This window comes from Delphinapterus leucas, chromosome 11 (genome assembly GCF_059928025.1).
Source record: "Delphinapterus leucas isolate spDelLeu-1000000601 "Yukka" chromosome 11, BTC_Dleu_Yukka2, whole genome shotgun sequence".
NCBI classification, from domain to species: domain Eukaryota; kingdom Metazoa; phylum Chordata; class Mammalia; order Artiodactyla; family Monodontidae; genus Delphinapterus; species Delphinapterus leucas.
In genome coordinates this window covers 98292195-98364283 of record NC_143139.1, presented here as the reverse complement: position 1 = coordinate 98364283, position 72089 = coordinate 98292195, and the positions used below count along the sequence as shown (strand labels likewise).

The following is a 72089-nucleotide window of genomic DNA, read 5'->3' as shown; positions in this document are numbered from 1 at the left end:
CTCCATTGGTCAAATCCAACTAGAAGCTCAAAGGCATGAGAGCTTGTGGATAAAGGCAGAAGCAGGGTGGGGCAAACAGAAGGGGTCCAACTCAGTTTCTGTGTCCCGCTCTTCTTCACCTTCTATACATAACCATTAATTTCTTGATTATTCTTCAGTGTTTCTTTATGCAAATGCTAGCAAATATGTGTGTATTGTTATTCCCAACCCCACACTTTTTCTTTAAGTAAAAGTTCGTATTTGGTTTTTTGCTATATATGCTGTTATGTACTTTTCTTTTTTCATTTCCCACTTCCTCTTCTGTTCTCTTGTTGCTGTGTAATTGTCCATTGTGTGGCTGTTACATAGTTATTTCAAGTGGTCCTTTAATTTTTGGACACTTAAGTTGTTTCCAATCTACTTCTGTTAGAAATGACTTATAATTGTATAATTGTGTATTTGCCATTGTGTAGTTTTGCACATGTATCAGGGAGATAGATTTCCAGAAGTGGAATTGCTGGTTCAAAAGCTAAGTTATAATTTAGTTAGCTATTGCCAAACTACCCCCCACAGTGGTTGTATCATTTTGTACTCCCAACAGTAATTTAATGAGAGGTCCTGTTTAAGAATATGTTTTCAAAATTTTGGATTTTTGCCAGTCTAGTAAGTGAGAAATGGTAGTCAAAACAGTTTTAATTTACATTTCTCTTATTATGACTGAGCTCAAGTGTCTTTTCATATGGTTAAGGGCCTTTTGTATTTCTCTTTCTCTGAATTGCCCTTTTATGTTCTTTGCCCATTTTTCTGGTGGGTTGTTATCTCAGAAATCCTTATAAAATGTATCTGAAAACGTCACTGCTATTCCTAAAATCCTTTATGGCTTCACATAATCTTCAGCATGAAGTTTATTTCTCTCTTATCATTTCCAACCTTGTAAGCTTTGCTCTACCTCTATATTATTACTTACCCTTTTCTCACTGGAATGGTACCTTGCTTTCCCATTTGTACTAATGATCAAGCTATCATCTTTTCCTGGAGTGGTTATGTTTACCTTCAGCACTGCCTCCCCAAACTTCTACTTACTCTTTAAAACTTAGCCCAGAATTATCTCCTGCAGAGTCTACTCAGAGTCTCAAGTCGTTAGTGCTTCTCTTAAATGCTTCATAGTTCTTTGTGTTAATTTTATCTTAGAACTTACTATAGTAAGTTATAATTTCCTCCTTTTAGTGGGAAGAGTATAGATTTTGGAATCAGACGCCTAACCCCAAAACATGATTTGTTTGACTTTGAGCCTCTGCTTTTTTACTTATGAAATGCAAATTAAATATCTATCTCATAGGATTATTGCAAAGACTGAATAAAATAATAGATGTGGAGTGTCTGGCACAAAATTAGGTTCAATAAAAATTGATCATATTCCCCACTGTAAGTACCTTAGGGGAAAATTCTACATACTGTTTCTTTTTAGCCTGAGTACTTAGGAGAATGCCTGATTAATAGGTGTTCTATAAATGTTTGTAGAAGGAATGAATGCATTTGAAGAGGCAAGAGAGTGAAGGTTGAGTCCAGCTAGGAGGCTCTTGGGAGTAAGAAGTACTTGAATAACTAGAAGGATGGTAAAGAAGGAGCAGATTGGAAGAGATATGCAGAGCTGAAATAAAAAAGGAACTTATGGGGCTTCCCTGGTGGCGCAGTGGTTGAGAGTCTGCCTGCTAATGCAGGGGACACAGGTTTGAGCCCTGGTCTGGGAGGATCCCACATGCCTCGGAGCAACTAGGCCCGTGAGCCACAACTACTGAGCCTGCACGTCTGGAGCCTGTGCTCTGCAACAAGAGAGGCCACGATAGTGAGAGGCCCGTGCACCGTGATGAAGAGTGGCCCCCGCTTGCCACAACTAGAGAAAGCTCTTGCACGGAAACGAAGACCCAACACAGCAAAAATAAATAAATTAATTAATTTTTTTAAAAAAAGGAACTTACCAGCTGTTGCTAAGAGGGCAAATGAGTGGCAAATATTGAGGTTTTGAGATGGGAGAGTGATACTGTAATTTTTATGTCTTTGAATATTTGGTTCATCTTCATCAAGTAATGATAGTCTAAAAGGTAACTCTTCCAGAATTATTATTTTCCTGATGTTGGTTTTGAATTATTTATAGCAGAGGTTCCTGCTCTGACCATTACAAAACTTAACTTGGTTCATTAATTCATTCATTTTTGCCAACAGGTGGTTGTTAAGCTAGGCACTTAACAAATGTTTCCTGACCATCCTATCTGAAGTTACCTCTCCCAGTTACTGTCTATTTCATCACTCAGTTTGTTTCCTCATGATACTTATAATATATAATTCTTTTTTGTTTATTGTTGGACTTTTTTAATAGATTATAACATTCATTAGACAGAGTTGTGTCTCTCTTGTTCTTTTACTGTATCCTTATGACCTAGCACACAAAAGAATTAATGTAATGAATGAATTTGGATGGGGAAGTGTTTATTTTAGGTAGACTTTCAATAAGGATTGACCAAAACCAGTTTCTGTTTAATTCTGTTACTGTGAGACTTAATAATTCAATTGTTCGTTTGGTCCTATATATGTAACCATCTTACAATAGCTCTCAATCTGCAGATTATCAGTTAATCCAAAAAAGCCATGTTTCATACCTGTTAGTTAACTGAGACTTAGTTAAATACATTTGCAGCATTTTTAACCACTTCTAGTTCTTTTTAGAAAGATCATGAACTTCTAAAACTAAGCCATATTTCCAGTGATTGGCAGTATTCTCTTGTTTATGTTACTTTCCCTGCTTTTGGCACTAGAAATTTAAATTGCTTGTGGATATGAGGGAACGAATGTGAAAAAGAAAGAAAATTAAGTACAGATGGTAGTAGCTGAAATGACATTGCACCTTGGAAATTGTCTTAAACTATCGGCTCACGGTTGGAGAACAGTTTGCCATTTGAGTTGGGAGTCCCCAAGACTACCCCCAGTTTCAGTGATTCACTAGGAATCCTCAGGATATAGTTGTACCCAGGACTGTTACTCATAACAGCAAAAGGAAACAAAGCAAACTCAGCAAAGGGAAAAGGCACATGAGGAACTCTGAGGAAACCAGGTGCAAGGTTCCATGAATCCTCCCCCAGTGGAGTCACACAGGACAGGCTTAATTCCTCCAGCAACGAGTTGTGACAACACGTGTGAGATGTTGTTTACCAAAGAACCTCATTAAAGACTCAACCCCCAGGGTTTTTATTGGGAAATGGTCACATAAGCACCTCTGCCTAGCACATACCAAAATTCCAGACTCCTACAAAGAAAGCAAGTATTCAGCATAAATCATATTGTTTATATAAACAGTTTAGGCACAGTGAAACATTCTTATCAGAAAGTGGTGGAAACCCTCACAGAATCCAAATCCCAATCCCATGATGCCAGCTAACCTTGTAAGCAGGACTTTAAGCAGATAGCAAGCTTGGACATGCTATATAACTTTTCTGCACTACCAACACATACCAATCATAAATACTCTAGCAACCCTAGTCTAGCCTTTGGGAAAATCCTGGAGGTAGCCATTTTTAAAAAATATGTGACACTTAAAATTTATAAAGTGGGGATAACTGAAATTCAGAGAAGTTAAGTGATTTGCCATGGTATAATACTTAATAGCGGGAGAGAGCTGGGGCTTAGATCCATGTATAGATCCTTACATTTAGATAACTTAATACTCTACCATAGCTGCATAGAAACCAGTTATCTACATAAAATTGTTCCGTCACATGCATTTTGAATACAGAAAAGACAGTACTATTTAGATATGTGTATTGGCCCTAGGTAGCCTGGTTTCTTTGGCTCTGGGCAAGGTTTTTTATCATTAAGAACAAATAACTTTTTCTCTCCTTCCCCAGGAAAATCTAATGTAATGGATGCACTTAGTTTTGTAATGGGAGAAAAAATAGCTAATTTAAGAGTGAAAACTATTCAAGAACTTATTCATGGAGCACATATTGGAAAGCCTGTTTCTTCTTCTGCAAGTGTAAAAATTGTATACGTGGAAGAAAGTGGAGAAGAGAAAACATTTGCAAGGACTATCCGAGGTATTTTTTTATCTTGGGTAGCAAGTAATAGAACCTGTTTGATTCTACACCGGACTTTTCTTTAAGCAGACATATTTATTCAAATTCCCCTACTGTCAAGTAGCATTTTTCTCCCTGGTTATTCGGTTAAAATGAAGGAGGGAGTCTACCTCAAAGACAGTGATGTCATAAAAGTCCTTCCTGAGGTTCTTTGTTTACGTTTATCTGGTTTTCCTAGTGATGAACTAACTAAATGCGTATTTTTGGTTCGTTTAGAAAGTTTTTCCTACCACCAAAAAGCAAATTGTGTGAAATATTTGACTTTGTATTTTGTTATGATTTATTCATGAATCCCTGTATTTCCTGAGTAAAGATTGAGAGTTATGTATATATTTTTTTTCTATTTATGCTGGGAGTTTACAGAGCCTCTGTAAGTAGACATTTCTTGGTTTTGTTTTTTGTTGTTTTCAGTCTGCCGCTACAACATGGTTCTAATGTTCTAATGTATAAATACTCTAATGTTCTAATGTATAAATAATGTTCTAATGTTCTAATGTATAAATACTCTTATTAACTTTCCTCAACTTCAATCACAGATAATTTTAGAAATACTTATTATTATGTACATATACCTTAGTGCATAATTTAAGTATTTCACCACTTTATCACCTAGATATTTTCATTGGTTAGTTTTCTCACTTTCTTGGAGTTTTTTAATCAAAAGTCTCCATCTCAGTCAGAGTCCCTAGCTTACTCTATTTACTTAATAAACCATCATAAATTTATTTTTTCCCATCTTTATTGAGGTATAATTGACAAATAAAAATTGTGTATGTTCAAATTGTATAACTTGATGTTTTAATATACATTGTGAAATAATCGCCACAATCAAGCTAATTAACATATGTATCACCTCACACGGTTACTATTTTCTGTGTGTGTGTGAACACTTAAGACCTACCCTCCTAGCAAATTTGAACTATAGTATACAGTATTGTTAACCATAGTCACATTGCTATACTTAGATCTCCAGAACTAACTCATCTTGCATAAGTGAAACTTTGTACCCCTTGACCCGCATCTCCCCATTTCCCCCTCCCCCAAGCCCCTGGCAACCACCATTCTTCTCTCTGCTTCTATGAGTTTAACTGTTTTAGATTCCACATATAGATGAGATCATTCAATACTTGTCTTTCTGTATGTGGCTTATTTCACTACCATAATGTCCTCCATGTTCATCCATGATGTCACAAACGGCAGGATTTCCTTCTTTTTTAAGGCTGAATAATATTCCTACATTTTCTGTATCCAGCCATCCATTGAAAGACATTTAGGTTGTTTCCATATCTTAGTTATTGTGAATAATGTTGCAATGAACATAGGAGTGCAAATAACTCTTCAAGGTACAGATTTCATTTTTTTTGTATATATGCTCAGAAGTGGGATTGCTGGCTCATAAGGTAGTTCTATTTTTAATTCTTTTAAGAATCTTCATACTGTTTTCCATAGTGACTGTACCAATTTATATTCCCACCAACAATATTCAAGGGTTTCCTTTTCTTCACATCCTACCAACACTTGTCTTTTGTCTTTTTGATTCTAATAGGCGTGAGGTGATATCTCATTTTGGTTTTGATTTGCATTTTGCTGGTGATTCCTACTATTGAGCACCCTTTAACATACCTGTTTGCCATCTGTATGTCAGCTTTTGAGAAATATCTATTCAGGTTCTTTGCCCGTTTTAAAATTGGGTTATTTGGTTTTTTGCTGTTGAGTTATATGAATTCCTTATTCATTTTGGATATTAATCCCTGTCAGATATGTGGTTCCAAAATATTTTCTCCCATTCTGTAGGTTACCTTTTGCACTCTGTTGATTGATTCCCTTGCTGTGTAGAAGCTTTTCAGTTTGATACAATTCCACTTGTCTATTTTTGCTTTTGTTGCTTGTGCTTTTGGTATCATATCCAAAAAAATCGTTGCCCAGAGCAATGTCAGGAAGCTTTTTCCCTATGTTTTCTTTTAGTAGTTTCATAGTTTCAGGTATTACATTTAAGTCTTTAATCCATTTTGAGTTAATTTTTGTGTATGGTGTCCATTTTGTATAACGGTCCAATTTTATTCTTCTGCATGTGGATATCCAGTTTTCCCAACACTATTTATTGAAGAGACTGTCTTTTCCCCATTGTGTGTTCTTGGCACCTTTGTTGAAGATCAGTTAACTATAGATGCTTAGATTTCTTTCTGGACTCTCTATTCTATTCCATTGTTCTGTATGTTTTTATGACAATACCACACTGCTTTGATTACTGTGGCTTTGTAATGTAACTTCAGATCAGGAAGTGTGATGCCTTCAGCTTTGTTCTTCTTCCCAGCTCATCTGTCTTAGTCCATTTGGGCTATTATAATAAGATACCACAGACTTCTTAGCTTATAAACTATAGAAAGTTATTTCGCACAGTTCTGGGGACTAAAAATACAAGCTTAGGGTGCCAGCATGGTTGGATGAAGGCTCTCTTCTGTGCAGACTTTTCATTGTATCCTCACATGTGGATGGGACTAGGGAGCCTTGTAGGATCTTTTTATAAGCACACTAATACCATTCATGAGGGCTCCTCTGTCATGACCTAATCACCTCCCAAAGACCTCACCTTCTAACACCATCACCTTTGGGGTTAGGATTTCATCATATGAATTTAGTGGGGACACAAACATTCAGACCATTCCACCATCCTATTGAAAATTGCAATGCCTCTTTCTCCTACACAGAGACTACCACACCCCCTTCCTACCTCTACTTTACTCCTTAGCACTTAACACTTCCTCGCATGATAGTCATTTTACTTACATATCTCATTTTTGTCTGTCTCCATTATTAGGATATAAGCTCCTTGAGGTCAGACATCTGTTATGTTCACCACTGTAGAGCACTCCTTGGCATGTAGTAGACACTCAATATTTGTTGACTGATTAAATGCATTTATTAACATGTATATTATTGCATAACTGGCTATTTCAGTAAGAAAAAAAATTTATTAAGCTTTCAGTAGTTGTTGATATATGTCTGGTATTTATACTTCCTATAACAGCCTTTATTCTTTTATTTTAGGGGGATGCTCAGAATATTGTTTTAATGATAGTCCTGTGAGTCGTTCTGCTTATATCACAGAGTTAGAAAAGATAGGCATAATAGTCAAAGCACGGAACTGTCTAGTTTTTCAGGTAAATAGCTTGTAGTATTTTATTTTATTCATGATTTTGAAAATATATCATTATATTTTATATGTTGGTGTGCTTAACTATTTTTAAAAGGGAACTGTGGAGTCAATTTCACTGAAAAAACCCAAAGAAAGAACGCAGTTTTTTGAGGAAATCAGCACTTCAGGAGAGCTTATAGGAGAATATGAGGAAAAGAAAAGAAAGTTACAGAAAGCCGAAGAAGATGTACAGTTTCATTTTAATAAGAAAAAAAATGTAGCTGCAGAGCGTAAACATGCAAAATTAGAGAAGGAAGAGGTAAGGTGTCATGATGTAACCAATTAAGTGTTGGATACAAAAACTGTGTTAGAATTGTAAGTATTGGTGTGGGGTTACTAAAAAGATTCTTTTAATAACGTAAGACGAATAAAGCCCATTATTCATCAAAGATAAACTTTTTGATGTATTTTCCATTGTTCGGGTTTTTTTCTCCCAAATAGGCAGAACAACCTGCACTGCAAAGATGTCTGATTTTCCCAACTAAAATTAAACTTGAGGGATTTATATCTTACATTGCAGAGGCTCTCAAACTTTTGGATCTTGTCCTCTTATAGTTTAAAAATTATTGAGGACCCCAAAGAGTTTCTGTTCATGTGGGTTGTGTCTATTTATATGTATTGTATTTAAAATTAAAACTGAGACATTTAAAAAATATTTTAATGATTAGTGTAAAAATAATAATAAACTCATTTCATATTAACATAAGTAACATTTTTATGAAAAATAACTGAGTTTTCTAAAACCAAATAATTAGAAGAGTGGTATTGTTTTACCTTTTTATAATCTCCTTAATATCTAGCTTAATAGAAGACAGATGAATTCTCATATCTGCTTCTGTATTAAATCTTATTTGTGTTAAGACCTAGCAGCTTTACCCTCCGTTGGCTTTTACAGCATCAGTGCAGATGTCAACATAGTGAAAAAGGCAAATAAAATCTGAGTAGTATTATGAAACTAGTTTTGACCTCAGGGGTTCCGTGAAAGAGTGAAACTGTAAAACTCTAGGAGGCCATAGCCACACTTTGCGAATGCCATTCTGTGGTAGTTCTTTCTTTTTTTTTCTTTTTTAAATTAATTAATTAATTTTTTGGCTGCGTTGGGTCTTCGTTGCTGCGTGCAGGCTTTCTCTAGTTGTGGCAAGCGGGGGCTACTCTGCGTTGCAGTGCGCAGGCTTCTCTTGCTGCAGGGCAAGGGCTCAAGGTGCGCGGGCTTCAATAGTTGTGGCTCGTGGGCTTAGTTGCTCCGCGGCATGTGGGGGCTTCCTGGACCAGGGCTCAAACCCGTGTCCCCTGCATTAGCAGGCGGATTCCCAACCACTGCGCCACCAGGAAAGTCCCTCTGTGGTAGTTCTTGGTGCCCTTCACAATGTCTAATGTAGTGCCTTGTATATTGTTGATAACTGTTTGCCTTTTCAAATACAAATCAGATTCTGTCTTTGTCTTGCATAAAACCTCTTCGAGAGCAGTGCTTCCTATTGCACTGAGAATCTAGTCTACCTTTCCAGCCTGCTGATCTGCCCCTTGTTCACCTCTGAAGCTTTAACTTCCTCTACTCTCCTACCACACTGACCTTTATTATTTATTGGAAACACCATGCTCCCTTCTATCCTGGAGCTTTTGCTATTTCCTCTCCCTAGATAATTGTACACCTGATTTTTACATGGCTGTTACTCTTATTCAAGTTTTCATAAAAAAGCCATGTACTCAGGCAGGCATTTGCTGTCCACGCCCCCAATCTAAATTAGCATCCCTTCCCTGGTACTATTGCATTACTCTATTTTGTTTCTTTTGTAGCATTTTTTTAAAAAGATTTATTATTTATTTATTTTGGCTGCGCCGAGTCTTAGTTGCGGCATGCAGGATCTTTTTTTTTTTTAAGCTGTGGCACGTGGACTTCTTAGTTGCGGCATGCATGCGGAATCTAGTTCCCCGACCAGAGATCAAACCTGAGCCCCCTGCATTGGGAGCATGGAGTCTTACCCACTGGACCACCAGGGAAGTCCCTATTTTGTAGCATATTTTGCTGTATGAAATTATCTTGTGTATTATTTGTTTGCTTATTTCATCTCTGACTCCTCTTCTTCCCTCCCTGCCCCATTAAAATAACTAGATTATAAGCTTACAAGAGCAGAGACTGTTTCGATCTTGTTTTCTACTATATTTCCAGTACATAGAAGAGGGCTTGGCACACAATAGGCAATTAATAAATATTTGAAGAAATAAATGAAAAGTGGATGTGTTCCTTATTAGTGATGTTTCTCTGTTTTCTTCACATTTTTGTATGTATGTGTATGTCCTTGGTTTTGTCGGTAGAAAGGGGTGGTGTTAAGTGAAAGTCAAACTATAGTATGCATAATATACTCAAACGACTTACAGCAGTGTAGAATTGAAGACCTTTAAAAATTATAAGGACAGTTACAGTAGTCCACCTTCCCAGTTATTTTTTACAACGTCCTGGCAGATGGCCGTTTACCCAGTACTTGGAATATTTCATTGATTAAGAGCTTTCCTCTTAAGGCAGCACTTTCCTTTATTTCTTTATTAATAGCACAAATACTAAAGAAATTCTTCCATCTCACATATAATTTAGAACTTTAAAATAGTCCTATTCTATTCCTAGAAAAAATTACATCCTATAGAAGGAATTTTACCTGGAATCATTGAATTTAAAGTCTCTGGGGACCTTAAAAGTCATATAACTTCCTTCAGTTTACAAATGAGGAAGCTGATGTCAGACATGCTTGCCAAACTCTGAGGTCAAGACAAAAATGGGACAGGACTCGGTTAGTGGGTGGCCCTTCATGGTTCTTACCACCATACCACTGAGTGCATGAATATAAAATCCTTTACTGGGCTTCCCTGATGGCGCAGCGGTTAAGAATCCGCCTGCCAGTTCAGGGGACACAGGTTCGTGTCCTGGTCCGGGAAGATCCCACATGCCACGGAGCAACTAAGCCCATGCGCCACAACTTCTGAGCCTGAGTTCTAGAGCCCGTGAGCCTCAACTACTGAAGCCCGCATGCCTAGAGCCTGTGCTCCACAACAAGAGAAGCCACCGAGATGAGAAGCCCATGCACCACAACAAAGACCCAACTCAGCCAAAAATAAAGAAAGAAAGAAATTTTAGAAAATAAATAAAGTCCTTTACTGGTTTATTGTAGAAGCATATGCAGAAGCCTTCTCCAAATAATGGTACTTTTGGCAAGAATAACATTTGTTAATGATGAAAATAAAAATTCATTAGTGATCATTTGTTGGCACTCTAGTTGAGTTTATGAAAGGTCAATGTAAAATATACTCTCTTTTAACTGTTGTTGAATTGTACTGTTTTATAGGCAGAACGTTACCAGAGTCTCCTTGAAGAACTGAAAATAAACAAGATACAACTGCAGCTTTTCCAACTGTATCACAATGAGAAAAAAATTTCTTTTCTAAACAGTGAGTTAGAGCGTGTGAGTAAGGATTTTAGTGTCACAAAAGAGTCTCTTTCTAGTCATGAAAACATAGTTAAAGCCAAGAAGAAGGAACATGGAATGTTAAGCAGACAACTGCAACAAACAGAAAAAGAATTAAAGTGAGTTTTCAAAATAGTTATTAACAGTTGGATTTTATGTAGATAGAAAAAATAAAAATATAAGTGACACTTTGAAAGTTGATCTTTTAAATAAACTTTTTTACTTTGAAATACTTTTAGATATACAGAAAAAATTCTAAAGATAGTACAGAGAGTTCCCATATTCCCCACACTCAATTTCTCTCACTTATAACATCTTATATTTTTAGTATCTCAATTAATTTGTCTGTTAGTTTTCTCATAATTAGCGTTTATGGGTTTGGGGGAAGAAGACCACAGAGGTAAAATGCCATCATCATCACATTATATCAGGGATGTCAAATATCATATATGAGGAATTCCCTGGTGGTCCAGTGGTTACGACTGCACTCTCACTGCTGAGGGCCCTGTTCGATCCCTGGTCGGGGAACTAAAATCCCACAAGCTGCATGATGTGGACAATAAATAAAGTGGCTATACCAAAACTTAAAAAATATATATCATATATGTTATATGACATATCATCTATCTAAGATATCATAGTATCAGCATGACATTATTATTATTTTTGTTTGTTTGTTTTGGCTGCACCACGCGGCATATAGGATCTTAGTTCCCCGATCAGAGATCAAACTCTGCACATTGGGAGTGCAGAGTCTTAACCACTGGACCACCAGGGAAGTCCCATATCGTTATTGATGTTGACCTTTTCTTGCTTATCTGTAACCTCCTATTCCAACAGTAAGAAATCTGGGTTCCACAGTCTCCCATCCATTTGCTTAATTGTTCAATTCCAGTAATCGTGTATGGCAATATAAGAATTATTAACCCATATCCTTGTGGGAAGCAACTTTATCAACTAGAGTACAAGGCTTATGTACAATCCCTTTTGCTTTTAGTTTTATGGCCTCTACTCATTTCCAGAGTTACTTAGGTTAGCACGTTTCCCCCCACCCTCTTCAATAAGGTTGTTTCATACATTTGTAATACAGTTAGATTCTTTTGTCACATTCTACATTCTGTCTAGGATCCCTCGGCCTCCTAAATGATTTTTTTTTAAATTTGATACATTAAGATTCACTCCTGGTGCTGTAAATTTCTGTAAGTTTTCACAAATGCATGATGTCATATGTCCACCACTACAGTATCATACAGAGTAGTTTATCACTCTTAAAAAATTCCCCTGGGACTTCCCTGGTGGTGCAGTGGTTAAGAATCGCCTGCCAGCGCAGGGGACACAGGTTCGAGCCCTGATCCAGGAAGATCCCACATGCTGCGGAGCAACTAAGCCTGTGAGCCACAACTACTGAGCCTGTGCTCTAGAGCCCGCGAGCCACAACTGCTGGAGCCTGCGTGCCTAGAGCCTATGCTCTACAACAAAGAGAAGCCACCGCAATTAGAAGCCTGCACACTGCAACAGAGTAGCCTCCACTCACGCAACTAGAGAAAGCCCGAGCACAGCAATGAAGACCCAACGTAGCCAAAAAATAAGTAAATAAGTAAATAAATAAATGTATTAAAATAATTCCCCTATGCTTCACCTATTTGGTTCTCCCCCGCCATCTGGTAACCACTGATCTGCTTATAGTCTCTGAAAGTCAATTTTTATCGTTTCTTTTTAAATGTATAATTTGATCAAAAGAACTTCTTCCCTTTATATACTATAAAATTAAATTTCCTTTAAAGCAAACTTTATTTTTCTTTTTAGATCTCTTGAAGTACTTTTAAACCAGAAGAGGCCTCAATACATTAAAGCTAAAGAAAACACTTCTCACCACCTCAAGAAGTTAGATGTGGCTAAGAAATCAATAAAGGACAGTGAAAAACAATGTTCTAAACAGGAAGATGACATAAAGGCCTTAGAGACAGAGCTGGTTGATTTAGATGGTGCATGGAGAAGTTTTGAAAAGCAGATTGAGGAAGAAATTTTACGTAAAGGGCGAGACATTGAACTAGAAGCCAGTCAGGTGAAAAAGTTGACATATGGGAAATCATTTGTTTCTATTGTTTCAGCTTTTCCTTTTAATTAGAAAAAAATTAAAGGATGACCTCTCTTTCTGATATTTTAGGAGATTTTCCTCAGAATTTAAATTAATGAGGATTTAAATTTTTCAGCCTATTGTAGAATCTAAATTTAATCTTTACAGTAGGCTATTTTTCCTTCATAAAATTAGATGACATTATAACATTTATGAGTTAATTAAAGTCATAGGAAATACTTCAACAAGGTTACATGGTATCATTTTGTAATAAAAGTTAGGTAATTAAATTATATTCTTATGTTTTTAAGGTAATCATTTTTTTCCTCATGAATATTGTAAAAACTTAAAAGTCAGATAATATATGGCTGTGAAGAAACATGATCACTTAATTGACAAAAGGGAAATTGATTTCTTAAGATTATTTAAAATGTTAAGTGATTAATTAATATCCATTTAGTACATAAGATTTAATTATAAGTCAATAGTAGATATCCAAAAATTTATAATTGAGTTTTCAAATATTCCCTCAACTAAATTTGTCATTTATTTCTTTCATTAATTTTATAATAACCTTATATCACAATATATATACTAAAATAACTGTGACTGTATAAATAGAAAAATACACAATTTTCTCTGAACTTTTTTAAGAATTTTAATGAGTTTTAATGCTCTTTCTCTTTTAAGGATTTCTTACAGAGACCTTATAGAGTTGGTTTTGAATACCTTATTGATCTATCTAAACAGTTTTAAATAAGAAGACGTTCATTTTACGTTCATGCTATCTTAGAGAAAATGGCTAATTATGGTCTAATTTATATAAAACATAATTTTGATAAGTTTAATTATCAGCTAGTGAAGGATAGCATATAAAGAATTTCCTCTCATGCTTCTTTAAGTGAGTTAGCAATGTTTAAATGCTCTTTATACAGCTGGATCAATACAAAGAACTTAAGGAACAAGTAAGAAAGAAAGTGGCTATAATGACCCAACAATTGGAAAAGCTGCAGTGGGAACAAAAGGCTGATGAAGAAAGACTGGCATTTGAAAAGAGGAGGCATGGGGAAGCTCAGGTACCTTGGTTTGGGCAGTAATGACTTAGAATTATTTTTCATGAAATTTTATTCCCTTTTTTATATTGGTTTTTCAGTATATAAATGGATTTACATCAGACATAAGGAATTAATTAAATTTTCTGGATTACCTGTTAGACTGCTTAGTATTGTATCATTTAGGTGCTCTTTCATGGTCTAAGATATAAACAGACAGTGTCTTCATTCATACAGTCGGTGAGCATTTTATGTGCACCTGTATAATGATAGGAGTGGGCAGATGATATTGTCTATTCTTACATGTAGGTTAGTCCAGTGAGGTTAGGAGGAGGGTTGATAAAGGAAAAAAACAGGTATCATAATGTAGGTGGAAAGTCATTTGGAAACATTAAGGACATAGCCCAAGAGGAGCTTAATAGTCTACATGAGAGGTAACTATCAAGACAGCATTACAGTGTTCTGCCCTAGAGTAAGGCAGACCTGGCTTCCATCCATTCTTGTCCTGTCACTGACCTGTGCTGGTATAAATAAATCATTTCACTTCTCTGAACTTTGATTTCTTAATTTGAACAATGAGGATAGGTATGTCATTTTTTATGGCTGAGTAACATTCCACTGTATATATAATATACCACATCTTTATCCATTCATCTATTGATGGACACTTAGGTTGCTTCCATATCTTGGCTATTGTAAAAAATACTGCAGTGAACATGGGAGTGCATATATCTTTTTTAATTATTGTGTTTGTTTTCTTTGCATAAGTATTCAGGAGTGGTATTGCTGGATCATAAGGTAGTTCAATTTTTAATTTTGTGAGAGATCTCCATAAGGTTTTCCATAGTGGCTGCACCAATTTACATTCCCACCAGCAGTAAGAGAGTTCACTTTTCTCCACATCCTCGCCAGCACTTGTTATTGTTTTCTTTGTAATAGCCATTCTGACAGGGGTGAGGTGATATCTCATTGTGGTTTTGACTTGCATTTCCTGCTGACTAGTGATGTTGAGCATCTTTTCATGTGCCTGCTGGCTGTCTATATGTCTTCCTTGGAAAAATGTCTATTCAGGTACCCTGCCCATTTTTTAATTAGGTCTTTCTTTTTTTATAAACTTATTTTATTTATTTTTGGCTGCATTGGGTCTTTGCTGCGTGCAGGCTTTCTCTAGTTGCAGCTAGCGGAGGCTACTCTTCATTGCAGTGCATGGGCTTCTCACTGCAGTGGCTTCTCGTTGTGGAGCACAGGCTCTAGGGGTGCGGGCTTCAGTAGTTGTGGCATGTGGGCTCAGTAGTTGTGGCTCGTGGGCTCTAGAGTGCAGGCTCAGTAGTTGTGGCACATGGGTTTAGTTGCTCCACAGCACATGGGATCTTCCCGGACCAGGGAGCAAACCTCTGTCCCCTGCATTGGCAGGCAGATTCTTAACCACTACGCCACCAGGGAAGTCCAGGTCTTTTTTTTTATGTGGAGCTGTATGAGTTCTTTCTATGTTTTGGTTGTTAACCCCTTATCATATATATTGATTGCAAACATCTTCTCCCATTCAAAGCTGCTACCTCAGTTTAGGTCACTATAAACTTCCCTCTTAGAACTGCTTTTGCTGCATTCCATAGATTTTGGATCATTGTATTTTCATTTGTCTTGGTGTTTTTGCTAATTTCTTCTTTGATTTCTTCATCAATCCATTGGTTGTTTAGTAGTAATTGTTTAGTCTCCACATATTTGTGTTTTGGGCAGTTTTTTCCTTGTAGTTGATTTCTAGTCTCTGTTGTGGTTAGAAAAGATTCTTGATATGATTTTAGTTTTCTTAAATGTATTGCGACTTGCTTTGTGGCCTAACATCCAATGTATCCTGGGGAACGTTCTAAGTGCACTTGAAAAGAATGTTTATTTTGCTGTTTGGGCATGAAATGTCATATATATATCTATTAATTTCATCTGATCTAATGTGCTGTTTAAGGGCAGTGTTTCCTTATTGATTTTCTGTCTGGATGAATTGTCCATTGATGTAACTGGAGTGTTGAAGTCTCCTCCTGTTTTTGTGTATCTGTCAATTTCTCCCTTTATGTCTCTGTTAATATTTGCTTTATGTATTTAGGTGCTCCTATGTTGGGCACATATATACTTAAAATTGTTATATCTTCTTGTTGGTTTGATCCCTTTATCATTATATAATAATGCCCATCTTTGTTTTAAAGACTGTTTTGTCTGATATAAATATTGCCACCTCAGCTTTCTTTTTGTTTCCATTTGCATGGAGTACCTTATTCCATCCCCTCACTTTCAGTCTGTGTGTGTCTCTAGATCTGAAGTGAGTCTCCTGTAGGCAGCATATACATTTTTAAAAAATTCATTCAATAACTCCATGTCTTTTGATTGGAGCATTTAGTCCATTTACATTTAAAGTAATTACTGATAGGTATGTACTCATTGCCATTTTGTTCATTGTTTTTGGGTCACTTTGTAATTATCTTTTATTCCTTTCATCTTTTGTCCTCTTCCCTTGTGATTTCATGACTATTTTTAGTGTTATATTTGGATTCCTTTCCTCTTTTTTTGTGTGTATCTGTCATAGGCTTTTGGTTTGTGGTTACCATGAGGTTCATATATAATATATGAACATGTTATGTCATATGTAACGTGTAATATATATGATTCATATATACATATGATTATTTTGATATCTTAAGTTCCATTGCATTCTAACAATCTCATATTTTTACTCCCTCTTTAAGTTTAATTTTTTTTTTTTTTTTTTTTTGCGGTATGCGGGCCTCTCACTGTTGTGGCCTCTCCCTTTGCGGAGCACAGGCTCCAGACATGCAGTCTCAGCGGCCATGGCTCACGGGCCCAGCCGCTCCACGGCGTGTGGGATCTTCCCAGACTGGGGCACGAACCCGTGTCTCCTGCATCGGCAGGCGGACTCTCAACCACTGCGCCACCAGGGAAGCCCAAGTTTAATGCTTTTTTTGTTTTTAAATAAATAAATTTATTTATTTATTTATGGCTGCGTCAGGCCTTTGTTGCTGCGCGTGGGCTTTCTCTAGTTGCGGTGAGCGAGGGCTGCTCTTCATTGCTGTGTACAGGCTTCTGACTGCGGTGGCTTCTCTTGTTGCAGAACACAGGCTCTAGGCACGTGGGCTTTAGTAGTTGTGGCTCGTGGACTGTAGAGCACAGGCTCAGTAGTTGTGGCGCACAGGCTTAGTTGCTCTGTGGCATGTGGGATCTTCCCAGACTAGGGCTCGAACCTGTGTCCCCTGCATTAGCAGGCAGATTCTTAACCGCTGCGCCACCAGGGAAGTCCCAAGTTTAATGCTTTTGACATCATATTTTACATCTTTTTGTTTTGTATATCCTTTAACTACTTATTGTGGTTACAGATGATTTTACTACTTTTGTCTTTTAACCTTCCTACTAGCTTTATAAGTGGTTTATCTACTACCTTTACTGTAGGTTTGCCTTTACCAGTGAGATTTTTCTTTCCATAATTTTCAGATTTCTAGTTGTATCCTTTTCTTTTCCATTTTGAAAAGTCCCTTTAACATTTCTTATAAAGCCAGTTCAGTGGTGCTGAGCTCTTAGCTTTTGCTTGTCTGTAAAACTCATTCTCACTCTTTCAAATTTGCATGATAGCCTTGCCTGGTAGAGTTTTGGTTGTAGGTTTTTCCCTTTCATCACTTAGAGTATATTGTGCTACTCCCATCTGGTCTGCAAAGTTTCTGCTGGAAAGTCAGCTCATAGTCTTATGGGAGTTTCCTTATACATAACTAGTTGCTTTTCTTTTGCTGCTTTTAAGAATCTCTCTTTATCTTTAATTTTTGCCATTTTAATTATAAAGTGTCTTGGTATGGATCTCTTTGGGTTCATCTTATTTAGGACTCTCTGTGCTTCCTGGACCTGGATGTTTGTTTGTTTCCCCAGGTTAGGGAAGTTTTAAGCTATTATTTCTTCAAATAAGTTCTCTGCCCCTTTTTCTCTCTCTTCTCCTTCTGGGACCCCTGTAATGCTAATTTTAGTACACTTGATATTGTCCCAGGGGTCTGTTAAACTATGCTCATTTTTTAAAATTCTTTTTTCTGTTCTGCTTGGGCAGTTTCCAGATTGCTGATCTATTCCTCTGTATCATCTAATCTTCTGTTGATTTCTTCTAGTGAACTTTTTTTTTTAATTTATTTTTGTCTGCATTGGGTCTTCATTACTGCACATGGGCTTTCTCTAGTTGCAGTGAGCAGGGGCTGCTCTTCATTGCAGTATGTGGGCTTCTCATTGCAGTGGCTTCTCTAGGCACATGGGCTTCAGTAGTTACAGCACACGGGCTCAGTAGTTGCAGCACATGGGCTCTAGGGCACGTGGGCTTCAGTAGTTGTGGCGCATGGCCTTCGTTGCTCTGCAGCATTTGGGATCTTCCCAGACCTGGGATCTTCCCGGACCAGGGATCAAATCTGTGGCCCCTGCATTGGCAGGCGGATTTTTAACCACTGCACCACTAGGGAAATCCCCTAGTGAACTTTTTATTTCAATTATTGTATTCTTAATCTGTTTGGTTCTTTGTTATATTTGCTAACTCTTTGTTGAAATTCTCATTGTGTTTGCCCATTCTTCTGCCTATTTTGGTGAGCATCTTTATGATCATTACCTTGGAGCATCTTTATGGGGTGGATTGCTCCTGTTTATTTCCTTTAGTTCTTTTTCTGAGGTTTTGTCTTTCTATAAAAAAAAATATTTATTTATTTATTTGGTTGTGCTGGGTCTTAGTTGCTGCTTGCAGTCTCCTTAGTTGCAGCATGTGGGCTCCTTAGTTGCAGCACATGGGCTCCTTAGTTGTCTTGAGGGCTCCTTAGTTGCAGCTCACCAGCTCCTTAGTTGCGGCATGTGAGCTCCTTAGTTGCGGCACGTGGGCTCCTTTGTTGCAGCAGGCAGACTCCTTAGTTGCGGCAGGCAGGCTCCTTAGTTATGGCATGTGAACTCTTAGTTGCGGCATGAGTGTGGGATCTAGTTTCCTGACCAGGGATCGAACCCGGCCCCCCTGCATTGGGAGCGTAGAGTCTTAACCATTGCGCCACCAGGGGAGTCCCCTGAGGTTTTGTCTTAATCCTTTATTTGGAGCATACTCCCCTGTCCTCTCATTTTACCTAATTCTCTGTGTGTATTTCTATGTTTTAGGTAGGTTGTTTTTGCTTCCTAATCTTAGAGAAGTAGCCTTATGTAAGAGATGTCCTATGGGGCCCAGCAGCACACTCCCCTCTGGTGCCCCCTGTGTGGGCTGCATGCACCCTTCTGTTGGCAGGGAGGTAACTACTTGGGCATGCTGTAGGTGGGGCAGGCCCCTGGCCCTGTTGGCTGCAAGGCCCTACTTTGTGCAGTGGTTGCGGCTGCTGGAGGGTGAGATAGGCTTCCATGTGGTTGGCTGTGCGGCCTAAAGGGCGCAGAGCTGCTACTGGCCCACTGATAGGTGAGGCCAGGTCCTGCATGGCTGGCTGCACAGCTTGGGAGGGCCCAGGGCTGCTGCTGACCGCTGGTGGGTGGGGCCTGGACCCCACATGACCAGTGCAGGCCTGCTGGTGGGCAGTTTTAGGCCAGAGGGAGGATTCCAAAACAGTGCTTGCCAGCACTGGTGTCATCACAATAGAATGAGCTCCCCCAGATGGCTGCCACCAGCATCTGTGTCCCCAGGAAGAATCCCAGTTGCCTCCTGCCTCTCCAGGAGGTTCTCCAAGATCAGCAAGTGGATCTGACCCAGGCTGCTTTCAAACTACTGCCTCTGTGCGGGGACTTAGAGCATATGAGATTTTGCATGCACCCTTTAAGAGTAGAGTCTCTGTTTCCCACAGTCCTCTGGCTCTCTGGTATGTAAACCCTGCTCATTTTCAAAGCCAGACGTTCTGGGGGCTCACCTTCCTGGTGCAGAACCCCCGGGCTGGGGAGCCCGATGTGGGGCTCTGACCCCTTGCTCTTTGGGGAGAACCTCTACGATCGTCATATTTCTTCTGTTAATGAGTCCCCAACCCGGGGGTATTGGTCCTGACTGTACCATGTCTCTGCCCTGCTCACCTGTCTCGTGGTTCCTTCTTTATATCTTTTTTTGTGGCAAATCTTTTCCGATAGTCTTCAGGTTTTTCTCATAGTTACTCTATACGTAGATGTAATTTTGGTATGCTCATGGAAGGAGGTGAATTCAGGGTTTTCCTACTCCTCCACCTTGGCCATACCCTCTGTATTCTTATAGCTTTAAATACCATCTGTTGATGACTCCCAAGTCTGTATTTCTAGCTCACAACCTCATATATCCAGCTGCCTCCTCATCATCTTCATTCTGGGTATTGAAGAGATACCTTAAACTTAGGTCCCAGACTGAACTTCTGCTCACACCCAAATGCACCCCAGACATAGTCTTTCCAGTCTCTGATGATGACAAATCAGTCTCACTGGTTGATGAGGTCAGAAATCTTGGAGTCCATCTTTTACTCTTTTAGGAAATTGTGTTGGCTCCACCTTCAAAGTATACCAAAAATCTTACCACTTCTCTCCATTTCTATTGCTACCACCGTGGTCCAAGCCACCATCTTTTTGTTTTTTGTTTAGATCAGTGTAGTAGCCTGAAAGTTTTCTCTCTTGTGTCTCCTTCATAATAGTCTCAGCACAGCAGCCAAAGTGATGCTTTTAATATCTAAATCAGATCATGAAACTTGCTCTTTTTGAAGTCCTCTAGTGACTTCCCCTCGCACATAAAGTTTAAGTCAAAGTCCTTGAGTGCCCTACATAGACTTACATGATCTGCTTGCCCCTTCCACCCCAATTTACCTCTCAAATCTCCTGTTTTTCTGTTCTCGCTCTTGTTCTCTGTGGTCTAGCTGTAATGGCCTCCTGGAACGTATCAGACATGTTTCTGCCTTAGGGCCTTTGCACTGGCTATTCCTCTGCTTGGAACATGCTTTCCCTACATTTCTTAATTTTTAACACTCTCATGTCCTGTAAGTCTTTGCTCAAATGTTGCCTTCTCAATGAGGCCTACTACCCTGACTACCCTATTTAAAATTGTAGTCCCCAGTGCACTTCTGCTCCCCTTACCCTAGCTCTGTTTTTCCCAGTGTTTATCTCCTAACATACTGTTTAATTTGCATATTGTTTGTCTACTGTCCCTCTCTAGAATGTAAACTGCACAAGAGCAGGGATGTTTGTTTTGTTCGCTGGTACATCTCAAGCACCTAGAATAGTTCCTGATCTAGAGCAGATAATAAGTATTTGTTGGATTAATGAATTTTAAAAATGAAGGAATCAAGGCACGAGCTAGTTAACTTGACTGAACTAGTAAGTGGAGGAACTGGGATTTGATTCTAAACACTTTGTCTCCAGAATGAACCTTCTTAATCCTACACTGTATGCCTCTCATTGTAGTCTCTTTGTGAGTTGGCAGATGAAAATACAAACAAATATGAAGGGTAGTATATGATAATATACTTATATATTGATAATCATATGAGTAGAAGAGAGGACATTTTGTGGAAGGAGAAAAATGTATAACATATCAGTAATTACTTTTAAAACACTGGTATAATTTGTATCACATTATAAAATTATACACTGATTTCTCATTGCACATTTTTGCCTCTGTGCATGTTAATTTTGGAAAAACCTACTCATCGTTACATGTTCAATTCAATAGTTACCCATACCACAAAGTCTTCCCTGGTTTGCCTTTTCTCCCCACCCCACCAAAAAAAAAAAACCTGAAAAACAGTTTCTTCCTCATCTAATCACCCATTGTTCTTAATCTGTTTCTGTCTAAGGGCTTTTATCAGATTGGAGGAAAAGTACAGTTAATGGTATAGCTCTATTAGGCTGGAGGTTTTTTAAAGGCAGGATTTGTAATAGTGTCCTATTGTAAGTCCCATGTACTTGGTAGATGTCGGTAAGTGTTGATTGAATCTCTGTTGTCTTTTGAATAGAAAAACACTGACAGAAGAAATAACATATCAGGGTGGAAAGAGATGAAAAAATCTGTACTCATACTTGGTTTCCCACAGGACTAGTGGTTCCCAGGTGGAAAGGGCTATAACTTTCCACAGATCCAAGATCACTAGGGGCTGGGCAGGGGTTGGTTTTTCTAGACAACTAGCATGATCAGCTGGCATCTTGAATCCAGAATGCCTGGTGTCAAGGCAGTCTGATTATCCCCCATGACGTGTCCAACGGAGCATCCAGGCCCTGACACAAGCCCTGGGACTGGCCAGAGTAAAGGCAGAGGCAGATGTTTCCAGTTGACTAAACTTGGTCCTTGATGTTAGCTAATCTTGTTCCTGTCTCTTTGAATGGAATTCTTCTTTTTAAGTTTTATTTATTTTATTTATTTATTTTTGGCTGCATTGGGTCTTCATTGCTGCACGCAGGCTTTCTCTAGTTGCAGTGAGTGGGGGCAACTCTTCACTGCGGTGCACGGGCTTCTTATTGCGGTGGCTTCTCTTGTTGTGGAGCACGGGCTCTAGGCGCGCAGGCTCAGTAGTTGTGGCACATGGGCTTAGTTGCTCCGCGGCATGTGGGATATTCCCAGACCAGGGCTTGAACCCTTGTCCCCTGCATTGGCAAGTGGATTCTTAACCACTGGATCACCAGGGAAGCCTGAATGGAATTCTTAAGTGAGATAACAGAATTTCAATATGGGGACTCTAATTTCAAAATGTGGGAGTCCCTGGAGAAAAGGAATTGTATCTTAATCATTTTTATAGCTGTTGGCACCTAGCATAGTAGATGTTTGTTTGGTGAATTTCTGTGATAAATGAGTAAAATGAGATCATTAACTTCATGGTATATTTTATCCTGTACCACTTGAAAACTGGTATTTCTTCTCTTTTTTGCTGTTGTATACTGAAAAAGAATTGTGTTTTTTACTTTTGTACACTCCTGGTTTTAGATCACTTAGTAATGGAGTAAGACAGATTAATCTTGCTATAATGCGCAGGATGCATGAGACAGGGAGAATGTTAAAGGTGAGAAACGAATTGGAGACGACCACAATCCTTGGACTTGGTGATAAGGTGAATGTGGAGCATGAAGCCCTCCTTCCACAAGCCTATAGCTGCCTCGGAGATTCCTATACAATTATAGTGCTGAGCCACTCTGTTGGAATTACTTATTTGTCTGTTTCTCCCACCAAACCTTAGTCCTTGAGAGCAGGGACTCTGTCTTGTTCATTATTATATCTGTAGTTCCTAGCACATGGTAGGCAGTGAATAAATATTTATTGAATGAGTTAGTTTGAGAGAGAGATAAGAACTGTATATAGATATTTGAAAATAATCTCCCTGGGGTTTGAAGTTACCAAAGTAAACTTGCTGGAGATCAGGTATCTCCAGCCAGGACATAAATGATGGAGCCAGGATTTGAACCCTGAGCCTTGAAACCTCAAAGCTCTGTACCGTATTGCCTTTTCAAAGTTAAAATGTGCTCTTATAAGAATTTTCATGTGGTTATATATATTTCAAATTTAGAACAATGTATGCTGTTATAGTAAGTTCTGGGCATATAGTGAAAAGTAATCAATTTTGTTTGGATTTGCTGTAATTGATTTCAGATTTCATTTCCTATTTTAGGAAAATCTAAAACAAATAAAAGAACAAATAGAAGATCATAAAAAGCGAATAGAGAAGTTGGAGGAGTATATAAAAACATGCATGTAAGTATAGTAAAAACAAATTCCTTGCAGCTTTCTTGTATCTCAGGGGTCTCGATATTTGTGGTATAGTCATCAGATGAATGCTTCCACTGTATCATAATGTCTTTGTCCTCCGTTGTTTTTTTATTTCATTGTAGATAATTAAAAATTATCCTTGACCACTAAGGTTTAAGTTCTGAAAATATAAATGTTTAACAGTGGTGAAACTTAAAACTCTCTTTTGGTATCGATATTTTATAATAAAAGTATGTCATGAAAGCTAGCACCACCTAAGTATTCTACCACAAAGAATTTCTTTTTAATTGGCATTTACTTACCATTAAGCTTATGATGATTTCTCTGGTTATAGTGACCTATCCTTTCTTTTTCAGAATCCAGAAATATGTATCTTTTGGATCAAGAAAGAATGATTAAAATATCTTTTGCCCATGTTTGGTGCTAAGTTTATTATATTGTATTTTTCATCGTTTAAAATTGATAGAGCATTATTCCATTCCCCTGCAATGCCAGACTAGAGTATACTGTATCTTGTAATTCCTAAATTGGGGGTTTTCTTTTTGCTGTATAATGTATTATTGTTACTGTTGTGTAGGAATTTCTTGAAAGAGAAAAAACAGCAAGAGGAAACCCTAGTGGAAGAAATTGAAAAGACAAAATCAAGAATGTCTGAAGTTAATGAAGAGCTAAATCTTATTAGAAGTGAACTGCAGAATGCTGGAATTGATACCCATGAGGGAAAACGTCAGCAAAAGAGAGCAGAGATTCTGGAACACCTTAAAAGACTTCACCCAGATGCTGTGGTAATTGAAATAAAAAGGCTAAGCTTTCTTATTTGGGATTAAAAATTTGCCGTTAATAGGAAGTAATGTTATTTCAGAAATCTATAAGTTTTGTGTTTTATTATTTATATTTAAAACATAATAGTAAATAACTGAGGTAAAATGTAAATAACTCCCAGTAATGTCTATAGATAAGTAATTATTGGGGAGAAACATTGACACGAACACATTACCCAGAAAGTCCAGGTATGGCCAACATCCCCAAAGGACACAGGTGCATGAAATAGTCTGTCGCCCATAGACACATGTCCTCAAACCTCATTTTCTTCATGATGTCAGGTTTTTTAAAATATTTTTTTCAGTAGACATTGTTGGCATACTTTTGAAACAGTGAATTTTTATTCTCCAAATGTGACTGCTATCCAGTATTACTAGTGTATTTCATTAGCCCCAGTACAGCAATATCTACTAACCTGTTGCTTGGGGAGTCAGCCTCACAGAATTGTTTCCTTCGGAATTGGGGTCTGGCATCTCACTCTCTTGTCACTGACACCAGTGTACCCTGTGTTAACCGCTTGCACTCTTTGGAAACACCTGTCCATTGGCCTCCATGATACTACACTCTGTTGGTTTTCCTCCTGTCTCTCTGGCCTCCCATCTTCGTTTCCTTTACAGCATCCTTTTTGCCTTTCTGACTCTTAAGTGTTAGTCTTAACTTCTAGACAATGATGGAGGAATAAGGCTGGGTCACAGAATTCTTCCCCTAATACTAAGGAGAATGACAAAAACTAGTGAGAAACTAGTTCAACAACCAAAAGAGGAAAGGGGCTCATACATCATGCTATAACCTTCAGAAAATGATAATAGTCCAGAATTTCTTTAAAAAGATTGAAGTACAGCATTGCTTGTTCTTAATTATGCAGAAGGCAAACTGATACATCGATTAATTCCTGAGAATTCTCACTTATTATCCCTTAATCTAGAAAGAAGCAAACTCATATGTCTGTTTCCTTTAGAGTAAAAATTATCACTAAAATAGAATCAGAGAACATGGACCTCTGCTTCTCTTAGATGGAAGTGAAGGCTCTAGGGCTCCTTGTTAAATTGAGAAGCCAAATCAAAACCCTCTCCCCAAAAATGGGATTTGTTCTCTTCCCCCAAGGAGAGAAACCTTGGTATGGGATATTAATTAAAAACTGAGAAGAAAGAACAAAACTCAGGTATTCAAGTAAAGCATATGCACAGCCTTAGCACAGCTCTCTTACCCCTGCCGTCTAAGCCCTTAGATGATGGGAAATAGATAAGAAAATACTTAGAATATAGAACAAAACATACTTGGTCCATCATCTGTTGCTCAGAGGAGCTAACCATCTCAATTTTAGGTGAGACAATCAAAAAAATTATCCGTCACAGAAAATAAAAGGTTTGCCCAGAGCTGCCCACATTAAATATAGGGAAGGTGAAGAGAATCGATATGGCAGCTATAGGTACATATAATAATAAAAAGAAAGGATAATTTAAAAGGCTTTTAGAAGTCAAAGAGCCTTGTGGAAGAAGGTTACAGGACAAAATCCCCCGTAAGTGTTCTGTGCTGTGGACAATTTAATAAGAGCTTGAATTCATAAAGTCAGGTTCAAATATGAGCTAAAACGGAATAAAAAAGAAAAATGTAGAGCTAAGGAGACAAATCAAGAACAAACATTACTGAACTAATAATAGATTGCAAATAACAAGGAATGGATTACATAGCTGAAAATCAAATTACTGACCTAGAAGTAAGGCTTGAGTTAATCATAGGTAAATTGAGAAGAGCAAAGACCAAGGTAGTAAATATTAAAGACAATGATGATCTATCATGAAAAAATTGGTATTTCGAAGTAGAACCTAACATTGAAGAAAGAGTCTAAAGATGTAAAATTGAATCTGCAGACATTCTAGGGAGCATTGGTACAGGACGGTTGGCATTGTGACATTTAATAGACTTTTTGAACTTCAGTCTGATTCTTGACCAGTCTTCAGATCCCCAAAAACAGTTCTCCGTGGGAAGCCTTCCCTGGCTTCTCAGGTCAACCTCGTCCCTGATACATATTCTCAGAGCTCTCTGTGCTTAATCACAGTGCCTGTTATAACTCTACTTTGTACATGCATGCAATTATTGATTATTTATATCTTCCTTCCCTACTAGTCTGAAAGCTCTGTGAGGTCAGAGAGGATGTTTTACTCAGGCATGTTTACCCAGTTTGTGGTTCAGTGCCTTCATGTAGTAGGTGCCTCAGCAGTTTCTTATTTTAATAAATAAGGGAATGAATGAATACTATTTAATTGCTAGCTTTGTAAAATATTTTAATACCTTGGTATGACTAATCCCTCCTTATTACTCTTTTGTTGAATGAAGTGTGACACACCTAAATGGATATTTCATAATGAAATTTATTTCCATTTGAATGAGACTGTTAAATTATCATGTTTATAATTTTAGAAAATTAGTTTTTGGTCTATGCTGCTTTGTTACATTAGAAAACAATGAATTATATGTTCCTCATTAATGTATTTGTTTTTCTCTCCTTTTTTGAAACCTGCTAAGTTTGGAAGACTGCTTGACCTGTGTCATCCTATACATAAGAAATACCAGCTGGCTGTTACTAAACTTCTTGGTCGGTACATGGTTGCCATTGTTGTAGCCTCTGAAAAGGTAGCAAAAGATTGTATTCGATTTCTGAAGGAGGAAAGAGCTGAACCTGAGACATTCCTTGCTTTAGATTACCTTGATGTAAGAAATTTATAATCCTTAGTATTTACTAGTGATAAAATTCTGTCTTTTAAAGTGTGTCTTTATTGCCTGAGACTATGGTAGTGATTGAAAAAATCGTAAGTTGGATGCCAGTTAGTCATTCATTCAAATGGCTGGTGTTAATGTATTGGCAGGCAAAGAATAGTATCAAGTGGGTGCTATCTTTCTTGCCTTCATATCATTTCTTCTTAATCTAGTGTTGCCATAATTTACCCTGGTGATTTCAAGGACATTGCTCTAGCAGTGCACCACTCTGCCTACTAGCCAGCAATTTATTTTGTCCTATAGCAAAGTATAGGAGATGGATAAGACATATGTTCTGTCGGTGAAATGCCAACCCAGAGTTTCAGTTGTAAATATGTGGTCCAGTAAATATACATGTCAGCTCTTGATGTGGAGCAAGCCAAATTTTGAGCCTTGAGGTACGTATTGAAAGGCCTTAGAGCATCCAAAGTTTAAATTCCTGAGGCAGGAACTCCATCATTATCACAGCTGATATCCTTCAGTGATCTTTTCATTGCTTAATAAAGAAAATGTTCTACTTGGTCCAGCTTTCAAGTCCCTGAACTGCAGGCAGTGTGCATAGTGGTTAGGAGCACATGCCCTAGAGTTGGACTGACCTGAGTTTAAATGGCAGCCCTCCTTCTAATTAGTTCTCACTGATTTGTCCTTAACTTTTCTGAGTGTCAGTTTCATCATCTGTGAAGTGGAGGAATTAGTCCTTACCTTATTGTATTATTGCAAGTAATCACTACGTGTAGTACATCTGGCACAGTGCCTGGCACAGAGGAGGGGCTCAGCAAATGCTAACTGGGTATTAATGGTTCAGACTTGGCCTTTTGTAGTTTCTTTAATAATATAATAATAAACTTTTGTTTATACCTTCTGCCCACTAAAACTATTTAACCTAGTTCATCTGCCTGTTAAAATTCTGTTTTATGTATTTCATGCTTAAGATTTTTTTCAAGGCACACTCATTTTTTAAAACTATAATACAGAAGTATATCAAATATAAAGGAAATACTCCTACCTCATCTCAGTGCTCAATTCCTTTATCACAACTATTTTAGATTGCTTCCATCCATACAAATTTATATAAATATATGCTCCATATATATATGTGTGTGTATATATATGTGTGTGTGTGTATATATATGTGTATATATATATATACACATATATATATATACGCACACACACACACATATTTTGGTTGTATATAGGGTTTTCCCTTTGTTTTGTTTTACAAAAATGAAATTATACTTGCTGTTTTTCAGTAATATATTGCAGACATCTTTTGATTTCTTTATCGACCCAGCTTAAAAGTCATGTCAAAGAAGGTGTAAAAGCTTTCCTGATCATTTAAGCCTAAAATGATTTTCTGAGTTCCATGCTGTTGTGCCACTCTTTCGAAAGTATGTAAATGGGTATATTATCTCCCACTAGATTTTATGATTTTGAGAGCATGAAGGGCTCCTCATCTATTGCTTTATCCCGACTAGTTAGTGACAGAGTTGAATCTAGAAATTATATCTTCTGGCTTTTGATGAAGTGTATTTTTAAAAAATATTACATGAGCCAGAGGTGGGATATTGTTCATCAGGTTCTTGTCAAACTTTTGTTGTGTGTAAGTGCATACTACTAATCATTTGCTTTCATGCTTATGTGTGTTCTTTGAAAAAGAATGCACTGAGTGTTTGGTTTTTATTTTAATATACCTAATATATCAGTATATTCTAAACCTTTTAGATCAAACCAATCAATGAAAGATTACGGGAGATTAAAGGCTGTAAAATGGTGATTGATGTCATAAAGACTCAGTTTCCTCAGCTGAAGAAAGTAATTCAGTTTGTGTGTGGAAATGGCCTTGTCTGTGAGACTGTGGAAGAAGCAAGGCATATTGCCTTCAATGGACCTGAAAGACGGAAAGTAAGAGGCTTAGATTGTACTTTCGGATAATTTGAAGCAGTATTTATAAGACTAACATATTACACACACAAATATCTATATATGCTTTCATATGTTCTCTTATGTAGGGGAAACTAAAATAGAACCTAAGATGTTAATGGCTTCAGTAGTTTTTATAATGTTCAGTTTTCAAAAAATTAATTTCTCTAATACTTCCCCAAATCATAAATCATATTTTGGACGTTAGATTTATTGTAGTGAGAGCCTAAAGCTCTTAATTTTTTTTCACTCTATATACAATAAATGCCCCTGTCGAATCTCAGATTTTCCCTGTACTTACATATATAATACGTGTGTTTCTGAATACCAGAAAAGATTTTAGGTGCTTATTTTACATTCTGGGTTAATTCTTCCATAGCTCAATGGAGATATTAACTGTCCTTTTACACATTCAAGGTTTTAACACATTTTGAAGTTGTAGAAATAGCACAATTGAAATGAGGTTACTAGATACCAGTCTCTCAAGGGAGTAATTTTGGTTTTAAAAATATTGTTTTACTGTCAATTGAAATAGAGTTTGTATTTAATTAAGCAGTTTTAAATTCTTCAAATTATCTGACATAGTTTTTTTTAAAACTACATCTGTGATGAAATGTAACACAATGCCTAAGGGCATAAACTATGGAGTAAGACCAGTGATACTACTTAGTAATTAATTATGTGACTTTAGACAAGTTTCTAAACCTCTAATTTTAGTTTGTTCATCTAAATTTGGAGAAATAATAGTACTTATTTCATAGAGTTATAGGATTAAAATAAGTAATAACATGCAAAATGCTTTTATAGTGCCTAGGAAATAGCTCTCAAAAAGTGATAGTCATTTTTTATTTATTAGTCATTTTACGTATTTGATCTGGAATGTCCAGAATCGCAAATTAACACAGAGTGGGGGGGTTTGGGCTATTCTTATGAAAGATAGGAATTTCCAGTATTAAATGTATTGACTTGTCTAATATGATTAACTTCTCATACATTTTAGTAGTTATATCTGTAATTATCTTAATGATAATGTGATCACTGTCTTAGTAATCACTGTCATTGATTTCTACATATTAAATTTAAGCAGGTGTAATAAGTGAGCTACTACAGTATCTTCCTTATTTTGCTACCTAATTAACTATGGTAAAATTGATTTTTGACTATTTGTAAAATGTATTTTGTAAAATTGATTTTTGAAGATTTGTGTGGTCAATTTAAAGAAGTCACATGAAAATAAGATTGTGTTTAATCCTTCCTTCATTCAACATATATTTATGGTTTATATCTTGTCCACAGTAACATGCCTTACCCCTTTAGGCTGTATTTTGTTCTTATCGTTATTTCAAAATTTTAATCAGGTTTATTTGTCATATTTTTACATTAAGTATATTCCAGGGACTCTTATCTTCTTCCTAGTACTGTTATTCCACTTGAAGAATATTCTCTGTGTTTTAGGATGCATAAAACATTTGGATAGGGAGTTCCCTGGTGGTCCAGGGGTTACGATTCTGTTCTTCCACTGCCGGGGTGGGAAGGGGGTGGCGCGGCTTAGATCCCTGGTCAGGTAACTAAGCTCCTGCATGCCATGTGCGTGACCAAAAAAACGACAAAAAAAACCCCAAATATGGGAAATGCCCATTAAAACTACACTGAAATACTATTTTCACCTGTGAGATTGATCAACATAAAAAAGTTTGATAACACTTTATGGGGAAAGAGACCCTTGCATTCACTGCTGTGGGTGTGTGAATTTGTACCAGCTCTGTGAAGGGCAATTCTAGCAGTTGTACTTCTTCAGGACGTTACATACACATGTATATGAAATGATATATACAAAGAGTTATTCATCAAACCACTGTATGTAGCAAGAAAAATTGGAAGCAGTTTGCACAAGACTATGTTCAATAAAATTATAATACGTTCATAGAATGGGACACTATGCAACCTTAAATAAGAATGAAGCTCTTTATATACAAGTGTCAGACAATCTCCAAGATACATTCAGTTTAAAAAAAAGTAATAAGTAGACTAGAGTGTAGTATGTTACCATTTATGTAAAAAATGGGGAAAGAAGAGATACGTGTGTGTGTTTGTTTATGCAAAAATATTTCTGGAAGAATACATAAGAAATTGACAGCATCGATTACCTCTGGGGGGGATAACTGGGTGGTGGGGTCTAGCAATGCCAGGGAGATTTCTTACTCTTTACTCTTGTATCTTTTGGATTTTGAACTCATGAATATTTTACCCATTCAGAAATAAAAGCAAAAGTTAAAGTATATTATTTTCCATATCAGTGAAAGGCAACTTAAAAACTAGGTATAATCTGCATAACACAAAAATTATAGAGGATCTGCTTGTAACACTGAAACTGTATTTCTTGAAACAGTTGAAGCTGGCTCAGTGGAATGATTGGTTAGCCCTCAGGGCAAATTTTTAATGCCAAAAAATTTCTCCTTTTCCTAAGCCATGTTCTCTGGAACTTTTATTTAATGCTATTTAAAAATTCCTCCAACTCCTTATTTTATATAAGATCCCAGTTGTGCCAGCCGTGGTATTTTTTCAGGAATGCAACCTCCAAAGTAGGCATAGGATTACTGCACTGAGCAACCATTGTAAGCTATAAGTTAAGGAATTTGCAGGCTGGAAATAGAAATTATAGTCCTTCCAGAATAGGAATTCGATTGTAAATCAAATGTAAATAGGTTATTTGATACTAAATTTACTTTTAGAAGAAGTAAATTATTTTAATAAACCTAGAAACTATCAAAAAAAAACCCTGTAATTCTATGAATTGTTGCCCATTGCATTTTTAGAATTGAAGGTCTATAACATGGTGGTTATTGAGAATATGGACATTAAAAAAAAAAGAACATGGACATAGATGTTTGACCAACTTTTGGTTTAGGAATTTTAGTCCCTGTGTATGACTTTAGGCAAGTTTCTTAATATCTTTAAGCCCCAATCTATAAAATGGAAATCATATTTACCTCACGGGGTTGAAACATAGAATCGAATAGCATAAATGCACTCTGTCAAGCACAGTATGGTAAATGGTTGCCATGACGACAGCAGCAGCCAACCAAGCAATGAAAGTAAAAAGAGTCTCAGAACACCGTTTGTCCCTCTGCTCTGAGACAGGAAGTAGACTTGCCCAAGTATGGCTGGGAAGAGAGAGTTGGCATTAGAACACCATGTGTAGTATTATGACAGATTCTTAGCTCAAAGTTCTCAATACACTTCTCTCTCTTCTCTCCAAGCCAGCCCATGGATTTTTTTCCTTTGTGTTACATTTGGCTTTTACATATCGGAAACACAAGTTAATAAATGTTCATTTTGGGAAAAAGAGCTCAAAAAGGAAAATAACCATCCCTAACATGTCCTCTAGAATAGAGTTGCCAGATAAAATGTTTGGACATACATTTAAAAGTTATTTGTTGTTTATGTGAAATTCAAATTTACCTGGGCATCCTGTATTCCTATTTGCTAAGTCTGGCAACCATACCCTAGAAAGATCTAGTGAGTATTGTGGTATATATGCCATATATTTGATAATCAGCTATATTACTCTTAACCTTTATAGGTATTGGTGTATGTATAATTGAGTCTTTACTATGAGATCAAAATATATTTACTTAACTTCACTTTTTTTAATGGTATCACTTTTATATTTTAATTTAATCTAGAATTCATTTTAATATGTATTATTAGATGTAAGTATTAGCTTTTTCCCCCTAAATGGTTAATTACCGGTCCCAACATCATATATTGAATAATTTTTCTTCTTCCTACTTATTTGATTGAATTTACTGATTTCTCATCAGAGTCTAAATTATTTATACTTTGTTCTTTTTTCACCTAGTTTAATGTGTTATCTCTAATTATTATTTGTAGCTATCTTATTGTATATTTATATTTATTATAATCTTTATTATAATCTATAAAAGAATAATTTCTTTTAGGAAATAGTCAAGATATACATTATAAATAAGTAAACTATTAGCCCACAAGCACTGTAAAATCATCATGTATAAAACTACACTCAGGTTCTTCTTTCTAGATCTTGATCCCTCTCCTGTATTCTTCAATTCTTAGTACCACTATTCTAACCAATGAAATTCTGTTTTCTCCTCATGGATTTCCTTGTAACCTCTACAATTCCCAAGGTTTTCTGATTATACCACCTAAATATTTCTCAAATCTTTTTCCTTTTCTTCACTGTAGGTATTGGCTGATTTCATACCATCACCTCTGGCTTCACTTGGACCACCCCATTTTCTAGATACTTGCCAGATTGGTGTACTTAAAGTTCATATCTGACCATTTCACTCTCCTGTTTGCTGTTAGACTGTTCAGTGCTAATCCCCCAGCCCCCTCCACAAGCCCCATCGGTCCTCATTTGTATTTGATCCACATTCTTCCTGTGATGACATACTGAGAACTCTGTGATCTGCCCTGTCTACCAGCCTCATTCTTTCCCTTCTTTCTTGAAATACAGACACATAGCTAGAGCTCTAGGAGTCGTCTTGGACTACAGAATGACTTGAGATTGTCATAAAAGAAACAATGACACACACATCAGTAGTGACACACTGTAGATGTAAAGTAAGCTTTATTTAGAACAACTTAAAAGCAGAGAAGCAGTGGAGCCTGTGTATTTCCTCAGCTTTCATTCCACAGAGGTGGGCTTTGGCCAGGCAGAAACAGCGTGAGCTAAAAGTGTTCCAGGAGGGGGAAGCTGCCTCCATACCACTTTATATTTTTATGGGGAGGTCGGAGGAGTAAGCTGATCACGTAACAGTGGGCTTCCTGGTCAGGGAAGCTGCTTTCCAGACCAACCAGAGCTTATCTACAGGAGTTCAGTTTCCATGCCATGGCTGTTGGTATCCAGTAGAGATCTAGTGTCCTTCCAAAGTTCAGACCTGATGAGAAAACTCATTGCCAAGCTAACCGTTGGGAGGGGAGGGAGCCCCCAGGGCCTTCCAGAAAATAAGAAGCCTGTCTCCCTTGAGGAGTAATCCAAGTACTAAGGATGGTAGAGCAATATTATAGGAGTCTTTTTTTGTTAACTATGCAACCACCATACATACGCTGGAATGTTTACCTCTGTAATTGCAAGAGAGAAATAAACTAAGTTTTCAGTTAAATATAATTAATCTACTTCTAACTAGTACCTCTGATAAGATACAGTGAAAGCCTTCAACTCCACTGGAAGCCTTCTGTGAACCTTCCAGGCTGGGTTGGAGCACCCAAGTTTTAAGCTTCCAGATTACTCTATGTTTTTATTGTCTCATACTTTACATTGTACTGATATGTTTATATGTTTCTTTTTCCTACCAGCATGACTCCCTAAGGGTCACTACCATATTTCACTCCCTTTTGGTCACTCCAGTCCCCAGTATAGAATGTTTCAAACACAGCAGCCACAAAGAGAATGTTTGACTGAATGCAGGAATGAATGAGATTCCTGTCAGCTTTTTTTAAAAATTAGTTCACATTACGTGGTTTTAGTCCTCCACAAGCTGTCTCCTCTGCTTTGACTAATTAATTAGAAACATTCGCAGAACACTGAGAATTGCTTTCATCTATTCTATAAAGCGTATGGTTACTCATAGGACTATAAACTTTAAGCTATTTTATACCTTTGACTCCATTTAAGTTTTTTTCTTGGTCCCAGTTTCATATTCATTTTAGAGAATGTGGTATTTTTGATATCCTAAAGTAACTAAGGCTGTTTTCATAGTATGTCTTTGACATGTGATGTCAGATTCTTTAAAATACAGTATTATATAATACAAACTATGAGATATTAAATACAAATACTCCTGGTTTTTTCTTCTCAATATTGAATATGTTTAGAACTAATATATAATTTTATTTTGAAATTTTTAAATTGCTGCTAATCTGTTGCCTAGAATTGTTTGGGCCTTAGCAAAACAGGGTTTTGTATTTGAGTTTGTTGGCTGGTGTCCCTCATAAGCTAATTATCTTATTAGTGGAGTTCAGTAAGTAGTTTTTCTCATCTACAAAGTCTCAGCTGTGAAAGTTGTCATATTACGTTCTGTTTTTATCTTTATGTACATTTCTCCAAGGTAAAATATTTTTAATTTTACAGACAGTAGCTCTTGATGGAACGTTATTTTTAAAATCTGGAGTCATCTCTGGAGGGTCAAGTGACTTAAAATACAAGGCTAGATGCTGGGATGAGAAAGAATTAAAGAATTTAAGAGACAGGAGAACTCAACTAATCCAAGAATTAAAGGTAAATCCATGTTGTAAAAATTGTAGAATACCAAGGAGAGTAATTGTGTTTTTAAGCTAATTTCTTGGGTAATAAAAGTACCATGCCTATAGTTTTAAAAGATTCAAATTATGCAGAATGGAATAAAGTAAAAAATAAAAATCTTTTCCTTACCCATCCTTACATCTCAGTGGTATTTGTTAAACATAGTTTGATACATAACCTCCAGAAATGTACTCTGTGTGTGCAAGCATATGTGTTATTTTTCTGATTTGTTTTATTATAGACTTTTGCTATTGATGGTATTTGCAGTAAGCTTTTTCACTGAATACCATAACGTGGACATGTTTTCATTTTAGCATATAGAGAACCACTTTATTTTTAATGAATCATGCCTGACGTTTCATTATATAGATTTTGCTTATTTAACCAGAGTCTAAAAATGGACATTTGGTTTTTGCTATTACAAATGATGCAGCATTAAACTTTCTTTAGAGAGGGAAAATAACACAGTGCCTAAGACTATAAATCCTATAGCCACACTGCCTGAGTTTGAATCCTGACTCTGCCACTTACCAGCAGCAGTATGACCTTAGGCAACTTACCTTGCCCCTTTGTACCTTAATTTCCCATCTGTAAAATGGGGATAATAAAAGGACCTTCCTTGTAGAGTTATTTTAAAGATTAAATCAGATATTCCAGGTAAAATACTTAAAACAATGCCTGGCAAAAATCTAAGCATTATATAAATGTTTGTTGTTATATCTTTACTTGTACCTCTAAGATGATTTCCTATATGTGGAATTTCTGGGTCTAAGGATGTGTGTATTTAAAATGTTGATAGATACAGCTAAGTTCCCATCAAAAGAAACCTGTAGTAGAGTGTGTATGTTCCTAGATTGCAACACTAGATACTAACAAATATTTTAATCTTTGCCAATCTGGTAAAGAAAAAAGTATAATCTAATTGTTTGAATATGCAATTCTTATAACTGAGGTTGAGCATTGACTCATGTATTTATTGGTTCTTTGTAATTTTTTTCTTCTGTGAACTTTTTAAAAAAATAAATTTATTTGTTTATTTATTTATTTTTGGCTACGTTGGGTCTTCGTTGCTGCGTGCGGGCTTTCTCTAGTTGCAGCGAGCGGGGGCTACTCTTCATTGCAGTGCGCAGGCTTCTCACTGCAGTGGCTTCTCTTGTTCCAGAGCGCGGGCTCTAGGCACGTGGGCTTCAGTAGTTGTGGCACACGGGATCAGTAGTTGTGGCTCGCGGGCTCTAGAGCGCAGGCTCAGTAGTTGTGGCGCCTGGGCTTAGTTGCTCCATGGCATGTGGCATCTTCCCAGACCAGGGCTGGAACCCATGTCCCAGGCATTGGCAGGTGGATTCTTAACCGCTGCGCCACTAGGGAAGTCCTCTTCTGTGAACTTCTTATTTATTTCCTGTGCATGTTTTTCTATTAGGTATTTGTTATTTTATTACCTACTTTAAGAATTATTTGTATTATAAATAAATTACCCTTTCGTCATGTATGTTGTAAATATGTTCATGTTTCAATATTTCGTGTTGTAAATATATTCTCCCCATTTTTTTTTTTCTTGCGGTACGCGGGCCTCTCACTGTCGTGGTCTCTCCCGTTGCGGAGCACAGGCTCCGGACGCGCAGGCCCAGCGGCCATGGCTCACGGGCCCAACCGCTCCGCGGCATGTGGGATCCTCCCAGACCAGGGCACAAACCCATGTCCCCTGCATTGGCAGGCAGACTCTCAACCACTGCACCACCAGGGAAGCCCCGTAAATATATTCTCTATTCAACTTTTTTTGTCGGCTATATTGAAATGTAATTTATATACAATAATGGTCACCAATTTTAAGTGTATGATTCAATAAGTTTTGACAAATGTATGTAGTCGTGTAACCACCACCAAAATCATGATATAGCACATTTCCATAACCCTCCAAAATTCCTTTGGGCTCCTTTGTAGTCATTACCCTCCCCTGGACCCTCTGGACCCTGGCAACCCAATCTACTTTCTATCATTGTAGCTTTTTCTGACTTAGAATTTCATATAAATGGAATCATACAGTAAGTAGTCTTGTGTTATGCTTTCTTCATTTAACCTAGTGCTTTTGAAATTCATATTGTGTGTATCAAAAGTTTATTCCTTTTTACCATTCAGTATCTGTTTGACATTTGACCTTGTTTTATCATACATGTATTTTTAATCTTTATGTAGCCAAATTTATTAATCTTTTATAATTTCTGGATTTCAGTGTCATGCTCAGAAAGACCTTATTCTTTCTGAAAATGACAAAAGAAATTCAATAATGCTTCCTTCCAAAGTATCATTTGTTGAATATTGTAATCCCACACACACACTTACTTAAAATGTCAACTTTAACAGATACTAAGTCAGTAGAATGCTTTTAGATTATTTATTTTTCCTATTTAGCTTTCTTCTTTTGTGTATACAAATGACCAGTTTTTGATTCAAGGAGATATTCTGGCAAGGTTACTCCGCTAATTTTAATCTTTCTCTGTAAGCATAAGACTGCAAATTATGTTTTGATCTAAGTAAGATATATAAATAAATATTCAGCTTCTAAAGATTTTACAAATTTAGGCCTAGGCACAGAGAAAGTTCTAGGAAGGTGGCAACTTGAAATGAATCTGGCTTCCTATCCATGTTTATACTAAGCTCTTTACCTGTGTGTCTCACCTGAACCTAGTGGGGAGTTGGGTGCAAATGATGTCTTGGGTTCTGGGGGAGGCCACCAGGAAAAGCTGATGCAGGGCTTCTGTTGATGTTTGAAGAGTGCTGGGAGAAGAATCAGGACATAGGGGAATCCTGGGGGGAGGTTAAATATTTGTCCCATGTGAATATGCGTAGTCTTGAACCCCATGAAGCTAAATATTAGTAGGTTGTGGCCTCCCTATTCCTGAGTTTGGGAGAGGCCAAAGAGACCAGAGAGACGTCTTTCCCTCCGTCTCAGAGTGGGACACTGACAGTTTTCTGTTGTAATTGCTGGCCTTTGGGTGTAGAGACTGCTTGTGGGGCAGCTGCCATTTAGGATAGCTTAATACCCAGACCTGATCCTCAGTAGGGAAAGAAATGCACAAATGCATTTGAGGTGTTCCAGGAGCCATCAACACTTGAACAAAAAAGTAGCAGTAAGGAAATGCAATGTAGTGTCAACCCTCTCTCTGTCCCCACACACAAAAAAAGACTTTCTGGCACTAATAAATGTATTTCTAAACTATAGAATGCTGTAGATGGATTGAGGGATGGGATTGCCATTATTGAGAACCAAATTAATAACCTGGAAGACCAAGTGGAACAGTATCTCAATGAGGGGGAAAAATCACAAAGCTAAGGAAATCATGAGAAAAATAAAGACTTTAAGAGAATAATAAGTTTCAGAAAGAGGAAGGGGAGCACAGAGGAGAGGAAATAATTAAACAAAAAAGAAGAAATGTCTCTAACTGAGGATCCACCTTAATTTACCAATTGAAAGGACACACGCAGTTCCATGTAGGTTTAATGAGAAAAGGCACACATTAATACAGAAGTCCTAGGTTTTAGAGGCAAGGCTAAAATACGAAAATACGCCACCTCGCTTTAAAAAATATTCCTTGTATTTTTTTTTTTTAAATCAAGCTTGTATCCGACTACAAAACTAGATGAGACTGGAATAAAAGCTATAGGCAACTGAGGGAAAAGGGCTACACCCCAAGATATCATTTACCTTTCAGGAATCTGCAGATAAGCAGATTCAGAGATAATGTCATGCACATACTCCATGTGACAAAAATACCAGAGAAAGTACTCTAAGCAACACATGGATTAGAACAGACCTAATTATAATAAATGAATAGTGCTAAACTAACTCAGCAAAACCTGGGAACTAGAGATGGAGACAGAAGTAAATATGTTCCAGAGGTCTTATCTGTGAGGAGATGAAGAAGTAAGAATATTCTAAAGATTGTATCTTGGTGGGACTAGAGTGTTTAAAAGTACACTAACACAGGAACAAATAACAAAAATAATGCATGAAAAGAATAAAAGATAAAAAGTAAGATGGAGGAAATAAAATTTTTGTTTATTAGTCATTACAGTAAACATGAGTGGATTTAAGTTTCCCATTAAAAGACCAAGATCATCATAGCCTAAAATAAGGCAAAACTCAGCTAAATGTCATTTGTAAGAAATTGTCTTAAAATTGAATGTTGAAAATTATGGGATGAACACCTGGCAAATGCAAACAAAAAAGAACAGGAGTGACAATATCAGACAATGTGAACCTTAAGGTTAAAAATCCTCTCCTGTAGTAAGCTTTCAATAAATATTTATTGAATGAATTGAATAAAGAAGGACATTATATATTAAAAAACAAGATTTCCATTTTAAACCTCTTTGCAGCACATAGTACCTAAATATTTAAAGCAAGGATAGTTAATAAAAATGAAATTATAGTGAAACATTTCACTGTATGTCTTTCAAAACTAGACAGATCTAGTAGACAAAAACAGTAACTTAGAGGAATTGGTAATACAATCAATAAGCTTAAATCCAGATTTTATTTCTAACACTTATTAGCAGTGTGACTCTGAGTAAGTTACTTAAATGCTTTTATGCTTTAATTTTCTCATCAATAATAATGGGGATAATAATAGTACCTATTTCATAGCATTGTTAAGAGGATTAAGTAGGTTAATGTAAACTTTACAAAGCAATAAGTGCTCAATAAATGTGAGATATTATTTAAAATAACTATGAAACACTAAAAACTGATCATATGCTTGTCCACAATGGAAACTTCAATAGTTTTTTTTAAAGTAGAGATTTTTATACGTCATCTTGATCATAATTTAATGAAATAGAAATAGTGACCAAAAAAATCTTTGTCTACATAAAAATTCAGAAACGTACTTGTAGATAGTTTGGGGATCAAACAAGTAATCAAGAAGAAAGTTACAAAATGTCTTGAAAATGGTGAATACAAAATCTTTGAGATACAGTAAGGCTACATCAAAAGGAAAATACCTTCATTATTAAAGAAGAAAGATGAAATATAAGGGAATTTATTACTTTAAGAAATTAGAACCCACAAAATAAACAACAATAACGGAAATTTTTAAAGCTGCAATTAACTAAATAGAAAACTCCAAATAGAAAAGGGAAAAATGAATCTAAAGCTGGTTCTTTTGAAAGACTAATAAAATAGATAAACTCTTTGCAACTCTAATGAAGGGAAGAAAAGTTAGAAGTAATCATGTACAGATCAGGAATGAGAAAATTAAAATAATTTTAAGAGAATCTTACAAGCAAATAATTATATAGTAAAAAAAATTGAAAACCTGTAAGGATGATGTTCAGAAAAATATAAATTGCCAAGATCGACCAGAAAAAAAGTGGAACATTTGAAAAATGAGGCAGTGGCAGGCAGTGGTGTAGTTGGTTGGCCCAGTACCTATCCACAACCTTTTCCTTCCTTGCTTGCCTCTATTGTAGAATCATAAAAAACTAAAGCAACTTGATTTCCCAACTTTCCTTGTAGCTAGTGGTGGCCCTGTGGCAGTTTTGGAGATATAAATGGGAATGTTGGTGTTTTGCATTTTCTTCTTCCTGACTGGAACGCATTCAAGAGGCTTGGAGATGCATCAGCAGTTTGGCACCAAGAGATAGCAAGCCTGAGTATAAAAACCATTGTATTAAGAAGCTGAAAGTTGATGCCATTGTTGAGGAGCTGCGTCACTGCAGACTGCTTTTGTGTGAGGAAAAAAAAAAAAAACCACACATTTTTTTAAGCCGTGGTTAGTTGAATGATCTCTCATTGAAAAAAGACTCCAGGAGTGTAAAATAGTGCAGCAGCTATGGAAAACAGTGTGGTGGCTACTCAGGAAATTAAAAATAGAATTATTGTATGATCCAGCAATTCTGCTTCTGGGTATATACCCCAAGGAATTGAAAGCAGGGTCTGGAATAATACCTGTACACCCATGTTTATAACAGCATTATTCACAATAGCCAAAAAGTAGAAGCAACCCAAGTGTTCATCAGCAGATGAATGGATAAACAAAATATGGTCTATACGTATAATGGAATATTATTCAGCCTTAAAAAGGGAGGAAATTCTAACACGTGCTACAAAATGGATGACTCTTGAAGATGTTAGCTATGTGAAATAAGCAAGTCACAAAAAGACAAATATTGTATGATTCTACTACTTATGTGAGGTACCTAGAGTAGTCTCATTCACAGAGACAGAAAGGTAGAATGATGGTTGCCAGGGCCTGGGGGGCTAGAGTGGGGGGTTGTTTCATGGGTCTAGTTTTAAGTTTTGCAAGGTGAAAAGAGTTCTGGAAATTGGTTGCACAGCAATGCAAATGTGCTTAAACACTATTGAACTGTACACTTTAAAATGATAAAGATGGTAAATTTTATGTATATTTTACCACAATTAAAAAAGAAAAAGACTGGGACCAGATGGGTTTATAGCTCAGTTCTGTCTAATATAATTCTAATGTTACATAAGCCATTCTAGATTATAGAAAAAGATGGAAACTTCTCAGTTTATTTACTAAAGGTAGTATAACTTTTTTAAATATAAATTTATTATTTATTTATTACTTTTGGCTGCGTTGGGTCTTCATTGCTGTGTATGTGGGCCTTCTCTAGTTGCGGCGAGCGGGGGCTACTCTTCGCTTTTGTTGCGGTATGTGGGCTTCTCATTGCGGTGCTTCTCTTGTTGTGGAACATGGACTCTAGGTGCGCGGGCTTCAGTAGCTGTGGCGCATGGGCTCAGTAGTTGTGGCTCGCAGGCTCTAGAGTGCACACTCAGTAGTTGTGGCACATGGGCTTAGTTGCTCCACAGCATATGGGATCTTCCCGGACCAGGGCTTGAACCTGTGTCCCCCGCATTGGCCCGCTGATTCTTAACCACTGCGCCACCAGGGAAGCCCCAGTATAACTTTAATATCAAATATTATAAAGATACTACAAAAAATAAAACTAAAGACTGGCTTCCCTTGTGAGTATAAATATGTAATTTCTAAACTAAATATTACTATAGAGAATTTAGCAATGTAGTAAAAGAAAAATACATCTGCTGAATGGAATTTGTTCTAAGAATACATGGGTATTTCAGTATTAAGTGATCGATCAACATAATCCATTACATTAACAAATTAAAGGCAGGAGAAAAATCATATGATCATACATAAAAAGGCATTTGATAAAGTTCAGCAGCTAGTCCTAATTAAAGTTCTAAGTAGAAGAGTAATTGGTGGAAATCACTTCAATAAAATAAAAAATAGCTCTTACCCAAAACTAACAGAAATAATTGCTAAATGGTAAAACATAAAAACTGTTTTAGTTAAAATCAGGAAGTAGAGATATGGGCTATCACTGTTATTATTTAACATGATCTTGGAAGTTATATTAAATATAGTTAGTCACAAAATGAAATAATTTGTATAAATTTTTGAAAAGAAGAGAAAAATTGACTTTTTGCTGATAAATAAGACTGTAGTTTAAAAACTACTAGATTTAATAAGATAACGGAAGGGCTATATAAATAAAACCGTGTAGTTTTTCTCTATACTATCAAAAAGCATCTAAAAAGGGAATAATAGGAATTCCTGCTCACAATAGGAATAAAGATAAGTATAAAGGCACAGTAACTATTAGAAAAATAAATCTTATTGAAGGACAAAACAACTGAAAGGAAGGACATACTATGTTCTTGGGTTAGAAGTCCTCCAATTAATATAACTTGAATGCAAGTTCAATTAAAATATTACCAAGAGGGCTTCCCTGGTGGCGCAGTGGTTGAGAATCTGCCTGCCAATGCAGGGGACACAGGTTCTATCCCTGGTCTGGGAGGATCCCACATGCCGCGGAGCAACTAGGCCCGTGAGCCACAATTGCTGAGCCTGTGCATCTGGAGCCTGTGCTCCGCGACAAGAGAGGCCGCAATAGTGAGAGGCCCGCGCACCGCGATGAAGAGTGGCCCCCGCTTGCCGCAACTAGAGAAAGCCCTCGCACAGAAACGAAGACCCAACACAGCCATAAATTAATTAATTAATTTAAAAAAAAAAAGGAGAACAGACCACTCAAAAGTCATAAGGAGAGTGTGCTTCCTTTAAAATATATATATATGTATATATATATATGTATATATATATATATACATACATATATATATACATATATATATTACCAAGAGGGGGGACTTCCCTGGTGGTGCAGTGGTTAAGAATCCGCCTGACAGTGCAGGGGACACAGGATCAATCCCTGGTCCGGGAAAATCCCACGTGCTGCAGAGCAACTAAGCCGGTGAGCCACAACTACAGAGCCCACATGCTGCAACTACTGAAGCCCACGCGCCTAAAGCCTGTGCTCTGCAACAAGAGAAGCCACAGCAATAAGAAGCCCACACACCGCAACGAAGTGTAGCCCCTGCTTGCCGCAACTAGGGAAAGCCCAGGCATAGCAACGAAGACCCAATGCGGCCAAAAATCAATCAATAAATAAATTTTTAAAATTTTTTTAAATTACCAAGAGGACTTCCCTGGCCTGCCAATGCAGGGGACAGGGGTTCGATCCTTGGTCCAGGAAGATCCACATGCCGCGGAGCAACTAAGCCCGTGCGCCACAACTGCTGAGCCTGCGCTCTAGAGCCCGTGCTCCGCAACAAGAGAAGCCACCGCAATGAGAAGCCTGCACACCGCAACAAAGAGTAGCCCCTGCTCGCGCAACTAGAGAAAAGCCCATGCAGCACCAAAGACAAAATGCAGTTAAAAAAAAAAAAAATATATATATATATATATATACATAAAACCAAGAATTTTTTATTTGATAAAATGATCCTCTGATTCTTACAAATGAAGAATTTCCTGAGACTAGTCAAAAAATAGGTATAACAAAAGAGAGTGTGGTAGAACTTGTGGTAGTATTCTGTATGTTACCAGCATACAGAATACTATGAAAAGCCATTGTAACCAAGCTGAGGTAGTATTGGCATAGGAATGGGCAGATTAATGAAAAAGAATAAGGACTTCAGAAATAGGGCCCAGTATATGTGACAATTTAATATACAACTAAAATGATGTTTTAGTTTGGTGGGAAAAGGTTAGATTATTTAGTAAATGGTATTGGCACATCTAGGGAAAGTAATTTTGTGCCCCATAATACGACATATAAAAATAAATTCCAGATAGATTGAAAACTTGAATTAAAAAATATTTTAAATGAGGATACATTTTTTTTTTAAGTTTAAAATGAAGACTATAGGTTCTGCAGTATCAAAGAACTCTATAAATGACTTGAAAAAGACATGATAGAAACATCTGGGCAAAGGATAAGAGTAGTCAGTTCACAGAAGAAATCCATATGGCTAGTAAACATGAAAGAATGCTCAATATAGAATATAGTACTCAGGGGAACACAAATTAAATTAGTGTTACTTCAGACATATCAGTAAGACTTGGGAAAAATGTATATGCTGGTAGAGTTGTAAAGAAACACATACTCATAACATTATTTATAGAAATGTGAATTGTAGCCTTTGGGAAAGCAGTTGGTACCAGCTAGTATAATAAAACATGAATACCTTTGACCCATTAAGCTCACTCTGGGGAATCTATTGCATGGAAATAAAAACACCAATATTTAAGGGTATACATACAAGTATGTTATTGCAGCACTGTTTGTGTTGGCAAAAACCTGGAAACCAAGTGAATGCCCATCATTACGAGAAGAGTTAAATAATTTTGTTCAGTCATTAAAAGACTGAATTTAGAGCTTTATCAGTTGACCTTTGTGAGTAACTGAATGAGAAAAGCAGGAGGCAGAAAAGCATGTTTAATGTGATTCCAAATTTGTAAAACAAGACTGAAAAAAACAACATATATAGGTGAGTATGTATACACATGTTTTCATATACGGACTTGGAGTAAAAACACAGAAGAACATACACTAGCGAGTTAATTTGGTTGAGTAATAGGGTGGGTGAAGGGAGAAGGAAATGGATGAGGCAAGACAAGGATGCACTAAAAACAAGGCAACACATATCATATGATCTCATTTATGCCATTTTTGTGCCTTGGGTGGAACATGCACTCCCCCTTCCTCATTTTCATGCCCGTTTCCTGTTAGTAAGATAGTTAGGTTTTTGAGGATGTTGTATGGCATCTTGGTTACTCCAGATGACTTATGTACTTAACTGCCCAGTATCAGAAGAAGGGCAGGTGGAGTGTGGATGCGGTTATATGTAAGAAAGCAGTGAATTATGACATATGAAAGCACTGTGAAAAGTAAAAGTGTTGTCTGTTATAAAATATTTTTATATTTCCCTTCCTTTTTAGGATTTAATGAAGACACTTCGCAAGGAAGCAGATTTGAAACAAATACAGACTCTAGTACAAGGAACTCATACACGACTCAAATATTCGCAAAGTGAACTAGAAATAATCAAAAAGAAGCACCTTGCTGCTTTTTACCAGGTAACATAGACTTACATAAAATTTGATGGAAATTAGAACCAGGACATAGAATTTCAGGAATTACATTTATAAAGCACCATGTAGTTTTTATACTTTTCCCCATGATTGAGGTATATTATAGTTCTTTAAGTTACTTTATTTTTATGGTTGCTAATGTTGTTATCCAGTTGTACCTGAATTTACCTTATCTCACAGATTCTCTTTTTATTCTGAAAGATACCTATCATGTTTTTGGCTTCACTATATAAAGCTAAAATGGCCATGTTAAAAAGACATTTTTTTCTCTTTTGTAATCAGGAACAATCTCAGCTACAAAGTGAACTGCTAAATATTGAGTCTCAATGTACTATGTTGAGTGAAGGAATCAAAGAACGGCAACGAAGAATTGAGGAATTTGAAGGAAAGATACATAAGGTTATGAATGATATATTATTACTAAATGGCATGTGGAATATAGTTCTAGACCAGATACCAAATTTAGGGCTTCTTCAATATGTGCTAAAGCAAAGTTTGATAAATGCTAAGTTCTATTGGTTTGCCAAATTAATTTCCTTGTGTTTTTTTGAGAACCACTATTGCTAACCTCAAGAGAAAATGACTAGTAGTATACATTGTTATTCTCTTCAGCTCTCCAGCCTCTCCTTGTCCATTGTAAAATTTGCAGCCACTTTCTTTCTCTCACTGCCCTTAACACCAAGAAGGAAAGAACTTTGTCATTTGTGTCATCTTTTAAGGTTGCGTATTCACTCAGTAATTTTTTCTTGAACATCTATTATATGCCAGGCACAGTTGCTTGGCTCCGGGGCACCAAAGATATGATCATCTACCCTCTGCTTATAAAGTGACAGACACTTTCTGGTTTAATTCATTCCACTGTTGCTTATCTCTAATCCTTAAAAAGTTGTTTGTCACACCATCACTCAGTAACTTTCACCCATTGCCTCTGGTTCTGCCTTTTACCACATGATTTGAAACTACACTTATGTTGCCCCTTAATTATCTCTTTTCCAGGTTAAATACCCCTAATTCCCTAGTTATTTACATTTACTATGGCTCTAAGACCAATTCTGGTAACCAGCCTTTGGGTACTCTGTTATTTGTCAATGCCCAGAACAAAAAATAATATAAAAATACTATCTGACCAGTTCAGAGTACCCTGGAACTCTGCACATAGAACTATAACTTTCCATGGCTTGGATTATCTACTTATACAATTTATAGCTTACTGTTGTGTCAGTCATATCACTTTCATATTTAATTTATATTAAACTGAAATCTGAAAGTTTTTTAACATGCCCTGTTGTTAAAACAAGTCTCTCTTATCCTATAATAGTACATAAATGCAGGGCTTTAAAAATATTAATGTTAAATGTTATTTTGTTAGATATGGCTCATTCTAGTTTTTCCAAGTGTTTTGAGTCTTAATTCTGTGCTTCAGTCCTCTTGGTTTTACACTGCTTAAGACTCAAATATAAAGAGTATTACTCAAATATAAAGTATTACTCAAATATAAAGAATATTTTATGTATTTATGTAGAATGTTATATTTTGGTGAATGAAATACTTCCGATTTTGTATTAAACACTTCATAGGGGCAAAACACTTAAAAGGCCAGCTATGAGCTTTCTTACTTAGTTTTCAGAATAAGAAATTTGAAAATAGGTAAGTGTAGTTTATGGAGTTAAAGAGAAAGCACTGACTTTTCAGAGTACAGTCATGCTTGTTGGGATTAGTCTTTGGCCTAATCCAGGAAAATCTTGGTGGGAAGAACGTAGATTTAAGCATTGTCTATGTATTTTCTTAAAATTAATTATTAAACCACTTGGTTTAAAATAATTTAAAAGGTTGAAGATGATATTTTTCAACACTTCTGTGAAGAAATTGGTGTAGAAAATATTCGTGAATTTGAGAACAGACATGTTAAACGGCAACAAGAAATTGATCAAAAAAGGTATTTTTATTAAAAGATGTTGGTAAGCAGTTACTTATATATAAATGTAACTATTATTTCATAATTTAAAGGAATTTGCCTGAGGTAGTCTTCATTTCAGTTTGTCAAGAAATAGCTAGTAATCATTCCTATTTTAATAAAGAGATCTAATTCTTTTATTCCACAATTTTTTAAAGAGAGGAAGCACAAATATACAAAATAAGAGAATGGGGAAATAATTACACAGTGGTTATTAAAATTTATTTAGTTTTCTGTAAATATCCATATATGGATGAAATTGTGTAGCCTTTCTATAAACAAACTACCAGGGAGACAATATATTAGGTGGAAATATCCCAATTATAGTAGAGAGGAAAAAGGTAAAATACTTACTACTTAGAAATAAACTAAGATGTGAAAGCAATATATAAAGAAACCTTCAAACAAGACTGAGAATTATATACAGAAATGTTAATTAAAAGGAAAGGCAAACTAGTTCTTTCATAGGAAGACTCAATGTTGTAAAGAAGTTGGTATTCCCTAATTTAATCTATAGTGTACTTTAAATATCATCTCAATACATGTATGGACAAGATTTTTTTTAACTGGATAAGGTGATTCTAGAGTTCACATTCAGAAGTAGTTAAGAAAAATATGAGAAAGGACTAGAACTCCCAGATTTTAAAACATAGTATAAAGCTATCTTAATTAAATCTTGAGGTACTGGCTCACAAACAGAGTCCAGAAATATACTCAGATCTATAAGGGAAATTTGCTTTAAAATAAAGGTGCATTTCATCAGTGGAGAAAAGATATACTTTTCAGTAACTCAGTTGGAATACACTTGTTAGCATCCTGGAAAAAAACCTGCTTGGATCCCTACATCATTCCTTAGACTCAGATTTAATTCCAGCTGAATCAAATATTTTAATGTAAGTAAAATGAAAGCATAAAAATATTACTAGAATAAGTCATAAGAAAATTTTTAAAAATAATCTCAGATTAGGGAAGATCTTTCAGTATGACAGACCCCAGAAGCCATAAAAGAAAAGATTGATAAACTGCAAATGTATAGAAATTTAAAAACAATTTTTGCATGGCAAAAGCATCTTGAAGAAAATGAGAAGACAAATGACAATAAGGGGGAAAATATACATACACATACATGTTTATATGTTCCTTTCCAATTAGTATGCCTTCTATTTTCTTGTCCTATTGCACTAGCAAGGCCCTCCAGTACAGTACTGAATAAAAGTGGTGAGAGTGGACATCCTGCCTTATTCCCAGTCTTAGGGGCAAAGCATTAAGTTTTTAACGTTTAGGTTTGATATTAACTTTAAGGTGCCCTTTAGCAGATTGAGGATGTTCCCTTCTGTTTCTAGTTTGCTGAAATTTTTTATCGTGAATGAGTGTTGAATTTTGTCAAATACTTTTTCTGCTATCTTTTGGGATAATTGTATGGTTGGGTTTTATTTTGGGGGGGTAGCTTATTAATATGGTGAATTACATTGATTGATTTTAGAATGTTAAACCAACTTAGCGTACCTTGGGTGAAGCCCACTGGGTCATGCTGTAGTATCCTTTTCAAATATTTTGGATTGATTTGCTAAAATTTTGTTAAGGATTTTTGTATCTATATTCATGAGAGTATTGCCCTATAGTTTTCTTTTCTTGCGATGTCTTTGTCACTTTTTTTTATCAGGGTAATGCCAGACTCATAAAATGGAGTTTTCTCATGGAGAGTTTTTATATTATTTCTTTCCTAAAAGTTTGGTAAATTTTTCAAGTGAAGCCACTTGGGCTACCCACCTTTCTTTATGGGAAGATTTTTAAATTACAAATTCAGTTTCCTTATTAGATACAGGGCTATTCAGGATATCTTTTTTCTTGAGTGAGTTTTGGTAGTTTGTGTGTTGGAAGGAATATTTGTGCATTTCATGTGAGTTATCAAATTTATTAACAGTTATTAATATTTCCTTTTTATTCTTTTCAATTTATGTAGGATCTGTACTGATGTGCCTTCTTTCATTCCTGATATTGCTAGTTTGTCTTGTCTTTTTTCTTCTTGATGTCTAGCTAGAGGTCCTTTGGATCCTTGGATCCTTTCTAAGACCAGCTCTTGGCTTCATTGGTTTTCTCTATGGTTTATCTGTTTCTGTGTTGTTGATTTCTGTTCTTAATTACATTGTTTCCTTCCTTCTACTTATTTTGGGTTTAATTTACTCTTCTTTTTCTTGCTTTTTAAGGTAGAAGCTTGCTTTATTTATTTTACACTTTTCTTCTTTTCATGTAAGCTGTTTATTTCCCTCTAAGTACCGCTTAAGCTGCATCCCACTGCTTCTGGTATGTTTTATTTCATTTTCATTCCATTCAAGGTATTTTCTAATATCCTTTGTGATTTCTTTCTGTGACCTATGGGGTGTTTAGAAGTGTTATTTAATTTAACAGAAATTGTTGTGGTGGGGGGAGGATTTAGATAAGTTTCTGGTACTGATTTATATTTTAATAATTCCATTGTGGTAAGGAATATATTTTCCATTATTTAAATCCTTTTAAATTGATTGAGACTTATTTGATAGCATGGCATGTATTGTATCTTAGTAAATGTTCCATGTACACTTGGAATGAATATACATTGTGCTTTTGGGTGGAGTGTTTTCTGAGTGGCGCTTAGGTCAAGTTGATTGGTGTTGCTAGGTCTTCTGTGTACTTACTGATTCTCTGTCTAGTTGGTCTAGCATTTCCTAAGAGAGGAGTGTTGAAATTTCTAAGTACTTTTGGATCTCTCATTCTCTTCTTCCAGTTCTGTCAATTTATACTTCATGTATTTTAAAGCCTTGTGATTAGGTGCATATATATTTGGGATCGTTATGTCTTTTTGCTGAATTAATCCCTTTATCTTTATAAAATGCCCCTTTTTATCCCTGTCATATTCCTTGTTCTGTAGTCTGCTTGAACTTCAATATAGTTTCTTGCTAAGGAGTTGTGCCAATCAATCATAAAAATACAACTGGAACTCTGATTGAGATTGCATTGGATTTATAGATTTACTTGGGGAGATCATCTTCAAAATATTAAGTCCTCTCATCTAAGAACATAGAATATATCTTCATTTATTCTAATCATCTCTATCCTTTATTAAAATTTTAAAGTTTTTTCCATAAAGATCTTGTGTGTTCTTAATTTCTAGATATTTTATAGTATTTTTCCTCTTACGACTAGTATCTATTTTTATGATATTTTCCTAGTTGCCTTCTACTGGTTTAGAAAAATGGTATCAAATTTTAAATTATCTAACATCTGATAACTTTGCTAATGCCTCTTATTACTTACAGTAGCTTATCCATTATGTATACCAGGTATTAAGTTTGAGGTGCCTGTGACATCCAATTGAAGGTGTAGTAGAGTAGACAGTTGAATATACAAGTTAGGAATTCATGGGAGAGGTCCAGGCTGGAAATATAAATTTGGGGATTGTCAGTATACAGATGGTACTCAAAGTCATGTGACTGGATAAGATCACCAAGGGAATGAATGTAGATAGAAGAGAGAAGAGATCCTAGGCTATGTAAGCAAGTTGAGGAGTTAAGAAGGAACTATTAAAGGAGCAGCCAGTGAGGGGAGAGGAAAGCCAAAGTGGTATCCTGGAGCCAAGTGGAGAAGTGTTCCACTCGTACACAGCCTGTGCGTCTGCCTCCTGCAGCAGAAATAAACCCCTGAAGGGTTTGTTCTTAACCACTCGTACAAGCAGCATGGTCAATGATTAAGAGCAGGGATTCTTTGGCCCTTGCCTGAGTGTGTCATGCCTGGCTCCAGCACTTCCTAAGTGGGTAGCCTTGGGCAAGATACTTAACTCTCTGTGCCTTGGTCTCCCCAACTGTTAAATAGGGATAGTGGTATTACCAACTTCAGAGAGTCATATAACTTAAGTGAGTTAATTCATGTAAAAGCATTTATAACGGTGTCTGGCATATAGTAACCTCTCATTAAATATGACTCTCTGTTTTTATCATTACTGTTGTTGCCTTTGTATTACTAGTATTTAGCACAGTATCTGATACAATTAGTGCTTTAAGATGTTTCTTAAATGAATGATTCTATTAGCAGGCTATGTGAGGGAGAGTGGGTGGAGAAAGTATGAGCTACAGTTGATATTGAAATTCTTTTGTTTAGAGATACGGCTTTTTTATTGAGTTATAGTTGATGTACAATATTATATGTTATAGGTATATAATATAGTGATTCATAATTTTTAAAGGTTATACTCCATTTGTAGTTTTTATAAAATATTGGCTGTATTCCCTGTGTTATATAATATATCCTTGTAGCTTATTTTATAACTACTGATTTGCACCTCTTAGTCCCCTCCCCCTATATTGCTCCTCCCCCCTTTCCTCTCCCCACTGGTAACTACCAGTTTCTTCTCTATATCTGTGAGTCTGCTTCTTTTTTGTTATATTCACTAGTTTGTTGTATTTTTTAGATTCCACATATAAGTGATATTATACACTATTTGTCTTTTTCTGTCTGACTTATTTCACTTAGCATAATACCCTCCAAGTCCATCCATGTTGTTGCAAATGGCAAAATTTTGTTCTGTTTTATGGCTGAGTAATATTGCATTGTATATATAAACCACATCTTCTTTACCCACTCATCTGTTGATGGACACTTCGTTTGCTTCCATCTCTTGGCAACTGTAAATAATGCTGCTGTGAACACTGGGGTGCATGTATCTTTTCGAATTAGAGTTTTTGTTTTTTCAGATTTATACCCAGAAGTGGAATTGCTGGGTCATATGGTAGTTCTATTTTTAGTTCTTTTTTTGAGAAATCTCCATATTATTTTCCACCATGGCTACACCAATTTACATTCCCACCAACAGTGTACAAGGGTTCCCTTTTCTCCACATCCTTGCCAACATTTGCTATTTGTGTTCTTTTTAATGATAGCCGTTCTGACAGGTGTGAGGTGATATCTCATTGTGGGTTTGATTTGCATTGCCCTGTTGATTAGCAGTGTCGCGCATCTTTTCACGTACTTGTTGGCCACCTGTATTTCCTCTTTGGGAAAATGTCTATTCAGACCTTCTGCCAATTTTTTAGTCTTGTTGTTTGTTTGATGTTGAGCTGTATGAGCTGCTTGGATGTTTTGGATATTAACCCCTTATCAGCCACATCATTTGCAGATACTTTCTCACGTTCAGTAGGTTGTCTTTTCCTTTTGTCAGTGGGTTCCTTTGCTGTGCGAAAGCTTTCAAGTTTAACTAGGTCCCATTTGTTTATTTTTGCTTTTCTTCCCTTTGCTTTAGGAGACAGATCCAAAACAATATTGCTACAATTTATGTCAAAGAGTGTTCTGCCTATGTTTTTCTCTAGGAGTTTTATGGTTTCTGGTCTTACATTTAGGCCTTTAATCCATTTTGAGTTTATTTTTGTATATTGTGTTAGAGAATGTTCTAATTTCATTCTTTAACATGTAGCTGTCCAGTTTTCCCAGCATCACTTGTTGAAGAGACTGTCTTTTTGATGCTGGAATTCTTTGTGGGGACTTTATGAAGCTAGCAAAGTAGGAAAGTACATCAGAAAGGAACATGTTCTTAAATTCCCAAGTTTGGAGTTTGTGAATGAACAGCTATTTGAAAAGACTGATTGGCTAATTAAATAAGAATAAACATGAATTGTTACTTAAAGAGAAAGATAAGGGAAGGAAACTATAGATTTTAAAGGATTTAAGAAACATATTCATATGCAGTGTATGAATCCTGATGCAGTTTTTTTTTTAATTAATGAGACCCAGGAAATTTGGCAGTGATAGCATTTTGATATTCAAGATGTTATTATCATTTCTACCTATAGTAGTTTATGGTTATGTATTAAAAATCACTTCACTTTTGGAGATACATGTTAAAATATTTATAGATGAAATTATAAGATGTCTGAAATTTGCTTTAGATAATCCAGTGGTGGGAAGGAGTGATGAGTGGGATTATAGATAAAACAAGATTGACCATGAATTGATACTTATTAGAGTTGGGTGGTAGCTATATGGGAATTCATTATAGTATATTCCCTTTATGTTTGTATTTGTTTGAAATTTTCCATAATAAAAACTAAAAAAGAGTTTAAAAAATAATTGAAGGACTCTGTTTACCACTTGTAATGCTTGACTTTATTATACTAGATTAGAATTTGAGAAACAAAATACTCGGCTTAATGTTCAACTTGAATATAGTCGCAATCAGCTGAAGAAAAAACTGAATAAGATTAACACATTAAAAGAAACTATCCAGAAAGGTAGTGAAGACATCGATAACCTAAAGAAGGTAATTAATGATGGGTGGCTGAAGTCATTGAAATGATGACTTTCTTCCATGGTTAAACATTCGTTGAGTTCCTGAAAAATTCTAATAGTGATAGAAGGTGGGGGCAGGGTACACATTTGAGAAATACTTGAAGTACAGTCCACACAGCTTCATGAATTATTAGATGTTGGGAGGGGTGTGACACGGTGAGTCCTGAATTCTAACTTGGTGGATAGGAGGAGAGATTAAGGAGAGAAAATTCTGGACCTGTGGAGCATGACTTCCCTGTGTGACATCTAAATAGCAATTTCCAGCGGGTAGTTAGAGAGGACGTAGATAACAGAAGCCTAGGCCGGTTTAGGGGAGTAAATTGAATCCGTATGTGAGTGGGTGAGGCTCCAACCAGAGAGGAAGGCAGTGAAGAGCAGTGGGGCAAGGATGGAGTTCTGGAAGGAGAGGCCACATAGGTTATGAAGAGGCCAGAAGGGGTGGTGTTACAGAAGCCCCAGAGAGGGAGGGAGAAGGAAGTGAGGAAAGTTGTCAAAAAGGTAAAGTCTGGAAAATGGCAATTTTCAAGAGGTCAAAATCTGGAAAATTGCCAATTAAGAGGTCATGGTAGCAAGGACATTTTCACTGGACAGTGGAAACAGAAGTCAGACGGCAGCAAGCTGAGAAATGAATCCAAAGTGAAAGAGAAAGGTAGGTAGTGATTACCCGGAAGTGTAAACAAGGGTGGGTCACGTTCTGTGGTAGAGGCTCAGGCAGCCTACAGGATAGGGGTTTACCTTGGAATGGCTGGTTTTGTTGTATTAATAATAAAATGATCTGTTGACCTTATTAATGTAGAAGATGGTAAATCTACAGTGTAAATCATCTCCATTCAGGCTGAAGAAAATTGTCTGAAAATTGTGGATGAACTCATGGAGAAACGGCAGCAACTTAAGGACATGGTTGTCACTCAGAATACCAACACTGAGAAAGTCCAAGCTCAAATTGAAGAGGAACGGAAGAAGTTTTTGGCAGTTGATAGGTGACTAAGAAGTTTATCAGAGTTTAAAAGATGTTTACCATCAATTTGAATTTTATTATAGGAAGTCTTATTATTTGAATATACACCCTTTGTTGCTTTTGGTCCCACATCACACCTATCAAGCATTGCAGTTTGGGGAAAACCAAGAGAGGTGGTTATTGTTTAGAGTGAATAGTTCCTTTTGGTGGGTGAAAACATGGACCTATATAAAGAGTTCCTTTCCCTAAATCCCCTTGACACCAGTACCTTCCTGTTGGGGAGTCTCCTGCTAGTCTGTCTGTGTGACAAAGCATAGCAGGTGAGGCGCAGAATCTAGAACTACACTGCATGGTTCCATGCCCCAGTTTTGCCGCTTATTTACTGTGCCTTCGTTTTCTCATCAGTAAAATGGGGATAATAATAGTGCCTACCTCGTAGAATAGTTGTAAGGATTAAATAAGTGAGTGTTCATATGGTACTTAGAACAGCAAACATAAGCAGGTATGTTTGCCATGATGATGACCAGTAACACTTTGAGTCAGCTGGCTTGTTGCACCACAGTGACATCTGCTTTCCTGTGTGACTGACACAAACATAAGTGATCAGATGAAATGAGCTCTGTTTTTGCTCAACCTCTTGGCATTTCACAATTTCCCACAATGTTCAAAGACCTTTAGTATTTGAAGATACAGCCAGAAAATTCTTTGTCTAAAATTTTTGAGCGGAAGTAAGTTCATTTACTCTTGATTTTTTTTTTAACTCGTATTTAGTTTAAACAGAACCACATCTCTGTCATCAGATTTTTAAAAGCCATATAATTCTTAATTTATTTAATTTTATTTCTGGTCCTTCTTCTGGATCCTCTTTAAAGTTCCACCTTGTTTCAACTGGTAAAACTCCCAAGCCCTCATTAAGATAGAAGGCATTACATTAGTGGTGGCAGTAAAAAAAGTTGAGACTGTCAGGTGCATAATGACTTAACTGGTAAGACATTTCTCTTGCTAAGAGACTCTTTCTCTTGGTTTGATGTTCTAAAATGTAGAACTTAAACTGAAAGAGAAATGCAGCTTGAAAAATTGTACAGATTTAAAAATAAGGTAAGTGGGGCTTCCCTGGTGGCGCAGTGGTTAAGAATCCGCCTGCCAATGCAGGGGACACAAGTTCTATCCCTGGTCTGGGAAGATCCCACATGCCGCGGAGCAACTAAACCCGCGTGCCACAACTGCTGAGCCTGCGCTCTGGAGTCCGCGAGCCACAACTACTGAGCCCGCGTGCTGCAACTACTGGGCCTGCGCTCTAGAGCCCGCGAGCCACAACTACTGAGCCCACGTGCCACAATTACTGAAGCCTGCGTGCCTAGAACCTGTGCTCCGCAACAAGAGAAGCCACCGCAGTGAGAAGCCTGCGCACTGCCACAAAGAGTAGCCCCTGCTTGCCACAACTAGAGAAAGCCCGCGTGCAGCGACAAAGACCCAACCCAGCCAAAAATAATTAATTAATTAAAACAAAATAAGGTAACTAGGAAAGCACTGTATTGGTGCTAGCCTGATTAAAGTAATAATGTTTATTATTGAAAATCCTCCCTTGGATTAAATAATTATATTCATGGCCTTTATCAGGAGTGTTAAAGTTTAAATTACAAGCATCCATGGGCTAACTCTGCAACTTAACAGCACTCATAAGAAAAAATCTTTTTTTTTTTCATGTAAGTTTATAACATGTTTTTCTTCCTTGGTGCAACTTTACACAATTAGTAAAATATCACTTTTTCATATCTGTGTATTTACAGGGAAGTGGGAAAATGGCAAAAAAAAGTTGTAATCCTTCAAACTTCTCTGGAACAGAAGCGGTTAGAGAAACATAACATGTTGCTTGATTGCAAAGTTCAAGACATTGAAATAATTCTTTTGTTGGGGTCACTGGATGACATCATTGAAGTGGAGGTATTCTAGCAAATGATTTTAAAATATGTGCAGTTGTGTGGAACTTAATGTAAGGCCTTTGGCTGCTTAGTGAAGTTGCATCTATGCAGATTCTTCCTCTTGTTCTGAAGCTCCTTTAGGGGCAGAAAAAACGTCTCTAGGAGGGAAAAAGGGCAGGATGGTCCTCATGCCACAGGGCTGGGCATTTTGTGCAGTTCTATTTCTCTTGCTAATCCATGTCCTTTGAGCCCCACAGGATGGACCAGAGTCTCTTACCTGTGCACAGATGCCCAAGAGGGGTCAGAGACTTGAACCTGTTGGAGTTAGGGGTGCTGGGGAGGCGGTGTGAGCCACAGGCCAGGTGCCAGTGGCCTGCTGGCGTGAGCACTTCTCTGTACTCTGGTAACGTTGTCCACGGTGTGTGGAGGGGTCTTGCTCTGCACCTTCACTGACAACCTGAGGTGGTTCTCTCTCAGCAGAAGCGTGCCTCACTGAATCTGTCCAGGTGGTGAGAGTGTGGGGGAGGGGGGGGCAACAGCAGGCCCCACGGAGCCAGAGGGCGAGACCAGCGTCGGCCAGCGGTGGACGTTTCTCTGTTTGCCTCTTTCCTTTCTTCCTCGTCACATTTGTATCACACAGTACTCTTTAGGCTGGCTGGAAGTTTATACACCCTTAGTTCTGTCACTCATGTTAAGAAAGATACGACTATACAGTTCAGGAAGAGTATCTTACTGTTAGCCAATCCAGAGGATGGTGAAAATAGTTATTTCTTTTACCTCTCAGATTATCTCTGAGTTCTTTAGTGAATCTCTGTGGTCTCCCTCCCACATCCCTCCTCCCCTTTCTGCTCTGCCCCCAGTCAGAAATCCATGCATTTCCATCCAATTTCTACTCCAGAAGAGGCCTTCAGTCCTTTGGGTTCTTCAATTTGAAGTAACTATAAAACAATTTTTCTCTTGCTAATATTGACCACTTCTCATAGCATAATTCTGGTGTGATATTATACTCAGACATCCTTTTTCTTGGGAATTCCCTGGCGGTCCAGTGGTTAGGACTCGGTGCTGTCACTGCCAGGCCCCCGGGGTTCGATCCCTGGATGGAGAACTAAGATCCCGCAAGCTGCGCAGCTCGGCCAAAAGTCTTTTTTCTCTATTTTAGCAGAGATCACATCCCAGATAGAAGGTAAGGAAAGGATAAGGAAAGGAGAAGACCCTTTGCTGGCCACAAGTGTCCTGAACCCCTCTCAGATGGCTTTAAAGGGGGAAAAGGCAGGTAAAGGGCAAGGGCTGGAATGGAGGCAGTCTCACACGTGACTCGGTCCAGGAATTTGAACACTGTCAAGAACTCTTTCTGGCTCAGTATGTATTGGCTTTATTTTTTCAGATCAGCTTTCCTCGTGGGGCTGCAGCTGTAGCCACCAGCTTTGACCAGAGGGGAAAGACACCTCTCCCCTGCCCCCTCTCAGTTAGAAGAATCCTGGGGAAGAACTCTGGCTCATTCAGGGCCACATGTCTGCTCTTAAGGGTGCAGAGAGAGGGAAGGGAGGCATCTGTAACAGCAGAAGTGGATGGGAGCAGAAAAGCAGTACTCACAATAATATAGAGAGAAATGGAAAGTCTGTTTAAAAGGCAGTGTAATTTTAGAAGAGGTTCGTCATAGAATAGTGCAGAGGAAGAAGCTGTTTTAATGACTGACATCTAGGTAAATGCTGTTGGTTAAGTACTCCTGCTGCTGCTTTGGTCCTATTCTTTCAGTTGGTGTGAACTTTCAGAAGTATTCTCCCAACATGCCCACCATGAGTGTGAAATTATTTGTTTATTAGCATGAACGACTTTCATATTCATAGTGGGCTCTTTCAAAGCAGGTATTAATACCTTAAGCTGGATTAATAGTGAATCATTATCTAAAAAGAAAAAGTGATAGTTCTGCTCCACTTTGTGCTGATCAAGCCACACTGGGACACTGCATTCGCGCGCTAAGCATGGTGCTCTTTGAGAGTAAAGTGTCCACGATAGTGAAAAGGCCCCAACCGTGTCGTGCTGGGAAGAGAAGGCTTGGAGAATATGGTTATCCCTCAAAGAGAAGAAGGTCTGTCATAGAGGACGGACCCTACTTGTTCTTTCTGGTCCTAAGGGGGATACTAGGGCTGGGGGATTTAGGACAGAGTCAGATTTCTTCTACTAGGGAACACTTCCTACTAGAAAGAGGGAGGGCCTCTAGTGGGGAGTTCCCTGATTAAAATTTTACAAGACATCTAGTAGCAGCCATGTGATAGGGGTGCTATACAAGGTAGTGTATAAAGCCCAAAACAGAAAAGGCATTAGGTATAAATTGTGTCTCTCCAGAGGACTGGACAAGGATCGCTGAATAGAATTAATTGTCTTACAACAGTTGTAAGGAATCGTTGTCTTACAACCATTGTAAGGTAGAATCTGAGGTTTCCCTTCCATTGGAGGTGTGCAGACAGAGGGTAAGTTACCTACATCTGCCAGGATTCTCATAGAAGATTCTTCTATTGTGGGGAAGACTATACCAGATCACTGGTTCCCAAACCATACTGTGCACATGAAGCATCTGGGGATCTTGTTTCCTAAGAGATTGAATTGCTAATGGCTCCCAGGTGAGGCCCGCTCTCGCTGGCCCACTGACCACACTTTGAATAGCAAGGCATCAGATGACTCATATAGAAGCTTAATACAAAATACGATGTTGAATCACATAAACAGGAACCATGAGATTCAGGGATTCAGCATTACATTTTGTATTCAAGTTCCACTTCCTTGTGAACCATTTTAACATAAATATATTACATAAAATATAGACTTAATTCCAAAAGTAGTTTTATTGGGTTTGTTTCAGCTGAGAAGGTCTAGAAAAGAGTGAGTGACAAAGGGGTTTTTTTCTCTTAATTTGTAAGTCTTTGTTTTTGGTATCAGCATTACACCAAAGACCAGCCTACAGCTGAGTAACTGCTCATGTATTTGTCCCTTCTTTCCTATTCCTCTCTCCATTCAGAGTGATATATATTGGAATGAAATATGTTGCTATGTTGTCAGCATTGCATTAGGCACTGAGACCACAGCAGTGAGTATAACTGCCAAAAATCCCTTCCTTCACATTCTACTAGGGGAGAGAGAGGCACAGAAGCAAAATGGTAAACAGGTACAATATTCATGTACTTGGTGATGCTGTAGGCTAAAGAAAATATATAAAGCAGGGAAGGGCATAGAGAGTATTGGTGGAGGAGAGTTTGCAATGTTAGATGCAGAGGTCACGGATGTCCTGAGAGAAGGCAGCTGGTTAGCAGACAACGTAGAAGATGAAGAGATGCAGACATCTAGGGGAAGGGTGTCCAGGCAGAGGGCAGTGTGCCGGCCCTAAGGTGGACGTGTGCCTGGTCTGTTCAAGGAGGCCAGTGTAGTGGGAGCACAGCGAGTACCAGGAAGACTGGCACAAAGTAAAGTTAAAGGGGAAGCAGAGGCCAGACCATCATGGCCTTGCAGGCCAACATAAGGGTTTTAACTTTCAATCTGCATGAGGTGGCAATCAACTGGAGGCGGAGGCCTTGGGACAGACAGATGAGTAGAGATCACCATTTCAGATAACAAGGAGAGGGCTTCATATGTTTTTCAGTTGGGACCTGAAGCAGAAAGTACCCAGGCAACAATGGATATATATGAAAAAGAAGAAGCCATTGAGATAGACTACAGCTCTCTAAGAGAGGATTTGAAGGTAATTGAAAGATTTCTGTTGTTCATGACTAACTCATGGTAATAGTGAATATTTAAATACTGCAGAATAATTTTAGATGATAGAGCATAAATTTAGGGGAGAAAGTAGATTTCCTAATGGTTTTTAAAGAAATAGTCTAAATAGGTTTACACATAAAATGTTTAAAACATTTAAAGTTTTTATATCACCGTTTCTATGTGTTCTGTAGAACACCAATGCCATGAAATGTCTTGCCAAAGAAGAAAAGTTTCTGTCAGTGTTTTGAAAGTCTATTCCCTTCTTGGAGATTGAGAATGAATAGTAAAGTCTTTGAGAAGTCCTGAAATAGACAAAAGTAGCCAACATACTCCAGCATCCTGAATTGCCCTGTCTGTGTCCCAGTGCAGCACCCTCAGTAGGCGACAAATCCTTCACAGCTACAGAGCACAAACCTGGAATCCAGTTTCATGGTCTCTTTAATTTAGCAGCTCTCACTCTTTCTCTCAACCCTATAGCCATATTTAGCTTTGTGTTTTGACTTCGTCCTGAAGCTGCTTCTCTCATGAGGGCAAAATGACTGTAGCCTTTCTTGGCCTTCCAGCCACCCAACCACAACCCTCAGAGAAGAGAGAGACTGCCTTTTGTAGTGGTGCTGTTCTAAAGATTGAAGAAAGGCTTTTCCACAAAGCTCTACCAATTGTCCTCTCATCATAGTGGCCTAAATTGGGTCACATGTTCATTCCTGACCAATCACTGTTGAGGGTGGGATGGACTTAGCTTTAGACCAAGCAGGGTTCCTGGGACGTATGAGGGAGATAGTCAAACATGGGCTCTGTTAGGAAGAAATGGAGAATGGACACCAAGTAGCAGTAGCTACCACATCTTTTAATTTCAGATGTTTCTATTTTGTTAGATTTGTTGGGCTCTTTTCATTGTACTTGTGGTACTTTTGGCAATCAGAATAAAGTTCTTATCTATTTTATAGTCTATTCAGTGCTTTCGTATTTAGAAAGTCCTTCCCCACGACATTACTGACTAAATATTTATAAATATTTTCTTCCGTTAGTGATTTTTTTGTTTTCACTCGCCTATTTAATTAATCTGAAATCTATCTTTATATATGGTATGAGGTAAGAATCTGTTTTTTAAAAGGTACGTAAGTTAACCGGTTTACTCAACATCTTCTAAATAATTCTTTTCCCAATGAATTAAAATGCCACCTTTATCAGATATTAATTAACCCCTCTGGGGGGGCGGTCAAGAAAATTTTCCTGGAAGGTGATGCCTACATCACTTTTTCCCTTCTCTCTTCACTCAAGTTAGTTCTGCTCATTGTTTACGTTTCAACTTAAGTGTTACCCCTCCAGATGGGTTGGATGCCTTCTGCCTGCGCCATAATACCTGTGCTTGCCTGGTGGAGGGTTTCACACTGTTGCAGACGCCAGTTTGCATGTCTGACTTCCCTGTGAGCTCTTTAAGGGCAGGGACAGAATAGTTTTCATCACTGAATCCTCAGTGTCTAATACATAGTAGATGATCAATATTTTTTAACAAACGAGTAAATGAAGTGATACGTGAATTGTTACTTTTTTAGCCAGATTAAGAAAGATGAAGGTGCAGCGCATTCCAAGAGAGCAGCATCTATGACTCTAGAGCTATGAAAGAGCACAGCCAACTTCAGGAAGCTACAGCAGTGTGACCTGACCGCACTGCAGACTCAGAGAGGGCTGCAAAGGAGGGCAGGAGTGGATGCAGAGGGAAACGGGCCAGATCCCGAAGGGCCCTGTGCCTAATTATTGTACCTTAGCAGTTTGGATCTAAATGGCATGCTAACCATTGCTGTTCTTTGCCAATAATAGGCTCTAGAATCTGATAAAGAAATTGAGGCCCACCTTAAACTCCTACGGCAACAAGTAGCATCCCGGGAAGATGTCCTCCTGAGGACAGCGGCCCCAAACCTCAGAGCCCCGGAGAACCTAAAGACTGTCAGAGACAAGTTTCAGGAGTACACAGACGGTGAAATTAAGCTTTAGTTGTTAGCAATATCATATTCATGGGTGTTAGGGGCTTTGATTTCTATAACATTTACTAATAATCCCCCCTGAATTGTACCTTTGTTTTTATTATATATTTTTTTCCTCTATTATCTTATAGCAATGTACTTTTAATACTGAATCACTAATTCCTTCCTTTTTGAAAAGCGTTCTGCTTTAAAGACAGGTGTATTGATTATTTTAGAATAGTGTCTTATTTCATACCAGCATAAGAGGCATATTAGATACTCTGTTGGAGTTTGTTATTATTATTTAAAAATCAGCCCTACCAGAAAAAGGGCTCATCAGTTTTAAGTCATTTTCTTGGAATTAATAATAGTTGAGGTGTTTTGAAGGTAGATTTTACTCAGACAACCAAACTCAAAATCTAGTTTAAAAAATATTTTATGCTTTAAAGGTGAAATAAGAGAAGGCCTTGGTGGTCTCCAAAATAAAAAACATTGATTCTCTCTTAGCTTTTGAGGCCAGCAGAAAGGAAGCCAGAATATGTAGGCAAGAGTTTGAACAGGTGAAAAAAAGGAGATACAATCTTTTCAGCCAATGTTTTGAGCACATCTCAGTCGCAATTGATCAGATCTACAAGAAGCTCTGCAGAAACAACAGTGCCCAAGTACGTATTTTTCACCTCAAATATGAGTGGGAACTTCATGTCGGTGGTGGTGTGTTTTTTTTTCTGGTGGGAAATCGCCACCACACTATCTGAATGACCCACTTACCGGGCAAAGTCAGCTCATGGAAATTGGTCATTGCAGTGACCTGTGTTCTAGGTCCTACTCATTCCACCACTAACCAGCCTGGACAAGTCAAAATCTCTCTGGTCCTGCTTCTTCATCTGCAAAATGAGTGGGTTAGATCATTTGGTTTCCAGGTTCTCTTTCAGTTCTGGAATTCTGTCACCTGTACTAATTTGATTTTATAGAGCCGTCTCTGTAGTAAAGTTAGGGTGATGTAGATGATCTGGGGAAAATGGTTGATCTGGTGTCTGTGGAGTTGCCCAGAGTAACAAAGGAGAGGGAAAGAACTAAAGGCAGCGTTCAAATCTAGATATGCCCCTTGTAACGGTAATCTCTCCGTTCCGTGATCAATAGCCACAGCAAGTACTTTGGACTTGAATGTGGACTAAAGATGTAGATCTGATCTGATCTATCTGCTTTTCCCTCTTTCTCATGGGATTCTTTTATGACTGAGGTAATCCTGAATCATATAATTAGAATTTTCACCAAAAATAACTTACTTTCAGTAAAGTAAGACTAAAGGACAGGATTCATCAATAAAGATTTGATGAAAGGACCAATGAAAGAACTGAATGAAGATTGCTTTAGTAAGACTGCAGCGTATGCTTCTGAGCTTTGAATGGCAGCCTGATGGGAAGGCCTTATCCTTTATGTTAGAATGCTTTCCCTCTACTCCCCGCCCCAGACACCCTTGCTGTCTGTGATTACATACAGATAGAGCTAAATACATTATTTACAGGCATTGATATTTTTCCATCAAAACGGAGGAAAATCTAACCAAGAGTATTTTGTAGTTAAACTCTGTTGCAATTCCAAGTTGAAATTTACTAATAGTTTTTCTGATGCTGCTAAATAAATAACATGTGTTTCAGGCATTTCTTAGCCCAGAAAACCCAGAAGAGCCTTACTTGGAGGGAATTAGCTATAACTGTGTGGCCCCAGGCAAACGGTTCATGCCAATGGATAATTTGTCGGGGGGAGAAAAGTGTGTGGCAGCTTTGGCTCTCCTGTTTGCTGTGCACAGGTAAGGTCACAGTGAGCTATATGATTTTGCATCAGGGCAGAAACCAAATAGACCTTCCTACAGAAGATCTGTTAATTACTTGTCTTTAGTCATATTTAGCATACGTGATACAAAACTTTTTTTCAGCCAGACAATTCAGGTTATGCTGTAGGCCTGTAACAATTTAGGCAGCAAATCTAAGAGAGAATTCAGTCTTCGACAGATTTTTATTCAATTTGTTATTATCAGTAGCTACTAACATTCCAGCTTCATAGAAAAGAAAGGAGAAAAAGGAGTATCAAATGGCCAGATGTGAAATCAGGATTGCCAAAAAACAGTACCAACAACAAAGCCAAACAAAATAAAAACACCTAACTTGTATATTATTTTCCTTGTCCCTATTCAGAGATCTGCTATTTAGCAAGGAATGTTAAACAAAGTATTTCTTCTGAAAACAATGTTTAACCTCCTCATTTCCACTGATGATGGTGACACTTACGTTTGTAAAATAAAGCAAGGGAAAAAATGTTAGCTAAAATTAAGGCAATTAACTTTTGACATTGAAAGCATGAGATGAAGAACTAAGGTATAGATGATGCTGCCTCTCTATTTTCATGATCAGAAAGATCAACATAAAAGTTTTACAGCTGTTTTCTACTGGTCTCAAGAAGGAAAAGGAATTGGCAATTACAGGAAAGGAAAAGAAAATGCCATTAATGCAGGAGGACTTTGGGAGAAACAGGAGGCAGGAACTTAAACAAGAGCCTGTGTGAAGTAAATCTTAGCAGAATAAGACTAATACTAGGTGTCACCCCCATCCCATTTATTCAACAGGTATTTATTAAATATTTACTGTGTGTCGAGTGGTGTTAACAGACATTAGAGGGACTTCCTTGGTGGTCCAATGGCTAAGATTCCATGCTTCCAATGCAGGGGGCCTGGGTTCGATCCCTGGTCAGGGAACTAGATCCCACATGCCGCAACTAAAGATCCCGTGTGCCGCAACCAAATAAATATTTTTTCAAAAATAGACATTAGAGACAGCAGCGAAGAAAACAAATTCCCTGCCTCAAAGATGCTTCCTTTTAGTTGAGGAAGACAGGTGATAAATAAGGTGTATTAGTAAAGTAATTCTCTAATATAGAGACTATTAGAAAATGACAGATGCTATAGAGAAAATTAAAGAAGGGAATGGCGATAGTAACAGGGAAGGGTTTGCAGTATTTAAAAGTCTTCTGGGAAGGCCTATTTGAAAAGGTAGTATCTCAGCAAAGATTTGAAGAAATTAAGGGAGCGAGTCACATGGATGGATGTTCTAGGGGAGAATTCTAAGGGAAGAATGTTCTAGACGTGAGGAACAAGTGCAAAGGCCCTGAGGCCAGAGGGAGCCTGGCGCCTGTAGAGAATAGACTGTGTGCAGCAGTGGCAGGCACAGGATTGGGAAACTCGTGTAGCAGTCAGACTGGAGGATCATGGCGGGTTGGACCAGTGTGGGAGCAGACAGGGCGTGGGGTAGGAGGGACCCTAATCAACGGGAGTGATAAGAGCTGCCATTCACTAAGCTGGAGAGGACCACAGGAGGGATGGGTTTGAGGGGTAGGTGAGGAATTTGATTTTGCACGAGTTCAAGCTAGACACCCACATGAAGTTGAGGAAGCTGTTGGACCCGGAGGCCAGGGTTAAAGAGAGAGGTCAGAACTAGCAATAGAAGATACTTAAAACCTCCAGAGCAGATGAAATCACCAAGGGAGCTAATCAGATAGAGGAGTGCTCTAAGCGCTGAGCCCCGAAGGCACTGCAGTGTCAAGAAGTTAGAGAGATGAGGAGGAGCTGGTAGGAGACTGGGGCCTGGAGCAGTGGGTGAGGCACCGGGCGGGCGGCGGAGACCATATCCTTGTCCTTGACGTCAGAGGAACGGGGAGGACCGCCCCCCCACTGCCCCCAGTACCATCTGCAAAGGTCACCTGGGATGTGGACTGAGAATTGAGCGTTGCATTTACCAACATAGAGGTCATTGGTGACCTAGACAAAAGCATCCAAAAGGATGTGTTTTATTTATTTATCCTGAATACTCTTAGTCCTCTCCTCCAAGTCTTGTAAAACAAAGTTATAACTTAAGCAATTATAATTTTTTTCTAGTTTTCGGCCTGCTCCATTCTTTGTTTTAGATGAAGTAGATGCAGCCCTGGACAATACTAACATTGGCAAAGTAAGTTCCTTTCTGCTTTTAATTTCCGGTACAGTGTCTATAATTCAAGGATCATGATGCAGCAGTCAGAAGGCAATTTACCCTGAACATGTTTATTTGATAATTGCTGGTTAAAAATAGATTTTTCTAAGTTAAAAATCTAAAAACAAGATGATTCAGGGTAGTAGCTTTCATTCAAGGTTTAGGGGACCCTCAATGAGTTCCTGGGGAGTCAAGTGAGACTCACTATACTGGATCCACAACATTGCTACTGGGTGACTTGCTTTTCCCTAAATCTAGGTTTTTGGGACCTAGTAGTAGACCTTAGTAGTAGTAGTAGTAGCAGACCTTAATAGTAGGCCACATGGCAAACAGGACCAAATTAGTGTTTAATAAAGTCCAAAAATAACATATCTAAATAAAATTCCAAAGGAATTAAAGTTCAAAATTCTGCTCCCCTTTGTTTATTAAAATTTATAGTCATTTACTACACTTGCACTGTTTTCAGTATTTGAGACCATGGGGGAACTAAGGACACAATTGAAAGTCAGCCTTAGAGATCAGTGCCTAGATACACAAAGCCACCTGAGAGACAGGCTCTCAGACCACACATCCTGACTGTAAATTTTTGACCTGAGAATGGGGCTGACCATGGACACGTGACCAAAGGATAGAGGCGAACACTGGCAGTGCCTGTCACTGCCCAGGGCTGGGACAGCTCCATCCTGCAGGGTCCCTGTGTTGTGGTCCTACTTCCAGAGCCATCCATTTCCAGAAATGGATGAATGAAATGACTGGGCTTTGCATTTACAGCTGCTTACAAGGAGGCTGCTCTGGTCATGCTGACAGATATATCTCTGTTAATCTGTAAACTGGCATTCTGGTTTATACCTTAGTCTTATGAGCTCGGTTAATGAGTCCAGCCCCGAGAGATGTAGTCAGTCTTGGGGTGCCACCCTGACAGGTTGAGTCTCTGAAACTGACCTCCCTGATTTCTTACTCTGTTGAACCTCATGTGTAATGCCTGGGAGAGTCAGGGGATTTTTCGGGAGCTGCAGCCTGGGGTAACTTCTAATTTTAGGCAACAGTGTCGTCTTTCAGATTTCCCAGGCTGTATTCATCTAACCCAAACCTCTCTAGGACCTTATCTATTTTTTAATACTTTTTAAAAAAATTTTATTTTTGGCTGCGTTGGGTCTTTGTTGCTGCGCTCAGACTTGCTCTAGTTTCTGCGAGTGGGGGCTACTCTTCATTGCGGTGCGCGGGCTTCTCGTTGTGGTGGCTTCTCTTGTTGTGGAGCACGGGTTCTAGGTGTGCGGGCTTCAGTAGTTGTGGCTCGCGGGCTCCCAGAGCGCAGGCTCAGTAGCTGTGGTGCACGGGCTTAGTTGCTCCGCGGCATGTGGGATCTTCCCAGACCAGGGCTCGAACCCGTGTCCCCTGCACTGGCAGGCGGACTCTTAACCACTGCGCCACCAGCCAAGTCCCGGACCTTGCTTTTTAAACATGTCATAGCGTACATAAGAATAGCACATCAACACCACAGTCACAGAAGTTAGAAAACAAATCCAAAGTCCCCCGCACGTTGTAGAGAACAGGCAAGAGCCACATTCTGTGACCTACCAGAGACTTCAGGATTACTGGGGGAAGAAGAAAACGGGAAGAAAAGAAAATCTTGATTTGTGTCTCTTGCATGCCAGCCAGTCTGCATCAGCTAACTGGACTCCATAGCCTCACTCATTTGGGAGGAATTTCCCCTCAGGTTAATTTTAGTACTTTGTATCCCATACCCTTTGTGTGTGGTCTGGGGCGTGGGTGGGATCCATCACTGTGGACTGCCCCTTCTCTCTGTAGCATTTAAGGGATCCATATCTTCTAGCAAAATTTAGATGTTCGTATTAGTGGCATCTTCACATACTAGGTCTTTCTTAAGACTTTTCTATTTGCACCTATCCTATGTATTAAAAACCTCTTAATTTCCAGTTTCCCTTTGAGATGTACGTTCCTGGCACCCCGTTGCTGAACTGAGTATGAGCAGTGATGTAATATGAGCAGCTAGGAAGGCGCTTCCACTCCCTCTTGTGACCAGGGTGCCCAACGTTTATCACAGGCAACTCTCCTAGCAAAATGCATGCCTTACGTATTTGCATCCCGTCTCCTCTTCCATTCTATCAATATCCCAAGACTTTTTAAAGACCTGTTATCGTAGTGGCTGCCATTGCCTCTAATGCGGCAGTTCCTTCTATGAATTCAGCCTCTTAGCCCAAAGCCGTTTCCCTCCTCTCTCATCATTCACCTCAACTAGTGACTCATTCCTCAACCAGAGCTGCCATTCCTGCCTCCAGAACTTGTGTCCTTAGTATCTTGGGTGCAGTCAGGACCAATACACATGGAGAAGACACCCTCTGGAATTGCAGAGAGATCCAGGGAGTTGGCAAGTATCTTGTTAAACTGTGGTTTGAGTCTAAGTTCTTTAACATTCTCCAAATTCTGAGTAGTTTGTTCACCAAGACCCATTTCTATCCGGTCTATCTGTTCTTATTCTCATTCCTTGGAATTAAGCCTCCTGAAGGAGCTGTTGAGCTCCCCTCTAACCAAATGAGTTGATCATGGATTATGAATACATATATAATCGCCATATTTTTCCCACCCTGAGGCTTTGTTGGCAATATAGGAAGTTGGAAGTTTAAATACCAGCCCTTCTTCACCCTCATAAAATATCTGAGTGGTAGTTTTATCTTGTTGTAAAGGTTGATTTCGTATTCACATGATAGTATCTTAAGTTAGAGCTTTATTCTTAAAAAAATATTCTTCCAAGTTTTCAGGTATAGAATTAATGAGGTTTATATATTTTTTACTAACCTCTTATTTTACAATCTGAGCTATTTCCATTTCTGCAGTTTTAGTGGATTTACTGAATTAACAGAAAGGGAAGTAAGCGCCTTGTCACCTAAAATGGGCAGATTCAGAGACACGCAGAATCACTGTCCTCCAGACCCCGAGAGACGAGACCTTTCTTTACTGATGAAATGTGTGCTTTCTCCTCCCTCCCAGGTATCAAGTTATATCAAAGAGCAGACTCAGGAACAGTTTCAGATGATAATCATTTCCCTAAAAGAGGAGCTATATTGCAAAGCTGATGCACTGATAGGCATCTATCCAGAGGTAAAGATAAGTAAATGGGGGAGAGGAATAACATCACCTTAGAGTGTCCTGACAGCACAATTATAAGTTCCTAGTGAAGTCTATAGATACTGTTTGATTTCTGCAGTGTATCAATATAGGCTTAAATGATTTTTTAATCAAATAAGACTTAACAGTAACTACTCAGATATTTTCCATGGCGGTACACAGAGATTTCAGATATACTTTAGGTGAAAAAGAAAATCGAAAATTGCAGGACAGTATGATAATTGTTTATAAAATAATAGTACATCTTAACTTAGAATAAACTGTCAGTATTGTTTCATATTTCTGTAATGTTTGAATGTTGTAGGCAAAAACAAATGCATTGTGGTAGAACAAGGAACTATCTTCCAAAACTAACAAAGGAAAAAAAAAAAAAACAAAGAAATTGACAAGTTCCAAGTTGTATAGTAACTTCTAGAATTCAAACACACCTTTCTTGAGCCACCGAAAATACTTAACCTGAGCTAATGGAGCAGGGCAACTCATTCAAATCATTCAATTCTTGGACAATTAGGTTTTGCTTCCTGTGTTTTCCTTTAAGCTAAGATAAAAATTAACTTCCCTTCCTGTGCCTAATTAATGTTAGGGGATCACTGGAAATATGCTGCCAGAGAGAAATGGAAGTTCTCATTACCAGTGTAGGCGAGGGATAAAACCTTTTCCTACCCAACTCAGGTTCTCTGGCTGGGGCCCTGTAAATTAGACCAGCAATAGGTAGATTAACAAGAGAAAAACAGGTTATTAATATGTGCATCATGTGTGCACACATGGGTACACCCAGCAAGAGTTAACTCAAAGGGGTGGCTAGAACTTGGACTTATATACCATCCTAGGCTAAAATAAGGAAGAGTCTTGGGGCTTCTGGGCAGGGGAGGCAAGTGATGGGAAGGTGACCAGGAGAAGTACAGGAAACAAGGGCTGTTCAGTCAGATTTGCTCTGCAGACTGAGGTGCCTTCTCCACTGATAGAGTTAAGTGGAAAGGGTGTCATCTTTTACATAAATGTAAACTTCCTTTACAAAACGAAAACCTGTGCCTGGTTTTTGGAGCTTTTCCTACATCCGCTGGTTTTCAGTAGCCTCTGGCTCAAAACAATCCACATGCAAAACAAGCCTGTTTTCGGGTGGCATATTCAGGCACCCTTTACCAGATTAATATAAAACATAAATAAAGCTGATGTAAATGCAGAGGAGCAATACCTTTTGAGGTGGCTAGAAGGAGGTTCCTTTTCAAATGCAAATCTAGACTCACTGATGGCTCTTATTTTACATTTAATAGCACTTATTCCCTAAGTAAAGGAACTGACTTGTAACTGTCTTCTCTCCATTTCAGCATGATGACTGCATGTTCAGCCGAGTTTTGACCCTAGATCTGTCTCAGTATCCAGATACTGAAGACAGAGAAAGCAGCAGGAGGCCCGCCAGGACACAGAATGCCCCTGTGCTGTAAGAGCAGAGTCCCACAGCGGCCAGGCTAGTCGCTGCTCTCACTCTGCCGGTCAGCCCCACAGCACTCTTGAGTGACAGACTTCTGGAGCAAAAGCTAGACAGCCTGTGCGCCACTTATGAAAGAGCTTAATTGCTACCGGGCAAAGGTGCTGTAGCTCACTTCCATTCAGGAGTGCCCAGGCCCCATTCCAGCAGGTAGTATTTTTTGTGAGTTAGCTCTGAATGAGTTTAAAAAAGAAACAACCATAGTTTTAACTTCTATTTTGAAAGCCGGTCAGAAAGTTTTCAAATCCTGCATCATCTTTACTCTGATCTCGCCTTGTATGTTTAAGTAATCTTTAAGGGAAACTCTGAGTTTCTAAGGTGTTAAACCTGTGTTTTATGGAAAATTATTTCAGAGGAACTGAAGTCAGTATTGAAAATGCCAATAAAAAAGTCTAATTTCAAATGTCTACCATCTACAGTTTTAGAAACAAAACTTTAAGGTGAAATTAAATTATGTCTCCTTCAATGCAATTTAAATTTTTCTGAATATAATTTCTGTTAAGGAAACACTGAAGAACACAGGTTTTCCCAAGTGACAACTGACTTCTCCACGTACAGTCGTCCTTATTATCTGTGGGCATCACGCATGCCAAAATCCAAGCACGCTCAAGCCCCTTATTTAAATTGGTGTATTTGCATACAACCTGTGCACATCCTGTCACATACTTTCAGTCATCTCTACGTTATTTATAATGCCTAATACAATGTAAATGCTATGTAAATAGTTGCCTGTATGC

General features: G+C 37.8%; 1 protein-coding gene across 6 annotated transcripts; it reads left to right on the top strand.

The window, feature by feature from the left end:
• The first annotated feature begins 45055 nt into the window (after window positions 1–45055).
• On the top strand, window positions 45056–71848 carry SMC1B (structural maintenance of chromosomes 1B). Of its 6 annotated transcripts, XM_089921434.1 has the most exons (14): window positions 45068–45587; window positions 45682–45819; window positions 46117–46233; window positions 47664–47770; window positions 53933–54074; window positions 54938–55083; window positions 56852–57005; window positions 60618–60716; window positions 62555–62711; window positions 63205–63359; window positions 64356–64507; window positions 66626–66695; window positions 69726–69836; window positions 71192–71848. In XM_089921434.1, the coding sequence occupies exons 1-14, from the start codon at window positions 45576–45578 to the stop codon at window positions 71306–71308; spliced, it is 1677 nt and encodes a 558-aa protein (XP_089777560.1). In that variant the 5' UTR covers window positions 45068–45575; the 3' UTR covers window positions 71309–71848. The 6 variants fall into 6 exon arrangements, 5 of the variants coding, with proteins under 5 accessions (XP_089777562.1, XP_089777560.1, XP_022452507.2 ...); XR_016395077.1 differs by lacking the exon at window positions 66626–66695 and having other exon boundaries at window positions 45061–45587; window positions 71192–71304; XM_022596799.2 differs by having other exon boundaries at window positions 45068–45819.
• Window positions 71849–72089: the final 241 nt, after the last annotated feature.

Excerpts from the sequence above, each read along its gene's own strand:
- SMC1B (XM_089921434.1), top strand. Across the intron at positions 45,820-46,116 it reads ACCTTGCTGCTTTTTACCAG|GAACAATCTCAGCTACAAAG; the intron begins GTAACATAGACT and ends TTTTGTAATCAG. Across the intron at positions 66,696-69,725 it reads ACAATACTAACATTGGCAAA|GTATCAAGTTATATCAAAGA; the intron begins GTAAGTTCCTTT and ends CCTCCCTCCCAG.